Below are 67,055 nucleotides of genomic sequence, written 5' to 3'. Positions count from 1 at the left end.
ATGATGCCTGAAGCCCAAATTCTGTGGAGTCCTAGTGCTTCCATATAATTTGTGGAGTTCACACCTGTTTCTGAAAACAAAAGGGGCCAAAGTCTCACTTGAAGCCTGAGGACTTGGCTCATAAACACAAAACCACATAAGAATAAAGCCTCAGGATTTTTGCTTATTTTATTGCTACAAATGCTAAGTTTAAAATTAATATCAACCAGAGTAAAGTGGGATAAGAAATAAAAGAAACATTTACTGCCTTAGATACAGGTCTATGTCCCTAACATTTCCATATCAAGGCAGTGTTGTCTCTGCTTTAGCAGCAGGCAAGCATAAAACATGCTCTTATTGAAAACACCATGAATTTTTCTGTCCTTTTAAACTTAGCTGTGGAAGGTTGCATAATATAAAAAAAAATAGAGAAAGAGAATTGAAGACTTTCATTCTATATGAAGCAATTACCATGGCTGTCAGCAAGAACAAGATTTACTTACATGGAAAGGGTAAAGAGAAAGGAATGTTCCAAGCAGTTCTGAGAGGAAAAAAAAAAAAAAAAAAAAAGCAAGGTTGCAATACTTTCTGAATCCCAAATTTAATAGAGGCCATAGAGATGTAGGGTAGCCTATATAACCCCAGTTACCTCGTAAGTCTCTTTCTGTACAGGTGATCTCATCAAAATTAGGACAGCTACCCAGGGATGTATGGCTCTTTAGAAGATCCTTGCCTGACAGAAGCTGTGTGACCACAGAAACATTGCTGTGCAATTCTGAGGTTGTCCCAGATGGTCAACAGCAAAACTGGAAGCTGTTACAGGAAGTCTTGCAGAGACGTCTCGGAAAATTGTACTGAATCTAAGCACTGCAGGAGGGGAGCCACAAGTTTCCCCAGTGTTGCCACCATGCCAGTAAGGTTTACCAGACAGCCCAGGTAAAGCAGAGCACAAGCAGTGTGTTCTTATGCAGTGTTATTACCCAAGGAGATCAAAGGGAAACTGTTACTCTAACTCATTCAAAGCACCTTTGATTCTGGGTGACTGAAAAAAAAACAAAGAAAAAAATCGATTGGTACATCACAGCCTGAAAACTTTAAAATGTGCATAGAGAAGTGCATAGACTGCACTTTGAAGTAACACTATTTACAAGATAAGCTCTTTGTATGGTTTTAATCATGGCACCAATATAACAAATAATCCAAGTCTCATTCAAATCTTACTGCACTTGAAATTTAGGTATAACTAATAATATGAAATAAAGGTAATTGCTGGAAAGATTTCTTATGCTTAAAACATAAAGGAGTAAAACATAAGGAGTAAAACACTCCTGGCTGGAGAAAGTGTCTTCCAGGGTATTTCTCAGCCTGTTTAAGCTGCAGCACCCATACTGGACAGCTGCTGAGGCTCTGACAAACTCCTATGTAATCACTAGCTTTTCACCGTGTAAGACTTTCTTAATAGTTTCTTAGACTTTAATAAGTCTATTAAAGACCTTAAGATTATCTTCAAAATGGTAAGAGATAGAAAAAAGTACCAAAAAAACCCACAGTTTTTACATGAAAAGACGGTCAGCATTGCCAATCTGCAGAAAGCAGAGCAAACAAAACAGTGAGCAAAGAGGCCCATGACGAACTCCCAGAGTAGGCAAATGCAATGGAAGTCTCAGCCTAACAAACTGCTTGCTAAGAGTGAAAAAAAAGAACAGTTAGGGATTCATTCCATGTAGCATGCAAGCTGTAAGAGCCCTTAACTCTGAATTGTTAGTTATTGCAGTGTTGTTGGTATCCATGATTTCAAATTCTCAGCTAACCCAGACAACAGATCCCTGAAGACAAACTTGAATCCTTACCACAGAACATACTCAGTGCCTGTACAGCCAGCAGGAAAAGTTAGTTTCTGAAGTAGAAACGCAGGAGTTAAGATAAAACCACTTTTAAATTGCTAAGCTACTGTTATAAAAGATCACACTTAAATATTTACACCTCTACTAAGCATTTGTATTTCATATTCCTGCTTAAAGCAGGTTTTTATTGCTGAGTTGTAATTGCCTGAAATTAGCACCTTTCCCTAAAAATGCTGACAGATCATTCATCGTAGCAGCGCTGCCAGGCACAAAACACAGCTATAACACTAATACCAGTCTGTTTAAACAGGAAATCAAAGGAAAATGGAGCTCTGGATATTACTATCAGCCAGCAAGCCCTACAGCAGTCTGTCCCCTTTGCAGGCTTATGAACCTCACTATGCTGATCAGTTCAAATGCCAAAGGAGGCCAATGAGTCCATCAGCTTACACTGCCTGAAAAGCTATCTGCCATGGCTTGCATTGCTACTGTGTGCCTGTTCCTGATCTGTAGCACCAGTGTTATTGTCAGGGGACAGCAGATCAGCAAAAGGCCAGAATTCAACTGGGTGCCACAGATGAATCAAACATCCTACCAAGAACAATTTCACTGACTGCTTTCAAGATAATAACACAGTGACACGATCACCTTGGTCTGCCACCAGCAGATTGTTTTGTGGGTGTTCATTTCTTTCTCCTCGATTCATTACACAAAAGCAGCCAGCATGAGGCATCTCTTGTCCCAAAATAAACAGAAGGATGAAGGGAACTAAGAAAAGGAAGGAGATGGTATTGGATGCTAAGCTACTTCAGTCTTTTGTCGTGGTTTCAGCTGGGAGAGAGTTAATTTTCTTTGTAGAGGCTTGTATGATGTTGTGTTTTGGATTTTTGATGAAAATAAGGGTGATAGCACACAGATGTTTTTGTTATTGCCAAGTGGCACTTACGCAGAGCCAAGGATTTTTCTACTTCTCGTGCTGCCCTGCCAACGAGCGGGCTGGGGGTGCACAAAGAGCTTGGAGGGGACGCAGCCAGGACCCAGACTGACTCAAGATGCAGTCCATACCATATGGCATCATGCTCAGCAACAAAAGCTGAAGTAAAGAAGGAGGAAGTGAGGAAGATGACATTCAGAGTGATGGCATTTGTCTTCCAAAGAAACCATTACCCATGATGAGCTCCTTTTTCCTAGAAGCAGCTGAACACCTGCATGCCAATGGGAATTCCTGGTGAACAAATTGCACAGTTGTGCTTGTGAATGCGGCTTCTGCTTAACAAGTGAACTCTCCATCTCACCAACCCATGAGCTCTCACACTTTTACCTTTCTTATTCCCTCCTCCATTCCACCTGAGGAGAGCAAAATGCTGTGCAGTGCTGAGCTGCCTACTGAGTTAAACAGCCTTTCTACTTATCTTCTCTGATTTCAAATTTTACTTGTATTTCTTAAAAAAAAAAAAAAAAAAAAAAAAAAAAAAAAAAAAATGACAGCAGAAATATAAAAAAAATGAAGTTTCAAATGCACTGATATATATAAAAAAATATATACTTTTACGTGCAGAAAAGTCCTTGACTCTGTGATTTCCCCTTCAAACCCAAGATATTTCAAGTAGACAACTTTGTAAAATTAGAGACATAGCATTCATTTCTTCTGGCCTTTTCACAGTGGCCCTGAAGTCCAAACAGGCACACAGGAACCTCCAGCAAAATCCCCTTGCCTCCACTGCCAACCCTTGAATGAGGTCTGGGAAGGGGTGCATCCTGGCTCTACCCTTTCCATCACTCAGGCACATTGCACCTGAGCTCCCCTGGGACAACCCTGCCTTCCCACCAGGTGCCCAGTCACCATTCCAAACCACAACTCAGCATTTCCACTACAGTCTGACAACATTTACTGCACTGCTTGGAGAGTCAAAATAATTGCATACATCTCCTTGAGAAGCACCGAAACTAGAACAATGTCTGCTCTGATTGCTACCATGATCAGTAATACTGGCATGCTACTCTGTGGCACGCTGCCCAACCACAAGTTCCCAAGCAGCCGACCTGCTACATAGCACAATGTCTCTTTCCCACAGGTGGACAGAGGCACAAGGAACTCAGCAGTGAGGTTCTCAAAAGGCTCTTAGCATTGATGTAACCTCAGCTCCTTTTGATTTCAAGCAGAGCAGAATCATGTCAGCACTGAGAGTTACTTTGGTAATCCAGGCCTGAACTCAGCAAGTACTGACAAACTCAGTATAGGATCTTGACAACTGTGAATCTTTTTTTGTTTTCAAGTAATAACATGCAGAAGAGCTTTTTTATTCTCAATGGGTCATTCTGCATCATTTTTTCCAAATGCTTGGATTAACCTCCTGATTGGTTCTAATCCAACTGCAGGCCAAAATGCAACGTATAACCCTGTAACACACAGCACTGTTTTATAAGGAAGACTTCCTGACCAGTAACCTTAGAGTTCAACATCTGCTTTTAACAAAGCTTTGCGTAAAATATCTGGTGAAAAAAGCCTCTACTTCAGCTCATCAATTTGCTTTTCAGCCTCACTGAAGTTTAGTATCAGGGTTCATCGATTTTTCAGCTTTCAAAAGAAGCTCTCAAAGAAATCCATCCTTTGCCTAAACCCTTCAAGTTACAACACGCTCACCGCCTGCTTTACTTTTACACAGGCAGCCTGGGCTCAGCAGGGAACAGCCTGTTGTAGACAAGATTTCAGTACAATTGCAAGGGAAAATGCTACAACTCAATCTGAAGTGGGAAGTGGGAAATATAAAAAAGACCTTCTGAGAATCAAGTTTATAGCCTTTATCAACATACTGCATGTACAGGCACCTGTGTGCTTGCACACATGAAGTGCTATGGACTTGCCTCGTGGCGCCGGTTGTAACTGAGGGGAATTTGTCTATTAGCACGACTCCTCAACATATTTCTGCAGAGTTGGGAACAAAACAGACCTATGTATTATATAACAGTACAGTAATTATATATGACATAATGTTATATGTTGTTGAAGGCACGCAACACTGCCTCACTGCCCAGTATTTTGCTAATAACCCAATGAAAAATTGTGTGATCACAGAGTGACAAAAAGCGAACCATGAAGGCCTGAAAAATATTGGCAAATACCGACCTTCCCTCATGCTCCTCCCTGACCAGTGGCAGACAATCCACGCTGTAGTTATTAACAAAGACAGCCTTATGAGCTTGATATGATCAGATGATTTAGCACCTCCAGGTAAAACCTTTATACTGCATCTGAGTTTACTACCCACTAGCAACCCCACTTTTTTTTATCAGTTGGAAGAGGATAAATTAGACCTTCCATGTAAATTTTATGTTTTGTCACCTAGATTTATGATTGTAGATGCACCTACTGCATTCAAAGAGGAGAAGCTGTTTTAAATGACTTAGAAATAACCACAAATCCCAGTGCATGTAAAAATCATATATCCCAATTCAGGCCAGAGAAAACTTCTGGATGGCTCAATAGAGTGCACCTGAGGAAACCCCGATACACTGCTATAGCAATCAAGTTCATGTGGAAGAAATTGCCTTATCACAAATGGCCTTTGTATTTCAGGCTGGCACGAGTCCAAACAATCATTTTTCATTAAGGGGAAAACAGCTTAACATTAAATATCATTTTTAAGAAAGCTAATCATGTAGTACACAGCCCCTCAGTAACAATAGCGCTGAGTCTCATAAGTTTCAGTCTACAGCAGCACTGGAAATAAAATGCTGCAGAAATACAGACTGCAGGATTTGTATATAAAGAGCTCTACTATTAAGAGTGAAAGTGACTAGGTTAAAAATCACAGACTATCTCCCTAAGCAGGTACTTAGATATTGCATTTTAAAGAGCCTAATACAGATGCCGATGCATTTGTAAATATGGTGACTATAACAACTTCAACCACTAAAGATGAAACCAAACTACCTTTCATTTCAGAATATGACCTGCATATATTCCTCCACGGTCCTGCATTTGTGAAGACTCCCAAAGCAGGGTATTTTGATCAGCTGGCTGGTTTACCTACTAACGGGTTAATAAAAGCATTAGCACACGGCTTTTTTCCCTTCCCCTTGCATTGCAGTGCCAACATTTTCCATATAAGGAATAAAAATTGGGACAAGTGACAGTTGTAATGGGATGGACAGGTGTCTGATTACAGATAATATTGCCATTGTTTACCAAGCCACATCTGAGCTTCCTACAAATGAGAAGGTAAAAAACCAGCTAAGCTGTTTGTAATTTAGAAAGACAGATCTTTGTTAAAAGAGAACTCTTACCTCTACATTTAACCAGGATGGTTAAACGAACAGTAGGGCAGTTTATTGTGCAATGTTATCGATCTTACATCAAATAAGCTCTCGGAACTTTTACTAAAAATCACTATTTATACATCAGTTTTTCAGAAATTGAATAAAGAAAAAATATTGCTTAAAAATGAGTCACATGAAACGCGAACTGAAGCATCATCTATTATATATATATAGACACACTTAACATATGAGGGCTAATCTGAACATAATGCCTTCTTTATTATGCTGCCCACAATGTCAAGGCAGATATCGATAGTATGGCAGCTGAGGTTGAACTTTCCCACCAATATTCAGTTAAATTTTGACACCATGCAAGAGATGGCAGCGGGGCAGTCCGACAGAACAGCATCTGACATGGAAGTACACATGAAGCAAAGGTGTGCCACTGAATTCCTATACGTGGCAAAAATGGTGCCTGCTGGCATTCACCGATGCTCGCTGAAGGTTTGTGGCGACCAGAGGATGTTAGCACAGTGAGGCAGTCAGTAACTCATTTCAGCAGTGGCAACAGCAGGTCACATCTGCTGGTACAGATTTTTATTTGTTTAATTCACAAGCACAGTATACAGTTTCTCTCTCATTGCTGGTGAAAGTGCACAGCTAATGGTGGTGATTATGTTGGAAAACTGTTTGCTGTATCCAATAGAGCTATTGCACGCTAAATTTGTTGTCATTTCCATGGGAAGAAACAGAAGACAACTTTCAGAGCAACCTACATAATACACCAAAAGTATATATTAGCAACACAGATGTGATGCATTAACATTTTACATCTGTAGATGACAAGTGAGAGAGATCTCATACGAGGCTTTGAGTAATGAGGTATAATTAAGTAAGGATATCTTAAGAGTCACCCACTTGTCATCCAATTGTTTAAAATCAAAACCATAGCATTTGTTTTATTTGGAAATCCAGTACCACTCTAAGTAGAAACATTATCATAACCTGATTCCAGAGCTGTGCTCTTGTTTCGATGGATATGCTTCTTGAAATTTTCAGCATCCCAAATGCTGCAGAGTAATGAGTTGTATTTGATTTCACTCAGAAGGGAGATTTGTGTATATCACTCTCCTGACCAGACCAAAATAAATTAACTTATCACAGTAGCTGGGAGTTCACAAAACTAGCTTCTGTAAAACTGCTGATTCCTTACGTAAGCACTGGGTATATCTATCCCAAATTGAAGTGCATTATACAGAGTCAGCTAGCTCTGCACCAAAGCAGTGCAATCTCATCAAAAAGCACTGAGGCTGGAGAGCAATGCATGAAGTGCAGGCATGTGCTGTCAGCCTGGAGCCCTTGAGGCCTCTTTTTGTCTTCTCGGGTGGATACTGATGGTCTCTGCAGCCCATGCCTGCACACAGCACCAACTCAGCAATGACCATAACTCATGTGCCACTATCTTGTGCATCAGAGCCACAGCCAGAGGTAGAATAATTCATTGATCTCAACCCAAATATTGCCACAGTATGTTTGTACAACTCCTCAGGTAATGCTAATCAACTCCAACTGAAGGAAATACACATGCATACACAGACAAGTGCTAAAGGTAGTACACAAGCCAGTTTCTTGACTGGTTTCAATTATGGTTCTGAATGAAGTCAGAAAAAATCCCTGCCATATGAATCAGGAAGAACCCTGGGCAAATACCTACTCCATTTTGATTTGTCGTGCAACATTATCCTGCTGCAACACCACAGCTCACCACAGGCAATATGTAACAAGCTACCCCATGGTACCATTATTCTAATCTAGCTTCATACAATTGCATGGCCACTTTCTTATTAAAAATTACCTTTAAAGTGAACTCAGTGATTGAGATAGGCAGCTTTTTACTATAGCAATTCTTACACAATTGTATTGATGCAGAATTGCTAATAACACATGAACGCCATGGGAAACATACAATCCTGTGCCACCAACTTGCTGAACAAGAAGTGCTGCCTGAAGTGTGAGAGCTAAATAGATCATTTGACCCTTTTTTTTTTGCCCCGTCATGGAGACTCCTGGCTCTGATATCACAGGCCATTCTGCTTCTTGCTCTGCAAGCATCTTCTAGGGACCAAACTGAAGTCACTGGCTTATTGTATAAACACCTTGGTAATGGAGCATTTCAGTTATTATTCACCGGGATCACAACTCAAGTGAAAGAAAAATCTTCCAATTTCCTTGCCAACTGCCAGAGATATCAAGGTCCTTTTTCACACATTGATTTTTTTATGTTATTTACTTTACAATAGTAGGAATATCCCTTTCCATGTTCCAAATATAAGGAAGCTAAAGAAGTAATCTATAAGAGTGTAAGATAGGATATTGAACTAGATTCCCTGAAGCAGAAGTCACTGACATAGAGGTAATATTTCAAAAGGATGTTATTGATTTCTGACCCACACTTCAGCATTCCATATTCATGAGAGTTCATACTGGATGAAAACAAGTCGATACAAGAGGCATATGAGATTTAAAAGGCTACAAAGTACAGTAGGATAACAATGGATAATTTACACATGATGCTTAATGAGCAACTACAGAAAAGCCAGCTTTCTCTTTTGCCTATGCCCAGTGCAGCTGTTCCTTTTCCTTAGAGTTAAAAAGTAAACTTTATGTAAGGTCTCAAAGCTAAGTCAGGCCACTATCTAATATTCAAGCAAAAACCTCTGGTTTTAAGGAGATTGTAAGCTTCCTAGCAGGACAATATACTTATTCTTACATTTTATTAGCTAATAACAATATCAGCTAAAGGGCGTCCAAGTAAAAATACGTAAAGCTTGCTTTTATTAATTCAAGCAGTTTAGGATAGTTCAGACTGCTTGTTTGACAGAAAGGGGATGCACTTCTTTCACTGGAAGTGTAGCCATTTGGAAAACAAACGCTCCCATGTCCATATAGGAAAGTACCAGGGAAGTCACGCACCAGGTGATGCTTCCTTGAGCAACGTGGCTTTGTGTGAGAGAATACATGCATAACTGAGAACAGTACTATGAGGTTTTATTACTTTCTGCAGTACTGAATCCACTTCTGGCCCTGTTTCTTCCTGACTAAATCTTGATCAGTGACAGCCTTTTCAGTTTTGTCTCAGTCTCAGGATTTATAAGCAACTGAAAAAGGAGATCTGGCCTTTCTTTGATTTGCCAAAATAATCAAAATGGCTCATAATAATCTAAGTAATAAGACTTTCACATAACCTCCATTGCTATTCAGCACAAATTACCTAAAATCAAATGCCAATCTGACAAAAAACCCTCAAACCCTTCATTTTACCTCTTTAAGTAGGCCTACATACTAACACCACGTATTGTCAGATTAAAATACGAGACAAATTAACTCTCATTAAGAAAATGCACCTGCAACACAGCCTACCAACTGTGAAAAGCAACTGTTCACTAGATTTGCATTTGTATTGTCTTCACCACTCATTAACCAGCCCTACTGAATTTCACTGATCAGTCGCTAGCTGCTGTGTTCAGCAGGAGACATCTTTGGAATTATGACAATTTTGAAAAATCAAATGATTTTTGCTAAAAAAGGAGTTCTAGCCTTTTAAAACTCATTCCCTTTCAGCCTTTAAAAAGCCGTTCCACAAAATGACCATTTAGCTGTAACAAATGCTTTGAGAACTACGATCTGCCTTTTAGATTTTTTTTAGGATTTATTTTTGAGTAGGATACTTACATAGAGCAGGAAAACAAAAGAATACCTAAAATACAAGCTGGAAGTACCACAACAAGTGGACATAAGAGGCTGAAAATGAAAACCAGCTTCAAACTCCAGACCTAATCCAGACAGAAGTGTTTTCAAGCCACTCGCAAAGAATAACACAGAACTTCATTTAGGATTAAATGTTGCCCTGCACAGCAATTGGTTTCATCAGTTTCTGAAGGCATGAAGTACAAATAAAGTAACAAAATCAAAGGTTAAACAGCCCAGTCTTTGTTTCTCATTCAAACTGTGCAACTTGCAGCATAAAAAAGGCTATCAAACCATTTAAGCACTTTCAATCATAATAACCTTAATGACACCACGTTACCAATGATAAATTTTAACCAAAATAACGTCGGTAGATTTCTTCTCCGTATTGTACATACTGAAAGCACCAAGTTTTAATTGAGAAATCCAGCATTTGCAGACAGGTGCAATAGCAGGGACAGGAAATAAGAGGAGGCTTGGCTATGATGTTTACACCTCGCGCGCTCCGATAGTCCAGCCTAACTCAGATAACTGGCTTGTGTCAGAGTTCTGCAGACAGCTTCCTGGACCTGGCCCATAACACTCCTATTCCATTTTTGTCAAATATCCAGCCAAAAAATTCTGTTTTCTTCAACTAAACTCACTCAGAGAGCACTGCTCAGTTGTACTAATTATTCTCAAGAGACTTGCTCCTCATCTGAGCCATCCTGCTCAGTGCACCAACCCATTCAGCTCATATTTCTGAGAGACAAACACAGGCATCCCTTCCTCTAGGAGCAGTCTTCTACCCTGTCCAGTTTGTGTACAGACACTCAAGTGAGATGGACACACAGCACGTGTAGTGATATTTCCCATTACCACAGCTCAGGTGCACCAGACCCAAACTTTGTACTTTGCAGCCCACCACGCATTTTTGTTCTGTGCCTCACACATCATATCTAACAAAGTTAGCTTTTGAATGCTTACTGCTGAACATCGCCATACACTTGCAAGCACACATACCTATCCACTTCAACAAACACTTTGAAGAGAGCTCCTTCACAGATGGCAAATGGAAAACTAATGCCTCATAGACTTCATTTAATTTCTTTGTGTGCACTTTCCCCTTCAACTCATAGCATAATTAAACTGAAAGATTTAATACTCATGGATCATTGGGAGGGGGGGGGAAATCAGAGCAGTGATTTCAACTTACTCAACAAACCCTGCTCATTCTACATTCATGCACCAACCAATTGGTCATGTTGTACGTTATCTAAAACAAAGGAAAATCCTTACATAATGCTCTATCAAGTTCTGTATCTCTGTAATTTTCAGATGAATTATTCATGCACATCTCATGGTGGACTCACAAAGGCAATGCATCAGGCATCAAAAATGCATCACTGTCTATGAGATACATCTACGTGAGAATCAAATGTGAGTTGTCTTTAAATAAAAGATGTTATACGGATATTTTATACCTTTATAGCCATATTGAGATCTATCCATATAGCCAAAAACTATAGGACTGCTGTTGCCATGTATTAGGCCTTTTCAAATAACTTGTGGTAATTTCTGTTCCAGGCTTGTGACTTACAACAGATGCATTATTTAGAAAAGCTGTTCATGGGAGGATTTCAGACCAAGGCATGTCACCCAATAGTCTATGCTCAATTATCTGTGTTATTACATGTGTTTTCTGACATGATTTACCACACTATCTACATACTAGACTAAGAGAAGCCACCACATTTTTCTCCAAAGATGAATGAGATGCAAATTTATTTTCATATTTCTGGATGATAATTTCTGCAAAATCAATTGCCACCAGGAGACATAACAGCTGGCACTTCAAACACAAGGTGAACATCCTTAGTAGAACTTCTTACAACACAGACTAGTCTGTGCCCACAAGAAAGAACAATATGGCACAACTCCAGAAAAGAACAAGAGCTACAACTGCCATAAAGCAATAAGAAACCACTGCAAAGCACATGGTATTAGCACAGGTAGTAAAAATTAACAGCAGAGGCCACACATGCACATGGTTGTCCTGGTCAGAACAAAGGTGCAACGAAGACTGCCGAAGAGCAGAGGGCAAAGTAGTAAGACATTCAAAGACAAGAATTATTCAAAGACAGTGCAAAAGATGTAAACAAACACTCAGACCTCTGGATAAAGGCAAAAAGGGGTCTGTATAATCTATCTTTAGAAATGAACAGTTCAGCTATTGAGAAAATGAAATAAGAGGTTGGACAAGGAGCTTAGTACAGGAGAAATTCACAGCTAATGGAATATACACACTGATGTTACGACTCAAAGGACACTGCTCAAAGTCTGATTTTTTTTTTTTGAGATCCTGATCAGAATTGCAGAAGCAGTAAAAGGCACACTATAGCTGAGTACCTGCTGCTGGGTACAATTAGATATGTTTCACAGCTTTTCAAAATGCTATACTGGCAATCTCAGTAACTCTACCCTTTGTTTCACAGCACCTTTGGCAGACAACTCTGCAATAAGCAGGAAATAACTTGGAAAAAATGTTAAGATAACAGAAAAGGGCAATAAAACCATTCATTTCACTCTCTTAACATCCATGATGACACAGTGCATGTGAACAACTTGAATGTTTCCTGTCCCACTGCTGGAAAAACACGACAGATAAAAGCTGTTCTTCTGCCTTTGCAGGAGCACAAATGGCTGGTGTCACTTTTGTTTATTCCAGTTCTAATGTCCTATTTATTTATTTATTTTTTAACTAATTCTTCTCCTCCAAGACTCCATTTGAAACTGTGCAATTTCACCTTTCTGAAATGTCTTTTGATGCCAGAAATCAAGTAATTGCATTGGTGACCCCTGAACATACATCTACACAGAACCTGATGATTACCAGAACAAAAAATTTGAGATGCAACCTGAACCCTTCACTCTCCTGTTGTGATCACAGATCAGCAGCTCACCTTGCATTTGCACTGGTATCAGAAATGAAGCAAAATACGTAGGTACTGAATGAACTGGAGCTGTTCAGAGAAGTGAGTTTTTCTAGCCTCTCATGAGCTGCAACAAATTTAATTCTCAATAAACAGCATGTTAACATAAGTGTTCTTGTGTTCTTCTATATCTAAAAGGCACAGGTTTCTCCCTTATTTCACATGCAGAAGGTATTACCACAGGCAGTTTTAAAAATGAAATATATTCAGACTTAGGAATGGGTGAAACCTCACAGTGTTTTCTTTAGGTTTAAGTTATTACTCTTTAAAAGGAAATTCAATACAAACACATCCTTAATTACTTGAGAATTAGTCCTATATAAATATTAGACTGTAAATTAGGCTGTTCAAAAGTAATTATTCTGCTTCCTGAGGTCTACTGAGGAATGAATTATACTAAAGCAGCAGTGTGCCTTCATATTTTATCAGCTGAGAGAACGAGAGATTTAAATGCTTTAAGTTCTCCTTGAAATTCAAAATCATGGGAAAGACCACCATACACAGACACATACGTGAACCCTTATGTACTGGTAGCTGTCCTGTTGCTTTCAGAGCACTGTTTTTCTAAGATTTTAAAAACTCACAAGCAGAGGATTCTCTCTTCAACTACCAGTATTTTCAGGTAGGTTCTAAATTTAGGAAGCCAAAAGTTCTGACAAGTTCTAGACAGGTCAGAACAGATTCAGATCCTTGTTATTTCAGATATGCCAGTTAATAACTACTGAAGCATCAGTGACAGATGGAACACGCTGCATCAAGAGAGTAACAACTGAACTGCCAGCTGCCAGGGGATATTTAGCTACAGATGGGCACCATACGTAGAGGAAGACTTCAAGTACCATTTGCACCATGACGTGTATCTTCATCTTGTAAGGGAACTTAACAGAACTGCGCCTTGGCATCACACCACTCCCTGAAGATCTGGGTGTTCTGTCAGGAAGCACTATCAGTCTCCAGGAAGGGAAGAACATATTTAGTAATCAATCTCTATTGGCATAATATTGATCACTAGCAAACTGCAGATGTTGAAGATTGATCAAAACAGCTGCCTTTTTGACAGGTGTTTGCTTACGGATAGCCCAAATAAGTCCTTAACACCACAGATCTGCTTTAGGCTTGGATAGGTGATAACAGTTAAAAATGTACAGCTCTGCCTTTACCTCCCCACCACTACCAATTGATCTGAAATATTTCAATCCTAAGTACATACAAGGAAGAAAAAAATCATATGTAGTCATTACTTCACAGATGCATCTATCACATGTAGTTACACTGAAAGATGACCTGCTCTCATCCCCGATACTGCAGTGCAAAGTGCCATGGCATTCTAACTGGAGCTCCTTTGGTGACGGTTTCTATGGCACATGCAACCTTCGATTGGCAGAAAGGTACAAGTTCAGTAGGAATTGGTCTTATATATTCAGTGAACATACCATGCAGTAATGCTGATAACTTGACTTTCCTTGTAAGGACTGAATAAGATTGGTTATTTAATCAGTGTCGAATCATAGATTATCACAAATTAATGAACATGCATGATTATTCTTCGCTCCCAGCTCCATGCAGAACTGTGCTTGTCATGCAGGCATCTCCTTTATCTATACAGGAAAGCAATCCCACTCAATATTTTTAATAAAAATCCCTACAATATCTTCCAAGATCTCTCCATGAACAAACATGAGCTGCGATCATCTCTATCTCCTTGCAACTGAAGTTGTGTGCTTAAGTCCTGATGACACCAAGTTTTATCTAGCAGTTTTATCTAACATCTCGTTAAAAGAAATGAAGGTTAAGAAGGCAGTTAAAAGCACCCCTTTACAGCTCATCATCAAACCACTGCCACTTATTTTAATCACAGTTAATGTCATCTGCTGTCAGGAGAGATTTTTATAATACATTGTTGCCGAGATTAAAAGTGTAGCATCAATTCTATAGTCATTTTTAGGCTGTGGAAAAAAAATTAATGAAAATAATTTGATAAAAGGACAGTCTCTGTAATGCCCAACAGAGAAAAGCCTATCAAATAAAAAATATCAAAGAAAATTACTAGCTTGTGTGTATGTGCTTACAAATGAGTTAAATAATATATTCCTCATTTTCAACTGGGAATGCAGTTGCACATTTTTGTAGATTTCAATTAAAATATCATCTCTAAGTGATATCTAATACATGCTTTGTACAAAGAGCCTGGGTGTCTCAACCAAATCTTGTTTGGGGATTGGAGGCATAGCAGTTCAAGTGAAGCACAACATCATCTGTGTGCCTGCATTCTTAACAAAAGCCTTTGTGCTGGAGGAGAGAAAAGCTCCAGTGCTTTTCAGTACTTCATCTATGCAGTCCTGCAAAAAGCAGCAAGCAGGTGCATGTGGGAACTCCTGTACACTGAGAAGGGAGGATTTATTTTGTTTTTCCCAAAGATCTCTTCCAGAAAATTTTTTATTTATCTGGATTGGCTGTAAAAATCCCTGGGCAAACATACTTTCACTGTTTTGAAGTAGGATCAGTCACATGCTGTCACATGGTATTGATAATAAAATGCAGAGTGAATCATGGGAACACCAGGCATAGCTTCTCCGATTCTGCTCTGACAAGGTTTATCATACTCTAACAAGTGAACAGATGTTTGGTAATCATTTGCCTTGGTCAAACAGCAACATCAGTATTGGCCTTACCACAAATAGTAGAGAAATACTGAGTTCACTGTAAGCTGGGATTTTATTTTATGCTGATCTCACTAATTTTCAAAGTTACTCTCAGTAGCAGAAGTAGGATCATGCAGGTATTTGCAACATCTGGAGAGCAGACTAAAGTCATGGGGTAGGGGATGATGTTTTTTTTAATTAAGTGCTTGAACAGTGCAATGAAGCCTCAATTAAGATCTCTAGAGGCTACAGCCATCCAAGTAATAAAGCCTCAATGGTGATGTAGCTTGCCACGTGTATTTGGCAGATGAGATCCCAGCACACCAGTTAATTATTTTGATTTACAAGAACACACATGCTCACTGTTAAGGAGTGCTTTGAGCTGCTCTTAGTCAGTGGATGCTGGTCTGAGCACACTACAGACTGTGACAACATTCAAATCAGATTTCAAGCAAATTATCATACACGAGCACTTGGTCTGACGCTCAAGTCATGTTCACTCTGATCTCTGGTTCATAAATCTGAATAAACTATTGCTACCTTTCAAAGAAATCTGAATTAAAGCTGTCCTGAAATTTCGATACTAGAGAAGATTGCTTTGAGTAGATGGCACATAACTAAGACAGAAGACGTGCAGTTTCTGACACAGTTTTTTTTGTTTTACTAAATTTCAGTTCAGATTAAGCTTTAAGCCTGAAAATAGGAGTCTGGAACAGGATAACCAAAACCAGAGGAAAAATACCTTTCCTCAGATCAGAGTTCTGAAGACCCAGTTTCACAAAGCCCCATTAAACATATTAGGGTACAAACTAACAAAACCCTGCTGGGTAAATTGCTGCTGACAGTTGGAGCTTTTCCAATGAAAATGTCTTCTAAGCAATAGGGACATCTCAAATGAGAAGGTTATTGGAAATCCTGCTCTGAAACAGCTGCTATTTCTCAGGTTATCACCCACTTGGGAACTCGTGTCCTTGCACAAAATGAAATTTTGCATCAGTGAGCCATGGAGCTGATTCTAGAATGCTCGTAACTGCAGAAGGATACTCTCAATCTAGTCTCAGATGTGACCAGTTTGGTTTCCTCCAAAAACACCCATGCCAGACAAGGCTCTGGCATGAAGCTGCCCACAGACTGTCAACTACATTGTAATGACTTATGATGAACATGTAACAGGATAAGTTCCTACATGCCATCCATCATCTTTGCTTCTGTGCACAACAGATTTGGGATAACAAGATCAGAGCAGCCTTCGAACTGCATGTAGAATTTTTTCTTCCCTGAGGAAGTAACCACTATAAATACTGGAATGTGCTTACCTCCATCATCTTGTAGACAACTTTCAAAATCAAGCATGAAGATTTCTGTGGCTAGATACATATTTTATATTTTGTCCTCTGTGATTGAAGTATTTTTTTTTCTATGCTTTCATGGGTTAGCAGCATAGGAAACTGCATATTTAGCTGTTCAATCTCTCCCTTACAGCTTAAATACAATTAACTTTCATTTGATGCATTCTTCCTGTCTGCACTCATAATGCTCCCTCAGGAAACGAGAACCAATAAGTCCTACACAAGAGTAGAAAAGTAAGGTACTGACCAAATATTGTATAATACTATATTATAGGCCTATGGGAAAAAAGTTAATTAAAGACCACAGCTATCCTTTGGGAAAATGCTTAATATATTAAGCTCCTGCAGCAGAACACACCACAACATAAACAAACCCTCTCTCTTCAGGAGCTCTGAGTATATCACACATTTAGGAAAAAAACAATCAAAACCTGACACTATTTCATTAGTCTTAAGCTACAAATATGTTAAATGAGATATGCAAAGAACAGCCTTAAAAATACCACCTTCAGGAACGGTGAACAATGCTGTGGACTAATATCTTACAACCTGAGTTAGGAACCACGTCATCTATTTCAGGTGTTGAAACTCCAGAAATTTAACAACAATTAACAAGCATTTCTACATGGTTTCTAGTGCTCAATAAGCACAGCAACCCAGCTAGCTACTGACCTACTGAGCAGCGATAAGTCTGACACAAAGGGACTCAGGCAGGGAAAAAATAAAAACTACATAGCCAAAAGCAGGAGATGCAGCAGAAATGTGAGGTTGCAGTGAACCATGCCTGCTTCTGGCCTTAGGAAGGCACACACCACAGAGCCATTTAGAACATTTACATCTCAAGTTTTTAAAAATCCAAGCCAGAAACATTGATGTTGATCTGGAAGCTGAACTTTGAACTTGCGTGTTTAGCACAAGTGGAGAATAAACACAGTGAAAGAACAGCTCATACACACAGCTGAGCTGTGACTTTCATTCACACCAACATTTTAAAAATCGCATGACATGCAGCTTGCAGTTCTCAGCTTGGACATCTGGCTTGTTTTTAACCTTGCCATAAAGATGAAGTGATGCTTGCAGCTTCCCTCCCAAATACATACTTTAACCAATAGACATCACAATACTTATTTGAATGGATATCTTGAAAGAGGGAAAATTAAGACATGGTCCATTGGGCTACTACCAAATCTGTCACGTCTGCCAAAATCAGAAGTCAGGACTGTATCCTAGAGGCCATGCTGCTAGCTCTAATAAGGTCAGCCCCCTGCACAGGATGCTCAAGGGACTGACAGCAATGACAGTCTGGTCACCTCAAAAGAACATCCTTCTTGGAATTTGTTTGGAAACTTCTTTTTAAACAACTACCCACACACAAACTCTTTATTAACTTGCCTTATTTTTCTGTTTTTAAAAATTAAAGCATACATCTGCAACTGGGCCACCCACAATCTGAAACAAGAGACATTTGTCTAGCATTTTGAGAGGAATACATAGCAAGAAAGGCACAGTTTCTGCACTAAAAGAATGTATATTCAGTGAGTTTAAAGTTTTAACTCAGCTCCTCTCCGAATAGAGCTGTTATACCTATGATTTATCAGGCAACACATTGTGTTTACTCTTATAATTACAAGGAACTTTCCCACAAGCACTCTGAGGATTGTTTCTTAAAAATAACCTCACATGAAAGAAAGGTTAAGCACAAGATGTTGTTTCATTAAGACCATTGAAGAATTTTACTAGATGTTCCATTACATTTCACTAGTATCTTTAGTGCATACATGTGCATATGTATAATCTGTTTCAGGTCTGTTCAATCTGACAGTGTTATCATTGCTCTTATATAGTAATGCTGGCAGAAGGGACCTGTAGTTTATTAGGCCTTGTATTGCATCTGCCACAATGCCCTGGGGCACAGATACACTCATCTAACCCAAACATTATTCCATGCAATTACACTTCATTGTTTACTGAATGTATTCGGTACCACTTACATTTAACTGTTGCTGTTCTGAGGTTTTCTTCAGATGGGTCAATGCTTGTGTTCCCAGGAAGTTGGTGGTATAATTCAGGTAATTCGAACTGAAATGCAAAGTTAAAATGATATAAATTAATATAGCGACAACTGGATTAAATAACAGTACAGAAAACAGCATGGCTTTGAAACATTTGGGTCATATGTTTTCAAAGCAGCAGGTTTAAAACTTAACTAGGAACCACGTGGTAATACCACCCCAGCACTGCCGTGTCAGTTTAGCTGTATTCTGTGCCATGCAACCATTCCATGCACTCGGGCTACATGTATTCCAGCATCCCTCCCAGAGCCAGCATCATTCCCCTTCATCCCAGAAATTCTTTACAACAGAATAAAAATCTAATGAGATCAAGCCTGAGATTTTCAGTAACATGAGATGAACACATCTGTATAAACACACATTTGACAAGTATGAGTTGAAAGAAAAAGGAAGGGATGAGGTCTGTCGTTCACATCTGAGGTGACAAACCTCCAAGGCTTTACCAGTGAAGACAGGATAACTTGATTCTCTTGGTTGCTGGGTCACTGCCAATTTGTACCAGCAACAGCTTCTAAGAGAAAAACTTGCCCTAGTTGTCTCTTGGACCCGAGAACAAGGAGCACAAAATTAGTTTGCCAGATGTTAGCACAAGCCACAGCATGAAAAGTGAGACACACTGAGGTTCTTTGGGAAGTAAACCACAGCAAGACACCATTGCTCCTCAATGCAATTAACTTCGTTTTGCAGAGTAAATGAAATAACCAAAAAGGAAAGTCAGTCCATCCAGAGCATTTGAATGAAAGTTGTGGAGCTGCTCTGCAGAAGCATTTTGCTAACTCACACTAAATCTGGCTGCTCAGCCTGCAAGTGTAAGAACGCAGCTTCATACAAACTACTTCAGACTTGGAATTTCTCATTCTTTTATTTGCAGCTAAGAGACAGCACACAAGCCAACAGGCAGGAATAGAAAAGGAGGGGAACTTAGTGACAACATTTGCTTTCATTATCGAGTCAGAAAGCTCTTTGCCACAAACTACATCAGCCTCTGCCTCGGGTACAGTAAAGAACCAACAAAAGCCAAGACATGAAAACAAGCATTTGCCACTACCAAATTATTTTGTCAAGTTACGCTTAAGGGATGATGGATGCACTTTAACATGAAATAACATTAAGTTTGGAAGCTCTCTGAGATGCATGGTCATCATTCATTGGTAAAGCTTAAATTTTCCTTTCAGTGTGAGAGAAATTAATTTGGAAGCTGTCAAGAATTCTTTGTATAATTACATTCTGTAGCAACTAGGAAGTAAGGTTACATTATTTATTAAAAGATACACCATTGCTAAACTTGTTACATATAATAAAACAAGTTCCCTTTCACAGTTTGTTAATTTAACACAAGCACTTACATAGGCATGTTTACTCATGCAGCATATTTACTGATGCAAATATTCACATTTTTCTGAAAGTCTTGCCTAACTCAATGCAATGTCCTGCACAGTCTGAATTGTTTTATATTCAGAAAAAGTACTCTGTGGTTGTGTCAGAAGAATCACTGCTTCCTCCTACAAACAGACTAATTAAATAATTAGTAGTACCAACAGACAAGCAAAGATTATCTAAAAAAATATCATAAGACTGAAAGCATAAATCACAATAATTCAAATAATCTTTGACCTACACACAAGCTGTAAGGGTCAAAGGTAGCATTAGATTATGTATTTATTGCTTGACTAAGCCATTATTCACCAGTCTTCATTTTAAGAGGTGGGGATGATGGGAGTCTTGTATGAGGAAAAATATACCCTGCAATCTTCCATACGCAGGGTGGTACAGCTAACTCATCTTTTGTTGCTCTCTTCCCAACTTATGGCATGACAACTTCAACAAGAAGAACAAGAAGACTCACAATGAGATGCAAGATTTGAGCAGAGTACAGCAATGATGAAGTTTCCTATAAATTTGTAAGGAATACATGAGTCCAGAGTGATTTGGACCTGCACTGCACTGCTTTTGCCCATTTCTTCCAGAGTTCCTGAGTTCTCAAAAGTCTGTGTGCAGACCCTCTGCAGAGAGGAACTGCGCATCTGTCAGGCATTCAAGAAAGCAGAAATCATGACCAGATCTTCACAGCTTTCATACAGATTGAGAAAGACAAGAACTCCATTAGATACAACACAGTTCTAGAGAACAGCTTCAGGGTCCAGGTGACACAATCCTTTTCAAGGTTGTGATGACAGAACAGAGCAAAAGCCTTTTGTGCATCTCCTGTGAAAAAATCTACGTCTGAATTATTCTAAGAAAAGACAACAGCCAGCATCCCTTAGAAGCATTCAACCCTAAAACAAAGCCAATCACAGTGTGAAAACATTAAACCATGGCATTACTATATTCTATTTAGAAACAAATTTAAAAATCTGGGTGCTTGTCTTTGTTAGCAACCAGCTGAACGGTTCATTCTTTCTGATTTCAAGTGAAGTTGACACTCCTGAAGCATTCAAAAAACACGTTTTCTCACTTCATTCTGTATTTATGGCTCAGTCAAACAGCATTGCATGCTCTCATTCTGTTCTAAAGAAAGGTTTTCAATTCCTGTCGAAGGTATACGTAAATCCCTGCAAGTATTTTGCTTTTATTCCACTGAGGATTACCACAGAAAGCCTGTGGGGAAACAACTGCAACAGGTAATCAGAGTCCAGCAAAGAAGGGGTGAAGTAAAATTGATCAGAAAGGCAAAAATCATTAGACCACTGCCACAAGAAAATGCTCAGGAAAAACAATTCCTCTAAGTATTAATTGCCTCCAGTCAAAATAAGAAAATCTGTCTAAGTAATGTATCTTTTATTGAGAATTCACAAAATCCCTGGGGTGATGTTTGCACATTTTAGTTGACAAGCATCAGGTTGAATATGAAAGCCCAGCTTCATATAAACTAAATTACACTGCAGTCCCCACTTTTCACACTTCCTACTGGTTAAACGCCCTTCAAGGCCTGAGAAGGGCTCAAGGGCCTATGGCTACACACTGTGCTGAGGGAAAACTAAACAGCAGTTGAAGGTGGTAATAATGGGCATCTTGAACAAGCAGGGAGTGAGCAAAAAAGAATTACAGGGAGAAAATTTGGAGAGAACCACTCATGCATTGCAGGCAACTTCCCACATCAACACCAGGCCCTGGTGCCCCCTGAGAAAACAAACATCATCTGTCAGAAAGGGTCGCAGTGCTCCGAGTCTTCTAATTACTAATAATTTGAGTCTAAGTCTTGGAGCCCTTTTCTTCTCCCTTTAAGCATGTTCAGAAATTTTGCATTAACTGCTCAAAGACATTTGAGAGAAAAATCAGTCTGGTGACACAGCTCTTCTACTGCGGGGAAAATCCTATTCGAGATTGATTAAATCTCAAATCCAAGGGTCATGTTTGCTAAGTGCAACCATTTGTTCTAAAGTTTCCCAAAGGGAATTGTGTGTGCTCCTGAAAGTTGACAGAAGCACTACATTCAGCTCCTGCTATATTTGAAGAAGTGGGATCTTGCTCTGGTGGGATCTGTGGAGCCCTTAAAGGACATGGTTGGTTCCTTATGGAGCTTGTGAAACGGAAACCTAAGCTTTCCTTCACTCCTTTGAGTTGGATTCTAACCACTCATGCCAACTTCTGCTCTTTGCAAGAAGAAATCTGTGTGCAGACACCTTAATACAAAATGTTCATGAAGAATGAAAAAGTAATACAACTTATGTATGAATGTGCGTTCAGTTTCCCTTGTATTCAACTCCAACAGAGAGAAGCAGCAGTTTCTGTAAAAATCATTTTTGCTTCATGGTTCCAAGTGCAGTTATCCAGCACACCCTCAGGCAGTTATTTGCAGTATTTACATTTTTTAACCACTTATCAAGAGAAAATCCAATTGTCCCTAATCACAGCGACTCTGCGTGTCTCCTATTCTCATATATGGAAAAGTGCTTATTACCCATTTGTAGTAATTAAGGCACTGATGTTATACAGATCCATAAAACCAACTTCCTTCAGCAAACAAAGGCTTTTTTTTTTTCCAAATTTACAGCAGCAAAAATTCTCATCTAAAAATAAAAGCTGAATTATAACATATAGCATATTTTGAAGAACACATTGACATTGAGATTAAAAATAATCTTAGAATTGCAAAATTAAAATACATTTCATAAAATAATTGGTTTTACAGCATTGGTAAGGAAGTAAAACATTTAATGAGCTGACAATGACACTGTGATATATTTGACAACATCTGTGTTTGAGCTTCTTTGTTATGAAATGGTTAAGTAAACTTCTTTTTACAACTACATACAGTTAGCAGCTGAATGACTCCAAGTCAAGCAGTTTGTTTAGAAAACCCAGTGAAGTAATGGGAAGTGCCAAACCCAAAAACCCGATACAGAATACTTCAAGGTTAGGTTTCATTATTCCCCTCTATTTACCCCACAAGCTCTGCTGGTCACTCAGAGCATCTTACAACCCTGATTCTGTAGTACTCATACAGTACTGTGCATTGCTTTATTTGGGGGCAAGCAATGCTATAGGAACATTGTCAGCAAAATTCTTCCTACAGTAACAGAGCCTCAGTTGTTCATCCTCCCAAATTACAGCACTAGATGAGATACCAGAGAAAGGTGAAATACCATGGTGGGAATCGAGTATCTGCATTAGCCAGCTGTAATTATACACACAGAAGCCAGTGAGACCAGCTGAAAATCAATGCATCACATCTAAGTTAGCTATCGGGTCAAGACCTGAAAGCTCCATAAATAGGAATCCCACCTCTACCATACTACATCTGTCAGGACTTCAGAGGACTAATGGTATGCAAACAAGATCAGAAATGCTAGGGGGAAATCCCAAAGCCAGTTAAGTCCATAGGAACGCCTGCATCAAGCTTTGGGTTCCTTCTACACATTTGTTCTCTGTGGAATCACTGCACAACCACAGAACTTCATGCAAACATCCATATGTAAGTCTTACTCCTCGGAATGACCCCCAGATCACAGGCACTTCTCCAGAAGAAAAACAGCTTAGCATTTCTTGAAATGCTATCCTGCTCTACATCAAATCCTATTATATTTTCCTCTTGGCAGTGTTGTATCTATAAACTAACGCATGAAATCCGAACTGCAATACTTCTGAAGTGTTTTCGTCTTCCAGCCATGGGGTAAAACAAACTTTGTTCCTTTGTAAAAAAGCCCTGCTGTGAGCTCCCATACAAATCCAGCCACCACAATGGCCACAGTGACTTTCTCCTGGAGAACTGTGGAAAGAGGGACTCCAAGTTTTCTCATGACATGGAGTTTAAATGAAATGTTTGAAGGAAGTGTCTCACTGGAGCTGTACAAAGGTTTTGTAAAGATGCCCAAATCCTAACAAGTTTAAATCTCAATAGAATATGTGAGACCTGGACTGTGTTTTTGAGGTTAGCACCCCCCCCCCCTCCCCCCCCCCCCCTCCCCCTCCCCAGGCAATCCTGGGCTTCAGTTCAAGCAGACCTGTACTGACTTACACTTTATTTCAAATGATGCCCTAAACTATAGTTAAGAATTTTCACCAAAACCTCGTCTCAATCCAGTGCTCCTATTTTTTCCAGTGAGATGAGTCCTAATCCATTCACTCAGTAAATAGAGCAAAGGTGAAGAGAGCTTCCTCTCCACATATCATCCAGATAACAAAAAGAAACTCCAAAGACAAAAATAATGCAGCACACAGCCCCAGTACCAAAAAAAGGACAGAAAAACAGCTTTCCTTACACTTCTCCTGATTAATATTCCAATTACAGAGAAATACACATTTCAGCCTTCAGCACAGCGAGAAACAGATATTTGGAAAGGGGAAAAGCAATTTCCTAGCAACATTTCTATTTTGTTTTTCCTCTTTTGATTGCAGGAGTACACAAAATCAGGCGCTCAGCAAGAACAAGTCAATAGAACACCAAGGTGAGCACCAACCTAAACCAATGGAGAGCTGTTGAGGAGTAAACCCACCTCGGCAGCAGGGGTAAACATCTTCTGACAGCCTCCCCAGCCTTCAGTTACTGCCACAGTGGAACAAACTTCGAGGTATTGTGGCTTTCATTTGGGGAATGAGAACAGTCCGTTCCTCCAAGGCTCTGAGGGTCCCTCCAGACTGAGTGAGACCAGGTGGGATCAGGTCAAGATGTGCTGTCAAAACTGTTACACAGCCTCCTGTGCAGATTTTACTTTAGTAGCTGTAGTAATACTCCATCTTTTATCCCCACATTCAACCTGACAGATCCAGATACTAAAAGTGTCCAGTAAACATCCCAAAGGAGGTAGTAAATTTTAAGGATGACAGAGTACGTAACAAGTTTAGGGACAGCTCCAGTCTTTATCGAAAAAGAAAAAAGCCTTCAGCGTGAGGGACTTCATGTCTAACATGCACTGCCTTTGTTACTTCTCAAAAACCAAAATCCATTCAGCAGTTTAATACCATAATGTAAAACATAGCAGAAGTTAAATTACTAATAACTCATACAGAATTTTGCCTCAGTGAAAAAGGCTATTTGCATATATATATATATATATATATATATATATATATATATATATAGGTACAGTCAGCATATAAAAGTACAGTAAGTTTACATACTAATGTTCTGTAATGAAGAACGTAAGCATATAGGGCAAAAGAGACCTGTAATAGTCTAAAACAGGTTCATCCTTGTCAGTCTGTAAACACATTAAATGTAGATAAATAATACAATTACAAGATGTTATTACTGTATTTCAACTTCACACCTAAAAGAACTTTGTTATAATGAAGCAGGAATTCATCTGATTAAGTAAAGTTTGTCTACAGAAGACATTCACTCCAAAGCAAGATGGACCACACAGCATGGACTGCTTCATGCAGACTCCCACTATGAAAAATCAGACTGTGTACCTAAATATTGGACATCTTAGTGCATTGTACCAACAGTGCACACATAAGCACCACAGCCAGGTCAATGACATTGATTACTCTTGCATGAAAGACGAGGGAAGTTCACCTCAGCAACCAAACTGATGCATAGCAATACACTTAATGCACACGTAGTCTCTGTCTGGTCCTGGACAAAGGGATGCAAACGTGGGAGAAAACCACACGGCACAGAAGGCACTGGAATCAAAAATAAATGCGTGTTCCTCCCTCTACGCTGCTAGGGCAAACCTGTGGAATACACGTGCTGGGCAATAAGTACCCAACTAAGTCATTTTTGGGACAGGGTGGCTCAGCAAGCAGAACAAAAAGCATCTGTCATTGCAACTCACAACTTCAGTGCTAAAGGAGTTGCAGTTCCAATCAAGAATTTCTGGGGAGTATAGTAAGAATCATAGATTTGTTCCTTCAAAATCTCATCATCTCTGCAGGTGAGCAAAGCTTGCAGTGCAAAACAAAATACACGTCAGAATCAATTTTATCAAAGATGTTCAGATATATCCAATATAAAATGAGCATTTCATCCTCATTGCCGTGTGCCTCCTAGAGAGCAGTGAGAGGTTGGTGCAGAGAAAAATCAGTACTGATGCTCTATGACTAAGATGTCTAGAAGTTTGAGTGCAGTGACTTCAGCAAAACACTGGGGGACAGCACCCAGTTTGGAGACCCTCAGTCAAGACTTGACCTTAAATTCACACCAAGTAAGGATAAGTTGTTTATTCTGTTTTCAGACCTCCTTTCAATTTTATTTCTTGCAAAGGAGATAACAGAGAAGCCATTTTAAAATATGTACCCTGATTATTTTTTTTTTAAACCAACCTTCACTTACATGTATTCACATAGTGGGTCCTTATTGAGTCATAGCCTTGTCAGATGAAAAAAACAACCTAATTCTTAAACCAGAGATAAAAAACACACCTGCTTTGCCTGAAATGCTCAGCATGGTATTTCCAGTAACAGTTCTTAGGAGCATAACTGCTCAAATTATTTGCTATAATGGTGCCACGCTATGGTTCCCAGCAGAATTGGAATTGCTGGATGCTCATCTCCACAAGGAAGGAAAGGGTAGTGTGGTGCTTATGTGAAAATTCACTAGTTTTCTGCTATCAAGGGAACAATTTTCTCCTGTGATAATGCTAAGCATAAACACATTGAGTTTTAAGACTGCTGAAAATAAAATTGGTTTGAATAAATGATTATTTACATAAAAATGCACAGCCAGGACTGCTATCATTTCTCTACTTTGCTATAGCAGGCTAACACAAACTACTGTCCACCTGATGTTGGCTTGTTGTATTTGTCCTGATATGGACCTTTATCACATAGAAGGACCACTGCATGAGCAGTGTTTGTTTCATTATTCAGGAGAAAGTGAGTTACAGCTCACTCCTAAAGCAGATGTCAGTAAGACCAGCTCCACTCCCTGGAACATCGTTCATTTTACTTTTGCCTTTGAATAGTACATTCCTCAGTCATCACTTGCATCATTACCAAGAACTGAGAACAAAGAACATACTGCAGCACAAAATGGATTCATTTTAGTTTTCCTTCTGTAAGCGACCTCTCATGCAAGTCCTGCAACTTCCCATCCTCATTTTAAAATAGCCTCTTCTTTAACTGAAAACTCTTCAGAGGTGATACCAATGCTGGAGATGCTACAGATGTTATGAGGCGATCTATCCTGGGAATACAAGGTTAATTTTTATACAAGTGCTAATGACACAGACTGTTCCTTTAACATTACACAAGAGTTTTATATTAGTTTTAATAAAGGCTTGGTTTCCTGTTATTTTCTAAAAAAGCACTATCAATTCTAAAAGCATAAACAGGAAAATGAGTTTTGCTTGACTTGGGGTCCACAGCTGAAACACATTATTGGAACTTTTCTGCAAGTCAGGAGTTGCTATCAGAAAATATACAGAAGTTGCTGGAAGGCTTAAGGTTAGTGTGACAGTTACAGGAATAGACATAAAACACTTTTGACAAGCTACTCTCCTAGACTTTGATTCAGCAAAGCACTTCAGCATATGTTCTTGAGCTCTGCTGAAACAGAGCCCAGAAGTGACGCCCCTTCTGACAGCTTCCTTATAACCGCTGCAAGTTAACCTTCTCACGGGAAGCTCTTCCCTCCCTCCCTCAGGATGGAGCAGACATATGGTACAACAGCCCCGCGGTGCTGCGGCACCTTACTGGAGGACAGCATCAACTTGCAAATGGCGTAAGAGCTGGTGCACATGGCTCTTCTGCTTTGTTTTAAGCAGCACAGTTTGATCTGGCACAAACAGATGAAAACTAACGCAACTCTTGCTAGTAAACAAGAACTAGCAATGTAAAACAGCCCCATGAACAACTGCCTTAAAATCAAAGTGAATTATTTCTTGACAGCATTTCAGTAACACCACTGTTGACTTGCCTACCCCACTGCCTGTTAACAAAATGATTATTTTGACTAGCAAAAAGAGAAACTTAAACTGCCTAGTGGCTTCTATTATTTGTATTCTCCACTGTGTTATCTACTCTGAGATACTGGGCTCCCAGCAGCACAGTGCTGGGCCTTGCTTTGCACTACAGGCTGGCAGCATCCTCCTCAGGCCTGACATCCACTGCATGATCCTGAACACCCTGAGGTCAGGAAACCTGGCATATTGCAGAGCAAACATTTTGCTTCTAACAGAATTCAGGAAGTAATGACTGAGAACCCACCTTCCCTTTTCTTTTGATACCAAGCATCTCCTTCCATGCAGCTCGACACTGACTGGGGTAAATATGTTAGAAAGAGGAAAGGCTTATTTCTTCTGGTGCCAGATCTACTAAGCAGTCAGGATTTCTTGAGGAACACAGAGGTCTCCTGCAGTCTTTCTCCTCCTTTCCTGAGAACTACTGCATCACTTGCATGTGCCAGTGAAAAAGAATTAAAGCCTGCATTGGGCAGCATCTCTGCACATTTCCTTAGGCAGGTGTTCTTCTCTACAGTTCATTAGGGAGATGCATACAAGACAAGCTAATTCAGGAGGAGTCAGGAAGCCCAACACCAAACCAATGAGAAGCCTATCAGGAGCCTGATGCCAGCATCACTAGGAGCATCTTCTTTCCCAAATGCAATGCTCTGAAGCAGCTGATACCATCTGCTCTTTTCTAGAAGTACTCTATAAAAAGTTAGCAACCTTATTTCTTCCTTGCTGTTGTCCCAATCCCCAAGTAGCCTTAGAAACCCACTATAATTCAATGACTATAAGCATCATTTCCATCTACAGAAACGTGAGAAAAGCTAGGAAGAGGTTGCCCATTCCTTTTGTTTTCAGGATTAGAAATGTTTAGTCTAGACTGACACAGTTTGTAAGTGGCAGAAATTAGGGTCTGCTTCCCAGAGAGAAAAAAAACAAGGCTGTTGGACATGTGCTTTACGTTCCTTGAAGCAAGATTTAAAAATCTCTCTATCGATCCAATAGTTAACCAGCAAATATTACACTCTACACTGTAAGGAGGTGATTTACAGGAGACCTAAAGAAACTATAAAAGGAAATAATACCATGACCTATTGCTTAACACTGGCAAGTCAACACACATAATACTTCTTTAAATCCCTGGTTCGTTCAATTCCTGACAGTCACCTTTATTGAGTGGCTGAAGACTTCATGCACAAACTCGATTTTCATTCCCCACCACTATCCCTTAATACCTGTCCAGATATAATACTCTTTGTGCTAGCATTTTAATTGAATACTAAAAAATAATAGTTCACTGAATGCAAGATTTACTGTAACACATAAAAATAAAATGACAATAAAGTCATACATATAAATTAAGCAAGAAGCCCTGTAATCTAGTCTGTATCAATGCTGTATTTTCTCTCCTGTCAATGTCTCACTCTTCATCTCCTTTGTAGTGTAATAAATTACCATTATTGGTAAATATTTATATTCAGTTCTGTAGCATCAAGATACTGACAGTTCATACAGGTCTCCCAGAAGAATGCTCCCATCATCCTGAGACAACACAAATATTTATCACATTTGCCTTTCTAATGGGTTTATGCCTTTTTAGGGATGACTTCTAGGATCATCTTTATTCTTGTCTCAGCAACTTTTAGCTAAGAAAACTAAAACAAATTAGGACTTTGATAGCCACATGCATACTAGTTAAAATCAATAGCTTTAATTTCCACATTTAAACCTACAATTTTCATCTGACAGGCTCAGCAGGTTTTAATGCACACAGCAATTTACTTTTACTGTTTTAATTGTTTTTAGTCAATCACTTTTATTGCTTCTCTGCATCTGACTAAACAAATTAATAGAGCTATGTTCATAAATGATTACTCTGTGAAATGTCTTGATAGATATATTTGCCAGTTTCACCTCCAATTACTGCCAACATTAGTAATATTTATACCAAAAGGTACATTTATTCAGGTTCTATAATTAAGTGAGCAACAGGAATAAAAATAGCCAGAAAATCTATTTTGTGAGCTCTACAGTAGCAAGTCTTGTCCTTCTAGCAGCATTCTCTCCAAGCCAGATAAAAAACCAGCAAGACCTGCCTGCATAGTGGGCTGAAAAAAAATCTGTATCACAGCAAGAGTCCCGCTTGAATTCTTGCATGACTTCTGCCTGAGAAAAAAGCAGTGCATGTCTGCTGAAATAGAAGATCCTGATTCACTGAATGAAGCCCGGTGTTATTCCATAAATCTTCAGCTCCTCTGTCCCTTGAAGAAAGAGAGCACAGCCTTCCCACACACAAGCAGCGAATTGCCCCACTATCTGGAAGCACCCGAGATGTTCAAACCCAGACCTCTAGAGCTTTCGTTTTTTAACTATAATGGGAAAAAAAGTAAGCTAAAGCAAAGAACCTTTCATCAGTAGTTCCAGAGCCACCCCCCTCTAACAGGAGACTCTTCAGTGTGTTTCTTCACTGTGTTTCAATAGGCAGACTGCAGGCTGCCTGCTACCAAGTGCAGCCTCCAGCCAGCACTTGGGTCTTTCACTAGCAGTATCAGGGACTGAACGCTTTTAAAGTTGAAGATTATAATTTTCTGCTGCTTTTTGGATGTCTAATCAAATCTAACCACTAAAAAAGCTTGAAACTTCTATGAAAAACACTTTTAAAAAGAGGCTTGATCCAATCAGGTAGAGAAAGCCTGAAATTATTTTTCTGCACCTTCTTTCCTTCTCTGAAGAGCAAGCCATCTTGAAGATCTCCCCTCTTCCTCCATTCAAAGAGAAATGAAGTGCATGGAAGAGCAAGGCCACAAACTCCAAGTAGGAGAGGGCATTTCTTGCTTTCTGCACCTAAGCAGCAAGGAAGAGGAGATCCAATGGCCTGCCTGGCCTCAGCACAGCACTGTGGGTTAGCTTACAGCAGGTGCTGGAGCACACCAGGCTCAGCCCAACTCAACGTGCTTGGCTCTCCAGAAATACTTAGCCATGCTCCTCCAGAGGATAACTAAATGCTCCAGCTATAATTAACACATCAGGTTTTCCTTCGACCCACACCTGCTTTGTCTCCACACTCGTGGTGTACTATAGATTAGGCAAATAAACCTTTGGGGAGAATATGTCCTTCCCTGTCACTGTGTTTCTCAAACATCTTCCCTTGTGAGTGCGGAAATACTTGGTCACAAAGCTCCCATCCCCACATTTACTGAATGTGTCCTTTCTTCTGAGTGGCCCCTAGAGTACTAAACCAGCTGCTGCTTTTGTAGAAAAGAAGCGATTGTAGAAGCAATTCTACATTGGTCAGAACTGCTGACATCAAATCAGTTTTTCATTCAGTATTCCTGCTTACGACCACGCGCATTTGATTTAAACCTTCATTGAACAGAAGCCCTTGGAAAGATGCTGGGCTGTAAGCTGTAGGAAACTGATGAACTACATAGTCTGGTTGAAAGGCTCTTTACCTTTCTTTTAGAAACCTGCATAATATGTTATATGAAAGAACCTGGATTGCTAGCTGAGGCTGCTAGATACCTCATGAATATATCAATTTTTAGTCCCTAAGCTATCAAGCTTACTCTCTACTGCAATAACAAGAAAAACATTAAAGCATGTGTCACATCAGAAATGTGACTTACCACACATGTAAACTGCAAAAAATGAATCTGTTTCTTGTTGAGGTTCATGCAAAATGTAATTTGGTTTTTTTTCAGGGTTTTCCATTGACTAAGAAACCAATTCAAGGTATAAGTAGATACCATTTTTATTTTACATTCCTTGGGATTAAACAGATATTTAACCGACATGCAGTCTGTACAAACCCATCCTTCACTGCCCTTGTATTGCACACAAGGAGGCAATACAGCTGCTCTATAATCCCATCCTTTTGTCATCAGGCAGGACAGCACTCACTGAAATGTCAAACAGAGCAACCAGCTTGTTCTGATGGCATATCCCAGAATATGCCTGTGATCAGGACTCTTCAATAAAGAGCGAAGTCTGATAGAGGGCTAACTAAAGAAATCATCCATCACAGATGACCTGAGTTGCTGCTGCTCTTAGCAGAGATCGCAGGAAGAACAAATAAAGCCAGAGGTGGTAACAGCATATCCAACCACAGCCAAACATGGCCCTTTGATCATACAAAGCCTGCTCCTTCCCACCAGTGCTTTACAGCAGAGGCGAGTGATGAACAGACACCGGTCACAGCCACGCCTGGGCACATCTGTACTCCTGTGGAAAAGAACTGGTGTGATCTTCTTAACTCTGTGCCCCGTGAGGCAGCTCAGCAAGGCAGCAGCCTCAGCTCAATGGTAAGCCTGCCTTGAAATGGTAACAAGCTGCAAAAATACCCAGACATTTTTCTGCAGGCCAACACCGTGGGACATCAGCCCACAGAAGCCTCTGCAGAATGATTAAAACATTATCCCAGAGTGAATTATTTTGTACAAAATGCACACATGCACTGCTGGGCTGCCTCATTAGCACAGAAAATCTGTTGAGATGCTGTTCTTGATCACTTGTTCTCAAATGTCAGAAGATCTCAAGCAAGATCAGCCTTATAGCAGGAGCCATACCATGCAGAAGAGCCTTTACATCCCTGTCAATCCACTCTAAATTAACTGGACAAAGTAGCAGTTAAAAAATAACTTGTCTGAGGTCACCTACAGAGTCTACAGCAGAATGAAGAAGCAGGTACAGATCTTGATTTCTGGTCTGGTTTAATACAATCCCTTCTAACCCCGAAGAAGGAAAAACAATATGAGGTAAGGCATCAGCCTACAACAGTACTGTAACTGTTACTCTCTTGGGAAGTATTCATACACCACAGACCAGCACAGCCCATATTTTGGAGCCGGGGACAGAAACCAACACTAAAACTTGCTCAAGTTTTCGGCAAGTTTGCTGCTTGGCAGGGTCCTTCCATCTCATCTACCTGGGAAAGACTTGATACAAGCCCCCAAACATTCAATAAACGTTTACAGAGACATTACACAGTGTATTTCCAACACATGTAATTGTATTGAGAATGCATTGTTTTCTTACCCCCTCCAAACTCTCTCTAGCATATGAGCTTATACAGAGCTCACCTTAATGAGCCAAAAACCATCAAAAAATAAAAATATCAAGATTGGTAGATCAATACATTGCAATTAAACACATTCCAAATTCTGAATCCAAGAAAACAGCCTTTGTAGTGATACAAGTGCTGGTTGTATCTACCAAGAACTCTACTGCTGCCCTTCAGACCTGCTCTCCATTTCCAAGCACACAGAAGTTCCATTACTGCCAGTTGCTCTACTGATGTGCCATCAGTACACATCAAGCACATTTTATTGACAAAATACAGCCAAGCCACCTACAGCAATTTCAGCTACAGAACCTTCCACACAAGAAGGTAACCAGTTCCCCCATCCACTTGCAGTAGATTTAGATGAGCAAACATGCAGACGCGTTCAGATATTTGAAGTCTCATGCCAGCTGACAGTTAAGGACAGGTAATGCTGTAACAGTGTGTTATCCTGTGCATGCTGGAAGCAGAGCTTTCTTTCCTCAGCCAGAAGGGCTGTGGATTCCCCCTCTGCCACACGCTGGTCCATCTAAGCCTTTTCACTCTCTTCTCCAATTTCCCCTTCCCTTTGTCTCACTGCTTTCTTGGATTGAGTTTCTCATTACAGTTCTTCAAAAATTCTCCTAAAATAACTAATGCCACTTAAAGGCTGCAGTCTTTCCACTCTTAAGAAGTGCCAGATGCATACAAGTCCATTAAGAGTTCAAGTACAGGCTTGGAGCTGCTGCACCTAACAACTAACCAGCAAAAAGTAAGCTGCACAGCCACAAGCAGACAAGTTCCCCATGGCACAAATACTATCACTGCTAAAAATGGCAGGCTCCAACATAACATTATATTTCTCTTAATTGCAATTGTATAGAGGAAGAAAATATTTGCTCCAGTATTCATGGAAGAAATCACAAATCTTAATGCACGCCAAAACTCAGAGCTACACATTAGACACACTTGCTAGGAACAGTTTTAGAAACTACTTTTATTAGGTGTAATCCTGCACTCCTGTCTAGTCTGACCGACCAAACATCTTACAGTTGGCCTCTCTGATTATACATCACTCTAAGTGCTTGTTTACTACCAGCTGCTTCTGACTTCTTTCCAGTGCTAATTGTCATGCCCTCTCCAGCTTATTGTGCTGAATAATTCCAGGGCTTGATGGGAGAGGGGGAGAAGCCATACAGCAGCACATTACCCCCCCTCCACACACTTCTATCAGGCAGGCTGATGAAAGATTAATTCCCTAACATACCTGTACTAGTTTAAATCCCAAGCAGAGACTGCTAGAGGAGAAGTGCAGCAGAACAGTGCCTGGCATCACTCTGCAAGAAACAGGAGAGATCCATGGATGCAAATACCTACCACATAAAAACATCCCTGGCCTTGCATGACCACGTCACACAGTTCAGCTCTGTTGTCAGACTGGGGGCACACACAAGTGCTGCACGCAGCAGCTAGCAGTCTTGCTAACTATAACTAAAATTCTTGCTAACACCTCATGAAGAAAATATACTTCTATGTGGAAGTGAGTGCATTTGTTGCGTTGCTTCTCTTGTTCAGAAAAGAGCATCAAATCCATACTGCTCCCTAAAGATGCTCCACTCCAAACATTGCCGTTTCCTAGAACACAATGTTGGCATAAATGCAGATAGCCAATACATGGAATACATTCCTCTTTTCATCCATTTTCAGACCCTTCTGAGAAGGGGGCTATTGCCATGACTAGGAGGTCTGGAAAGACCAGAATTACTCAGCTTAAGCTCAGTCAGAGTGATTTCAGATCTGTGCTCTTCCCTCCCTTCCCCTTTAGAATGGGCAGTACTTCACAAACCCACTGAACAGTAGGTGCTTCTCATCACACTCTGCCCACAGTCATTCTATCCGATTTCCTAGAGCGTGCCACCTAACAAGAGAGCTAAGTTAAAAATCCCCACTTTGTCACATCTGATCCTCTGGACCAGAATTATAAAAATTAGAACTCTCATCCCTCCTTCTAAATCCACATCCTTCCTTTGCTGTGTCAGTGCCCCAGCCATTTTATTAATGCATCTTAACACAGTTGTAATGCAATGGAAAGCACAGCAACGACAGCAGAGCAGCAAGGTCCAAGGCTGCAGCAAGTGAGGATTTGCTCAAACAAAACAGCCATGAGCACAGAAATAAAGGAAAGCATTTGCTTACCTTCAGAAGGCCTCAGGCACACAGGGACCTCCAGCAAAATCCCCTTGCCTCCACTGCCAACCCTTAGATGAGGTCTGGGAGGGGGTGCATCCTGGCTCCACCCCCTCCATCACTCAGGTACATTGCGTGCAGCTGAGCTCCCCTGGGTTGGCCCTGCCTTCCCACCAGGTGCTCAATCACCATTCCAAACCACGACTCAGCATTTCTGCTACATCACATCTCTTCAGCAGAAACAGAAAAGTTTTATTGAATTAAAAATAGGAGGCTTTGGTTTTTTTTAATAAGATTCAAGCCTGAGAGAAGACATAATAAGACTCGCCTATACAGAAACAGCAAAAATTCCACTCAAACACTGTAGAAATGCAGCCTCTTTCTGTTCTATTCCAGTACTGCTAGACTCATGAATTTCTCCTGCTACCAGCTGACAGACATGCTCAAAATAAATGAGATGCTAACAGGAAAGATCCTCACTACACACTCATGTGAACAGAAGGGTTGCTTTCAAAGTCCAAAGTTTCCAAGGTCCAAAGAAGTTTGAATCATTTTTGAATTTCTGTTTTTACTTGGGTTACTGTAGAAAGCTGTGATAATCTATGGCTGCAGCCTTATTGCTGGGCACTGCATAAGGCGGGTCTGCATGCTGCAAATGTTGAGAGAAATGCAAAGATTTGGTTAATGTTTTTCATTCAGTTTCTAAATTGAAAGTTAATTCTAGTAATTAAAAATTAAGCAAGAGCTGAATAATCTATAAAGGTGAGCCTCCACTGTAAACAGTTTAAATTGGCAGAACAAAAATATTTATGTTTAAAAGATGGTAACTCAGCAGCTACAGAATGATTTAGCTCTCAAACTTCATAATTCTCCGAGTTCACACACAGAGAGATGGGAGCTGCAAGTGCTTATGGAGGGCATTTCCTCCGAGTGAGAAAGCAGCCGAAGGCTCTGTGACACTCCTGCACAGTGCCTCGGAAATGCACGCCTCCAGGACAAACCCTTTAAGGTCACATAGCCAAGTTTTCTATTTTAGCAGAGCAAATGCCACAGCTCTAAACAGAGACGCTGCTCCGTGTTCTCGCCACACGCAGACCCCTCTGAGTGCCTGTGTGTAAACAAGACAGCCGAGACGTGCAGTTAGAAAGAGAGATCTGAAGAGGAAGGCCTTTGGTACACGAAGCACAGCTCTTGGACTGAGTTGAAAGTCAAAGAGAATGTAGAAAGGAATAAATAATCAAAAGAACAGGAGTAAAAAGAAACTGATAAGACTCTGAGAGGTACAGATGTATTCTGAGATTCCTGGAGCACACACACACAAAAACAACAAACAACGCTTTTCTTGTTGTTGTTTAAAGTAGATTTTGTTCTAAGTTACAGCATTCTACAGAAAGAAATGCATCATAATAAGAGAAGTTTTGTACTGTCTGCAAGATTTGACTTTATGCCCTGCAGAAACAGAGTCCAAGTTGTATGGATTCAGGAAAAGAAGAAGAGCAAGTTTGGGCATTGCCCAAAGACCCAGCAATCAGAGCACTCGTGTTGGTAGGGAAAAGATACGTCAGCAACCTGCTGCAAGGAGTTCATTAGAATCACTGAACATGCTGTGCAGTCATTTACCTGGGCCTGCTGGATGAGGACACCTCAGCATCATAACATCTGAAGGCAAGATCCTGGGTGTGGTAAGCGCATGGAGTGAGGCCCATGAAAACATGGACAGTCATTCCTTGTTAAGATTCCCAAGGAGATAACTGACGCCAGTGAAAAGTGGGAGTCTGTCTCACAAATAGTTGTTTACCTTGATGGAGAACCTAGTGTGTCTCTTTAGCATCTTTATAAGTTATTAATAAAATGCCACACAGGTCTGGAAGTTCAGAAAAGAGCACTGGGGCTGATTTGTAAGCAAAGATATAAGCAAATAATGTGAAAAAGTGTGAAACAAGTGAAGGGAGTGGCTCCAAAGGAAGATCTTAATACCGAAGCCGCTCATCTTTCACTTGGAATAAAGGTAGAGGTTATAAGAAAAGTTTATAATGCATGAACCTAAAAGGGACAAGATTTAAAACGTGAAGAGAATCCCAAGTTTGTTAGTTTAAAAACTAAGGCAAAACAAAACAAATTTGGAAGCTGATATCCTGAGTTTAATTTCTCAGTAGTAAGGAGCGCGGGTTTTGGCAGCGTTGCGGCAGCAGCTCAGTTCAACGTCTCAGCGCAGCGCCGTGAGCTGAAGAGCGAGGCGAGGCTCAGCAGCGCTCGGTCGGCGCGGAAGGCGGCTCCGGCTGCGGTGCGTTCCCGGGCCTATGGCGCCCCCTGCCGGCCTCCCCGCGCAGCGCCGCGCTGCCCATCCCGTTGGGTAACGGGCACCGAGCCGCCCAGGCCGGAGCCCCAGGCCGGAGCCCCAGGCCGGAGCCCCAGGCCGGAGCCGGTCCTGCGCAGCCCTGTGACCGGAGGGCGTCCCCGCAGCTGTTCCGTGACGGCAGCGCCCGCTGCTCGGTGCCAGCCCGGCACCGGAAGGCACCGCTCGCAAACAGGATGAAAGGAAGCCAGAGGGATTTCCAGGTCTTTCCTGGAAGGGTCAACTGAGTTTTAGTGCCGCTGTCAGCTGTTGCAGACCTCTTCCCCATTTGGCAGACTGAAACGTAGCTGCTGAGGTGTGACAGAGCCCCTGGCCTCCAGGACGGCCCTGCTGCAGCTCTGCCAAGTGCCACAGCCATGTGCGTCACCAGGGGAATTCGGGTTTCCATCACGGCCACAGCCCGAGGCCCGGCATCTTTGGATTCTCAATTCCTGCCTCACGCATTGCCCTCATGTTCCACAGAGCAACTCTGCATTTTCCCCTCTCAGGTTTCTCATTATAGGAACTAGGCTGCACATGAGTGTTCTCTCCTTGCTCACTTATTTCAGGAATCCCTGTCTTCTGGTGACCTCAAGGGCGGTACCAGCCCCTTTGCTGCCCTAACCAACTCCACACCCATTGCTGTAACACATCTCTGTGTTGCTGCCACAAAAGACCCGTATTTTTGTCAACCTTTTGTATTTTACGCTCACATTTTTGTTTCCCATGAGATTATAGAAAACTTGAATTAGTGCTGCTTGCCAGTCTGCAGCCTGTCTTGAATCCTACAGGTGTTCCAAAGACAGAATTGCTTATCTGCACAGAAATACATGGCTGAGAAACAGGTGCACAAGAAAACCCCTCTTCTCCATCCTACTTTTGAACTCCAGTTCCCCCTCCCTCTTCTGTAATCAACAGAGGAGATTGAGATGAGGCAGGGAATATCAGCTTAATTTGCTGCTGAGATTACTTACCTTAAATACTCGGTGAAATTCTCACAGCTGGGTTGCCCATCCCTGAGGTTCTGTCTTGCTGTGTCCCTACTGTGCAGGGAGTCAGGCCTCGCGGATGCTGTGCAGTGCTGGGTGCAGTGCAGTGCAGTGCTGGGTGCTGTGCAGTGCTGGGTGCAGTACTGGGTGCAGTGCAGTGCAGTGCTGGGTGCTGTGCAGTGCTGGGTGCAGTGCTGGGTGCAGTGCAGTGCAGTGCAGTGCAGTGCAGTGCTGGGTGCAGTGCTGGGTGCAGTGCAGTGCAGTGCTGTGCAGTGCTGGGTGCTGTGCAGTGCTGGGTGCAGTGCTGGGTGCTGTGCAGTGCAGTGCTGTGCAGTGCTGGGTGCAGTGCTGGGTGCTGTGCAGTGCAGTGCAGTGCTGTGCAGTGCTGGGTGCAGTGCTGGGTGCTGTGCAGTGCAGTACTGTGCAGTGCTGGGCGCTGTGCAATGCAGGATGCAGTGCTGGGTGCTGTGCAGTGCTGGGTGCTGTGTAATGCAGGGTGCTGTGCTGGGTGCAGTGCTGAGTGCTGCGTAGTGCAGTGCAGTGCAGTGCTGGGTGCAATGCTGGGTGCTGTGCAGTGCTGTGCAGTGCTGGGTGCTGTGCAATGCAGGGCGCTGTGCTGGGTGCAGTGCTGGGTGCAGTGCTGGGTGCTGCCCTTGGCGGGTCCCTCGGTGATGTGAGCATGCCTTGCTCACCCCATCCCGCTCCATCACACCTCAGCTGGATCCCCGGGATCCCTTCTCAAGCTTCACAAGGCACAAGCCGGGTTTGGTGGCAGTAGGGGCAGTAGAACCCCAGCGCACATCCCCGCCAGGGGCGTACGGCGTCGAACCGCCCGAGGCTCAGAGCCGACCGCGCCTCAGAGGCAGCTCCGGGGGCAGCGGGGCTGCGGAGTTTCTTCACTACAGCGACGTTCCAGCAGCTCCCACCTGGGAGCAGTTCCTACAACACGCGTCCAGCACAGACAGCCCCTTTTTTTCAGCGGGCCGGCTTCACTGTGACAGAACCACCGCACGGTGCTGCGGTGCGGAACACGAGCGAGCAGAGCGGCGCCGCAGCCTCCGCGCCCCCTCACAGAGCGGCGACCGTTAGGAGCGTTGGGCGCGTGCCGCCAGGCGGCGCCGCGGGTGGCAGCACAGCACGCAGCTCGCGCACCTCAGGCGTTCGCAGAGCCTGGGGGCGCTGCGCGCTGTTCGAAAGCCGGGAGCACCGCAGGCATCGACGCAGCTGAGGTTTAAACATCAATGCGGCAGAAATCGGAGCTGCCATAAAGAAGCGACGCGAAGCTCTGACTTCGGTTGTAAGCCACTGCAACGGAGCGCTGCTGGCGGACGCGCGAGCAGAGCCGTAGCACGGCGCGTGCACGGAAACAAAGTTAGCAAGGGGTCAGAGGTGCTTAAAGAACAAGTTTATTGACAATTCCATCACACATAAACGTCCTAAAAGAAAATGTCAGAGATCTCTAAACTTAGAAATTTTAAAATTTTGTTCTCATTGGCAAAATACACCCCCCGAGAAAGAACAAAAAAAGAGATGTCACCGCGTTTTTTAAACTAATTGCAACATTTTGGATCAGTCTTTTGATTTTGTCATACACGTCCAACCCTTCAGCACAGTGAATATGAGTCCAGTTTGCCTTCTGATGGAATCTGAAGAGGGTTTTCCTCTCTGCAAGCACCTCCAGAATCCTCTGCCTGCTTACAAACCAGCAACGCCAGCGGGGAACAACTGCAACGTTCAGTCTGGGCCAAATTATCCTGGTAGCAACCGCAGCTGAGATTCCTCCTGCGTGACACAGAGCACACCGTGCCGTACAACAAACCATCAGCATGCATCTCAGGTCGTTTCTGTACTTCAGGTATGCGAACTTAAAGCCAAAAAGGGTCAATGCTGATAAAAATGTACTCGGATGTTTCGTAACATTTATATTTATTGCTTTATATGAATACTGTATTGAAAGCCCAAGCATTCAGTTTACACACAGAAATTATACAATTATATACCGTTTCACAATGGCAGTGAGCACTCATTACAATCTACAAAAATCTACTTTACAGAAATTTAAAAATCCTAAATATCAAAAAGGTACAGTTGAAGAAAACAGGTATAAATTTGGCAGCCAGTAATTGTGACCGGGAGGTTGCAGCTTGCATGTCTTTAAATATGGGAACTGGAAAAATATCGAGAGGAAAGCAGTAGTTGTGCTTTGAGCTGGTTTGAAAAAAAAAAACAACGTAACACTGGCTGTCAAGGTAGCATGTTCAAAAATATTGAGTTCACTTCCAAAATGTTATACAAATCATGGTGAATTCTATGCACATCTAAACCTGTTATTTAGCTCAGGTACGTAACTACTGCCACACCGTAATTCATCCAACCCGGCGGCGTGATCAGACCAATGCCATCTGCATACCTCACAATGACTTGGAGACTCCTCTGTAATATTCACAATGCTCCAAGGAGCACCAAAAAGGCAAGTAAGTACCTGTTCATTCCTCCCGAGATACTTTCTGCTTGCGTCTTCAAACATTTCTCCTACAAAAGTTCAAGCTAATGTTTCGATTACAAGGTTCTCAACATAAAGCACATTTTCTCATAAATAAACGAAATCCTTTCACTCAGGCACCTCAGAAGTATACAAAAGTGTTGTCATTTGAACAGTTCTCTTGGAATGTGTTTACTCTGGTGTTTTCAACAATATTTCCAGGGTTTCATATGGGCCAGATCTTATTTGCCTTTTTTTTTTTTCCCCCCAGAGGCAAAAGACAGTGCCTTGAAAGGTGAACTTAGTCTTCTCCTATAGAAAAAGTATTTGCTGTATTTATCTTTTGTAGAAACAGAAAAATATAACATTTCCCCCTTAGAACAGTGAGGGTACACATACGTGTGCATGCGTGCATATATGAGTGAAATGCAACACATTTTAAACACACAACATAAGGTTTCATAGTGTGTATTCAAATAAAAATCTGGAAACCAGCATGAAACCCCATAAATCACATGTTAAACGTTGAAACTGTAACCAAAATATGAAGTAACTGCTATAGCTGTCAGAAAAAGACGAGACAAAAAGCTTGCTTACATACAACTAGGTGTGGTAATCTCCAAAAAAGTTGTCAAAATTATAATTACCTTCCAGTTTAAAAACTTTTATTCTAAATAAAAAAAAACTATACACAAACCACTGATTTGACCAAACGAAAGTTCAGCGGTAAGCAGGACCTGAAGGAGCTGGTATTCACAGTTCTTACCATGTACAACTCTTTCAAGGTTCAATCCAAGAAGTTTATTTTACAACCTGCTTCTTTTGTAAAACTAAAGGTCCACTTTATTACATAAAATTATTTATACAGTGTAAAACCGGAGCCTTATGGAAAATACTGCATCTAAGTGTATTTAAATTAGTCTTGCTCCATAGGTTCATCTGCAACTTCTGTGGCTTCCTCACTGTTTTCCATAGGGGTTTCTGATGAAGATTCTGGAGTTTCACTACCATAGGACCCTAACTCTTCAGTTTCACTGCAGTCAGCTCCGCTACTGACTGATCCACTACTTTCACTGTTGTCTGAATGTAAATCCTTCTCTGCTTGAGACTGATCAGACTCCTCCATTTGATTGTTCTCCTCAGAGGACTCTTCATTCACAGCTGAGGACTCCGTGTCCTTTTCTTGATCTTTTCTGTCTGGACCAGCATTTCTGGGAGACATGAAGGACTCTAGAAATGGTGAAAGGACAATAATTACTACAGCATTTTTAAACAACATTTAATCCTGCTATTTTCCATTCCCAGCTATGCCAAGCAAAGTTGCCACAATGCAGAAAAAGTGACAACCCCAGACTCTGAGATGTAAAATATTAGCCAACGTCATCGCAAGAGCCAGGATCAGGTCAAACTGTCCTCATAAAGTACAATTTTGGATTGAACAAGTAGCTTCACTTTATTGGTGCCCCACTGGATGAAGACGCTTTAAAAAAAAGCCACTTTTTCTTGCTTCCCCACATTTCCTTACTTGTCTCCTGATAATGCAGTCTTCTGGAAATGAAGAAAGGAAATCCCAACTTCTTGGAAAATGCACAAAGATAATGAAAAATCTCAGTTACCTTCCTCGTCCTCCTCCGTGCGGTGCTGTCTTGCGCAAGTAGAATCCTTCTCTTTACCCTGAGACGTAGAGGATGGTTCTGTTTCTTCCCCCATGCCTAAAGAAACTTCGCTGGAGGCAGATTGGTTTGGTGCATCCCTGGCTTCCCCTTCTTTGTCGAATTTAAGTCTTTTTACCTCATGCCCTTCCGCTTCTGCAGGATCATCTTCAGAGTGCTTATTTTTTACTGGGCTGCTCTGAGCACCTTCTGAGTCAGATGCTGGTGAGTCACTATAAACAACAAGAGCAGCTGTAGGGTGGTTTTTTGTTTAAGAAAGACATTCTATAGCCTGTCACACTTTTTTTTTTTAGTAGCTATTTCAAATCACACATTCTGCAGGAAAACACTAAAACTTGCTTCAGGTACTACAAGACAAAACCTCAACATCATCACTCCTGCTTCACCTGATTGTTGATGAAAACAGTGATCACGCTGCTCTGGTTGCTCTACATTCCAGACAGTTCCTACTGTCAGCTTTAATAGCAAGTATTTATGAAATATCACATCCAGTTACACTTTATCATCTTGGTGCAAGTATGATAACTGGATTTCTGAACTCTATTAATATTCACTCTGCATTTTTACTACACATTCCATACACTATTTGTAAAGATACAGTATTTGAAAACTGGAGCCAGTAGTTACTCAGCCCAAAAAACAGTCAGCAAATATTTGAACCCTCCTGCAGATATTCCTCGAATTACAGGTAAGCTGGAAGGCCATTCCCTTTTAAAGTATTTTCAAATGCAAGTGAAAAACAGATGAGAATAACAAAAACTCAAAATGCATTACTCCTCACAAACCTGTGTTTCTTATGTTCTGTTTGCTGCAAATTTGACTCTTTATGTTCCGTGCTGTCCGGCAAACCGTTTGTTGTCATAGGAGCTGACAAAGAAACCTTCGGTCGATTTACTGGTCTGGGAGTTCCAGGACCATTTACGTTTGATCTTTAAAAATAATGACAATAAATGAGTTATCAACTACAGAAAGAGAACAGTAACAACCAACCAATCCTTTTATAAAAGGAATTTGTTCCTCACAGGTAGAAAGCAGCTATAAATCAGCTCCTAAAAGATCTTGGGAGATACAAGGGTGAGGTGGGTGCACTTTCCTATTTTACTCAATACAATTTCTAAGCCTCCAATGGAAACAGTATCACAAAAACTTTACAGTAAAAAAAAAAAAAAATTCTAAGCAACAAGGTTACAGAAGTATCAAACAAGAGCATGGCATGTATACCCCCCATCCTTCTTCCATCCCTCTGCCAGTATTCCTGCCATGAGGCTCTCTTTGGGCTCAGAATAGGTAAAAACACGAGGGATTTGTGCCAGCTATTTCTGTAACAACCTTGCTGAAAGAATTAACTCGTGATGTTCATTAAACTTACCTCTCAGAGTAACCTGGTGAATTTCCTGGGAACATTACGCCATTCATCCGATTTAAACTACTGGAATTATTTTTCCTTAAACAAATAAAATTAAGAAATTAGAATTAGAATGTTATGAATAAAATAATATTTCCAAACTACTATGTGGTACAGGTAAGCACCTGCAGATCGCTACTGCCACTGCCGAACTATTTAGTCTGAAAACCAAACTCTGTGTACTTACTTTTGTATACAACTACTATCAGGAAGAGAAACACATTGCACAGGCACTCATTCTTCTACCTGCTTACATACACTTATGCTATACTTCTACAATGCTGAAGTTCCAAGGAACTGAAAAACATCATACTTACTCTGAAGATGGGTACACACAGCTGACAACCATGACATTCTGTAATACACAAAAAATGCGTTAAGTGTTCAGAAGTGGAAACTTCTGCTCTTGACAACAGCCCAGAACTTCAAGGTTACAGGATTTGGTCAATTGCTGAAGTGCTTTCAAACAAGTTTTCTTCAGAGATAGCAACAGATGGAAAAATCAGAGAAAAACTGTCTTGGCTCCCCCTCTACAAATCAGACCATAATTACATTAAAGGCCAACATTTTTGTGAGTGGATTACTCTCAAAGACAACCACGCTAAACCTCGGGCCTCAGCCTTTGTACTTTCTAATGGAAGTGTCCTCGTAAAGCAAAACAAAAAGTTCACAGTGCTGGAAAACTCCTGAATCGCTGAAGAAACTCCGTTTGGCCATACGGGGCCCCACGCTGCCATCCAAGCACCAGCAGTGGGTTTTGGCACTTGCACTGCTGCACTGCTCTGACCCACACAAAAAGGGCAGAAATGATGAGCTGTGTTTTGCTTAGCTACCTCTCTCATGAATGGCACTGAAAACTAAATCCATTCTAACACCTGGAAGCCTAGCTTAAAAGTGTGTCTAGCTTGTAAGTTTGTCTTCTCTTAATCAACACTCAGAAAAACTACATGTACCTTTTTTTTTATTTTATTTTTTGTAGTGCCACCTAAATGAACCCAAACTAACCTTAATGAAAGACTGCCACAGAACTTGCGGTATTGCATCACAGAACTCATTTTGGCTGATCACTGCTTTGCAAAATCCATGTTACCATTTATTACTGACCACATTCTTCCCAACGTGCAAGGATCTATCTGACTGTATCCTCTATAACAGTGAAAAAAGGCCCCTTTGAAAGTTAACTCTCGAGAAGCTAAGCTTTCTTTGCCTGAATTTTCTAAGTAGAAACTTAAAGCTGATTTTGCTATCAAGGAAATCCAATGTGGAACCACATTCTGAAAGTCTGATATCTACTTTGAAAGACCCCAAATTTCAACAAAGACGATGAAATACCATTAAATGACATCTGTGTGCTTTGATGAAGCCACACCGTGTGACATAAAAGGATTTAAAAACCTGGTACAAAAGACACTGTGGAGAAGAGAGGCTTCTTTCTCCTCCATCTAATCTGAATCCAAAAGAGAAAGGAAGTAAGAGATAAATATTTCAGCTGATTATTTGATTGTTTTCCGTTCGGACTCAATAGGAAGAGCGGCATTAAGCCCTCAGAAACTACAGCTGGAGTACTCTACACTGATTAGGAAACACAACAGCTACAGTCCTGATACTCAAGCTCTAGCAAGTCGTTCCGCATGTTCTTCTGATGTTAAAACAAGCAGAAGTAACTCGCACAATTCAGAGCAGCTCCGAGCTGTTCTATGAGCCAGACTGAAACCAACAGACCTTTGGCAGTGATTTACAGTTACTCAAACAGTAATGGTGATGGTTTAGCTGCGTGCTCTCTCAGAAAAATACATACCTTTTCCACACCTCTTAGAAATTTGTCAGTTCCTGTGTAATTCCTCCTAGGATCTGTTAGCAACTCACAGAGTCGCTGAATAGTGAAGGGGATGCTGCAATGAAATAGATTTATAACAATTTAATTTTATTTTAATGAGTATGACTGCAAGGAAGCAACAATATTATTGCTTCCCCCCCTTATGGAGAGGAAAAGAAAAAAAAAAAAGCCCTGAAATTTGTTATTATTAGCAATATAGGATAAGTCAAAGCCTTATTTCCCTTAATTTCATATACTGAGATATTCTTCTGTGCTCACCATGACAACTCTTAAGTGGTATCCCAAAGAAATCATCCCACAACTCAATCCATTAGAATGATGAAGAGGAAAACAAATATTTAACTTCAGAAATCAGATCATCAACAGTAAAATAGTTGAAGACTGTATTTATTAGACAGAACAGGAAGGGAAGTGATTCAAAACAAATTTGAGTCATACACACTAGATCTAAAAAAAAAAAATTCTCAACTTGTAGTTTATTTCATGTTTTACAAAATACATTTACAGAAAAAGCACGAAGTGTTGGAATTACTGGAATCATTAAGCTTTAGTCATTACAAACACTACAGTATTTTGCCACAACTGGACAGTACACTTATCTATCAAGAAACATCTCAATAAGAATAATTAGAGTAAGATATACGAGTCTGTAATATCAAGTTTGTACTTTGCTTTCTGACAAGGCTGCACAGTTTCATCTGCTTAGATGAGAAACTGACCTTCAAGTACGCAATGTTTCACACATGTTGACCTGAGATGTCATACACTTTCACTGCACATTCATATACAACGTCACAATTTAAGCAAGTCTGACTTTTCACAAAGTGATGCAATAAAGATCATTTATGCATTGTTACAGTTGACTATTTCAAGTCTGACATCAACATTTCAAAAATACATCTAAAAGAGTATTTGATACAGTGATACTTAAGAACCAGTTCTTCACTGAGAACGACTGATACACCAAATGCAGAGCATCAATACAAATGTGCATACATATACATGTCTATGTATACAGTGCTGTGCTGTTATTTTTTTGTAATTCACCTTTTATTTTCTAAAGAACTGAGTACACACAGCATCTTAACCCTGATTTATTAATTAACGCAGCGACTCAAGCTTATTTCATTAGCTAAAAAGCCACATTGTTCAAGATGCACAGATCTGCCACCGGTTGGGTGAAAGCATGTCAGCACAGCTACCATTAATGATAGCACAGCACAACTCTCCACCTCAGGCGAGCAGAGTGACCAAGTATGAAGGCTCTAATTACACTGTCCAAACTGCCTGCACATTGTGCTGCTGAGGAAGTTACAAATTGGAGAACAGAGAGGAGACGTGCTGCAGTGTAACACCTTCAGCCCGAGCTCCAACAGAGCTACCTGAAAGATCAGACTGACCACCACGCTGACCCTGCTAATTAGTTAATAACTTCTATTTACCCTGATTTACACCATACTAACTTATCTTTACTTGACTTCTAGGAATGGGAGATGGTCCAGCTAAAGTCCATCAATCAGCTGCAGATAGTCAGAATGCTGCCAACAAAGCACTGCATCAAACACTGCTGCTGTTCAGCAGCCTCTGGTGGCACAGTAAGCGTTCTGACCCCAAGCTCACCTTGTGTCGTGCTCGCCTTCAACCAACTTCCCAACCCCCCCCACTCAGTCACACAGAGCCATTCACTCCATTTGTTAACTGCTCCACACAGGTACAGCACTAATTGAAACCTACTGTTTCTCATTTTGCTTTTGCGATGACAAGTCTTTAATTAGAGTCTTCCTGAAGTTTTCAAACTGTCCATTCAAATTCAGGTTACTTTAGAGAAACAGCAGAATTTTAAACTATCTTTCATCAACCAAACACACAAAACAACCTGGAGAATCCTGGCCTGGCTCAATGCTATTCAGCTGTATCTAACGTGGCACATTGGCAACTTTGGGAGTTCAAAGCCATGACACAACTTCTGCACGCTGGTACAGTCCTGGTTACTCAAGAAGTAAGCACACTCAAGAGTGTGAAGCCCAAAGCTGCACTCCTATTCCACTGTATTAGGAGTTCAAATAAAAGCTAAAACCAATTCTGTTTCCTCCTAAACTTTCCATAATAAGCTGAACTTTGTTTACTGAGCAGTAGATGGCACCAGGTGTCACAGTATCACATCCGTTGCGTATAATTTGTTCAACATCTATACATCTTTTTAGCTTGCAAAATCCAAACTAGCTTAACTGCTGGTTAATTATGAATTCTTCCATTCTAAAAAACACTGTAATTTAAAAATACTTCAGCAGGAACTGAAATTGCTGTAGGTCTATACACAAAACTAACGTGACAGTTGTGGGCAGTACGAGCAGTGATCTTTTTCAACGCTTAGAGAGATCACTGGTTCAGTGCACAAACTGCATCGGTGGTCCTGACCTGTCCTCTTCAGGTAACCACACCTATCTTAAAACCCTAAATGCTGTCATTACAGCTAAAATATTCAGTCTTGTTCAAAGTGAAGACCAAATTACACATGCCATACATTTTAATTACTACTGAGGAAGCATAGAAAGCAGATGAACTGTCTAGAATGCAAGGCACATTAACTCAATTTGTATTACAATTATAAATGTTAATTTTTTGGATGCTATGAAGACTCCCCTGCCATCTAAGGTCTCCAGTGACCTTAGGGTGACTGTGACTATCCAGTGACTTGGGAACTTTCTGCTTCACCAACAAAAGTAAAGAGAGCAGTAACTCTTTCAAGAACTCTTTCCTACTTCAAAGAAATTCTGAAGCATAGCATGAGAATCTGGCTCTAGAAGAGCATTGTACACACAGTGTCAGTGAGATACAGCCAGGTTAAAGCAGCCAGTCTCAGATCACTTTTATGAAATCCTTCTGTCCCGCTTTTAGACTACTAATAAACACATCCTAATGATAAATTCATATCAAATGGCTTCATTCTCCACCACGGTACCCTGCAATGACATGCAGGTCTCAAGATGCTAAGAAGCCTAAATACAGACAACTGCATAAACTGAAATTGGATTCTGTTAAATTTTTGAACACATATTCATAGCACATGAGACAGATTTCTAAACCATATCCTCACTGCAGGAGCTGCAGTTTTTACTAAATTAACTACTCCACAATCCTAGTTCCTGAAACATCCTAATTTGTTGTTTTCTTCAAGACAGTTAATGTACACAGTTTGCTTCCTCAAAGACCAGATTCACCCAGAAGAACGAGCAAGTCAGACACTCTTCTCAAGTGGTCCAGCAATACAAGAGAACAGCACAGCCAGAGTCAGCTCCACGCCTGGGTCACCCAGAGCTTTGTTTAGTACACTTGGGAACAACAGGAGATAACAGCAGCCCATTCATTAGCATCCTCAGTGTGGGAACATTACAGATTTCGTGGGCAGCGAAGCATTAAGAAAAAGCTGGGGGAGGCAGGAGATAGGCAGACTGACACAGAATGGGTTTACTTCTAAATTGCTTCAGAGCAGTGCAATATGGGGTAGCAGAGAACACGCCGAACTGCGCGTTCTTAAACCCGTCTCATATAAGAGCAATTTAAAGCCTTTGGTCTTTGTGAGGGAATCAGATCTGACTTATAAAAGACACTGCAAGTGTATTCATTTGTATGGAAGAACAACAATAAAAATCATTAACCTAACATCAAACCACAGCACTAAGGATGTGTTAGCAGCACCGCTCAGCTGGAATCTGAGGGTGAAAGAGTGGCAGGTCTTACAGTGTGCCCACTGGCTGACAACTGAGAAAAATGCTGAGCAAGTCTCTCATAAGCAAATACTGAGTCTGAGTCTCACAAGCACAACGGATCAACTTACGGCCAAGTACAAAATCCAGTTAAGGAATAAGAGAAATACTACGCAAGCTATTAAAATTACACAGCAAATAAAGACACCCTTGACAAAAAATAAATCAGGAGCTTTATTTAAAATGAAACAATTTCCAGAATTACAAAAGCAACAAAGGGTACACACTTGAAGACACAGTCAGCAATAGATTGAACAGCACAAATCTCTCAGCCAGTGCTGCCTCCACTATGAATTTGAATCTGGCAGGATGTAACAATTCAAAACCAGGCACACCTTGCCTCCTCGCTGCACCACGTTTATCACAGCGTTAGTTCTTCAAAGCCTACTGAACTGCCACAGGTTTAAGAACTGAACACCTGAAGAATCCGTTCAACTAAGTATTTCAAAGTACACTGAAAGAAATCTGGCTTTAATTTAAGCTATTTTACCTGCAACATGAAAGTAGCACTATGTCCCTCATCGAAGTATTTGCTAAAAATCTACTGATACACTGGAAAACCTGAGACAGTGAACGTGCCATAGAACGTCAACGTTTTCATTCAAACACCATACTATAAACTACTGCTGCCTGTATTATTTTAGAAGCATAGTAAAAGAAAGATGTTATAGTGCTATGACATTTCCAAGGTGTACATTTATTTCTGCTCATTGATTCAAGGAAGTAGAATGAACTGTCAGAGACAGAGCAGGATACTTAGGTTAAAAAAGGATCAATTATTTTTCTAATCCTGAATTTAGGCAACAAATATTACATACCCATTAAATCCAGTGACAATTTTCAGGATTCTCTCTTTCATCTCTTCGAAGGGAATATACTCCACATTTGGATTGGGAGGCCCTCTTGGCTCAGGAGCTGAGGTTCTGAAATCATCCATTACTTTCTCCAGTTTGAAAATGAAATAGCCTTTAAATTGAGACCACTGAACCCTGCACAGAACACAAGAATTAAGATATATGCAAGTCAGCCACAAAGCCATGGAAAAAACAGCATAACTTTATGACTGTAAAACTAAACTCAGGCCAGTATGACAACTTCAGGATGGATGAAGCAACTAAAGTAATCTTATTTTGCTTACTAAATTTAAAGCATGATAATTATTTGACAAATTACAGCAAAACACTGTTACAAAAGTTAACAGTCATTAACAACACGGTAAGCCAGTTCCCCAGCAAAACTACACAAGAACCGTATAGAAATTACACATATTTCACAGCACCACTGGGCCTGCAGTGCAGCCTCAAATTTTCACTGAACTTGCTGGGAAAGTTTCAAGTCTGGAAACCACGCAGCAATTGTACCCAGAGCTCTGTCTTCTGTTACAAAACCCCACGAAAGGCCTTTTGTAGTTGCCTGTTCTGCACCTAGGCACCCTCAAAAGCACTCAGTGGAACAGAGTTTTCTCAGAAAGGCAAACACATCATGTATCACTGTTACCACCTCCTCATAAATGACTGAGCAAAACATATCCACAACAGATTACCTGGGAGTATTGATTACCTGCTGCATTACCACTGGGTTTCATCATTTAAGAATTCTATACGTTCAAGTTTTCAAGAATGAGTTTCTGAACTGCACAACAAACAAGGACTGAAAGTACTGAGAGCCCCTCTGCAGCACAGCCCACACAGCAGCACAGCACTCATTCTGGGCTTCTGACAGCAAACATTTCATAACAGCACAGGAAGCAAAATGAAAACAACCCATTCAATTCAGTCACCACTGCTGCACGACAGAAGGATCTCCATGACTGTATTCACCGTGCCTTAATTACATGTATTGAACAGAGAAACTTAGCTACTCTTGTGACAATTTGCTGCAACATTTGAAACCCCTCCCTCTTTTTTCTTAACTTTAAAAGACTACACTCAAACCATAACACTCAGCAATATCTGGCTATGTATCTTTAAAATAAACTTGCTTTTGACAAAAAGATCACCTCTTGGAAGGCAGGAAAATTGGGGTTTTATTTGTTTCTTACTATTTCCTTCAGTGAAAGTAGTCAAAAATTTGTGTCAAGGCAGAAAAATTTGTATTCCCGTTTCACCAGACGATGAAAAGGACACGCAGAAGTTGGTATCAGCTACTTCTCAACTCGTGGAACTCACATCTCATACGGAGCAAAACAACCAGCTCACAAAAGATGGGCAGAAATCTGTTACCAAACACAACCCAAAAATCAAGATGAAAAATGCCTTATCCCAGGGCTTCCCAAAGCAATCTATAGCTGCCCTCCAAGTGCTCTCAGTCACCAGCACACATTAGAAGACGAGGCACTCTGCCAGAAACTGTAATGAGAAGAGATCAAGACAGAATTCTCTGTTTTCAAGGAAAAATGACAGACTCCACGCTGCACACGCTCTGAGAACAACTTCAGCAGTAGCATACAACACCTCCTGAAGAGCTGCACAGTCAGAATGGGAGACACTGAAATGAGCAGTTTGCTAAGTACTTTCCCTACTTAAATCAACACCCAAATGGAAGTAAAAAAAAAAACAACCTTTGAAATAGCTTTATGTACAACCTCATTAAGCTTTATATACTAGAAAATAGCTGGCAAACAATTTAAGCTCTGTAAAGAAGCCAAATTGAAGAAATTCCACAGAGAAAACACTATTCATGCATTCTCCTGAGCAGACTTGTTTATAAAAACTCGTTCTTCCCACTCAGCATTGCTCAGAATCAGCCTTTTCTAAATACACACTTACATCTTCCGTGTTCTCACTGCCTGCTGACCTGTGGCTGAACACAAAAGTTCCTCTGAACACTGATCTCTAGAAACTGCCTCAGAAGCAATGCTTTCAAAAATGAGTTTGTCCTGAGATGCTTTGGTTCAATGTATTTGCATTCTACAATAGGAACAGCTTTGCTAAATACTAATATATGTACATATATAATTATATATGTTTCATCTACATTTAAAGCATGTTCACTACAATGTCTGGGTCATCTTGTTTAATCACATCTGAACAAACACAGCTCCCCTAGGCTAATGAGCCTGTGATTCACATACTCTAAATCTTAAGAAGGCATTTCTGCTTAAAGAAAGAGTCCTCCTGCTTCCCTCCCACCAACTCCTGCCCCATCCCTCCCTTATGTTAGCCTAAAGGTTTTGCTCACATACACAGAAAATTAGAGAGAAAGACAACAAAACCTGATTATAATAAAAAAGCACCCAGCCAGGAAAGAAGTCCCCAGAAGCAGGAAGGAACGAAGCAATCACAGCATGCTTCCCCAACTGCAGCTTGAACAGCTGCACGTATCCAAGCAGAATCACACATCACAAACTCTCCCAAGAGAAATGTGAATGTTGATATTATACACCTAACATTTTAAAGTGAAGAAAGAAAGTTTAATAGTCAAGTCACAAATGAAAGCGTAGAAATTAACAGAGTGCACCAGCCTAGTCTGCCTTTGTGAGTTACTTACACAGATGACACCACGTCCCAGCTTTGGGACTAATTATGCTAGGAGGTATTCACAGATTTTTTTAGTACTGTACCATCGTACCTGATTGAACAGACAACAAAATGAAAATCAGAAGAAAGATCTGAGTGTATTTACATGTAATTAAAGAGCAAGCATGAGAACGGGCTGGGGAAATGAACTGGATCCAGAAGATACAAAGTGAGCACAGAGTTGAAATAAAGTGCAACAAAACACCCAATGAAAGAAACAAAAAATATGTTTAAAATGCCCTTCTACTTCCAGAACAAAATCCCAGGGTGGAAGCGGTTCTGTGAAGGACGTAAATTTAAGCCCTGTGAAGAAAGGCACAAAGGAGTACAGTGCAACTCCACAGTTACACCAATACCACAAAAATGTACTTTGCCATTGAGAGTGGGGAGGCACAAAAGATGTCCACTGCACAGAGGAGTTTAAAAAAAAAAAAAGACAGCTTCACAGCAGCTGAGCTGAAACAAGAGCTAGCACAACCTTCATTAACGCTGTTCTCCAATAAAAGCAAACCATTTCATACCTGTACTTCACCTGAGTGCTTGTCTGATGGAAGTAATTCACTGCTACCCATCAACCAGCCTGAGAAACTCACCAATTCCTCTTTCATAAATAGCACTCCTCAAGAAGGGACAAAGGTGACCCCTGGCAGAAAGTTCACATAATCTCATGCTGTTTTTACTTAAAAGAGTTACAAACTAAAAGCCAGCTCTTTCCAAGATTGCTTCTCTGCTGACGTGATTTGCACAGAGGTCATCTTTCCAAAAACGCACAGCAAAAACAGATTGCATTTTAGATGGATATAATTTAATCCTATCACTCCCACATCTCTGGGAAGGAGGAAAAGAAAGCAGCTGATAGGCAGAAGCACTTTCCCTAACTCCCTTATCTCTTGCTTACTTTACATATTTGTACTGATGAAACTGAGAAGGCAGCTTTGTCCCTTACTGCACTGCTTACCATGAGAGAGAGCCCCCATCGACAGCTCGCACTATTACGACTCACTTGTATGGCACAGAGTTAACTCCTGTTTCCCTCCTACCTCCCATAATCGATCCTACTGCCCTCCGGCATGCTCTGCAGGAGGCAGGAAATTTCAAGAGGAGCAAAAAGCCAACGCTGTTTAGCAAAGCAGCTCAGGAAAGATTTGGCAAAAATTAAAAAGCAAACATTCAGTAATTGTGAAAGGCTACTGGGGAAACTGAAACCCAGAAGATCACAGCAAAACACACCAGCTTTCAGAGAACTAGATCAAGTAAAGGAAACCAGGCAGAAGCTGCAACCCTCCTGCCCCTCTCACACCAAAACAGGTCCTTTCCAACTGTTCTCTAGAAAAGCCATCCACGTCGAACAAACACACTGCAGCAGTATTTCTTCATGTATTTAGTACTTCTTTCCAAAACACACTGATCCCTAAACTCACTAAATGAGTTGTATATTAAATGTAGTCTGGAGTACAAGCACACCTGAAAGAGCAGAACTACAGTAAGTTATGTAGCTCCTTACCTGTTTGCAAGTATCAGATACAACAGTGAGCTTCCACACGTGGTTTACATGTTCACTCCAAATAAACTAAGCAATTTTAATTTACAAACCTCAATAAGACACGTGGAAGGTAAGTCAGGACGACACCTAACATTAACTGAAGAACAGGAGGAGTAATTCAGTATGCCTGAGACAGGACTACCTCCTGAAATGGAAGTACTGCAATTGGAATTGCTTCACAGATTACAGGTGTAATTAATAACAACATTATATGGGAAGGACATTAAGCTTCTAGAGACTTAACTATGTACTTAAAGCATTAGGAGTCCCAGTGGGATGTCTGCCTTCAGATTTCACACTGTTGAAGTTCATTACAAAATCACTTGGTTTAAATTTTAAGAGGATGCCATCTGTTTTGGATAGATACTATATGCCAGAAATAACATAATACAAGGAAGGAACCAAGAAAAGATACTGAACAAGACCATGAAAGAAACATCAGAATGTAGCATGAGGCAGAAGCATGGGGTACCTTCCTTCCCACCCTTCTAATGCCACTGCTGCCTGGCAAGCAGAAATTGAAAATAAAATAAAGACTGCAGCAAATGGTGAACTTTGGATGCACACAAACACTTAATGTGCAGCTTAACTGATTTTAACGTGAAGTCCCCAAGACACAGAATGAAAGAACCAGTGGACAGTCACAGACATGAGACTGTCACATTAGCTTCCCCCAGTTACTGCTTATCTACATTACATTCCCAGAGAGTTCCTTGTAGGAAACAGGTGCTTTTGTTTGTTTTCTTTTAAGTGAAATGATTTGTCAACTTTGTTTCCTTCTTCTACACCTTCCTCTAGAGCTCACGCAAGATAAGATATGCTGTAAAATGTAATCTCTCCAAGCTGTAAGAAGTAAAATTAAGTTTTCACCCAAGATGATTCCTTTTCTGTTCGGATCTCCCAGTGAGATCTCCAAAACCATCTGAGAAGTCGAAAGACACAGAAAATGAAGTGCACCCAGCAACCACGCATCCCATTCAAACCCCAGTGCAAGTGCTACACTTCCCAGAGCGCTCTTCACAGCCTCGAGGCAACATGCAGCCAAACTGGAACACAGAACCAGAGGGAGTATGGCAGCTCTCCAACCAAAGGCACAGGACATACAGAACTTCCCCTAGGCCTGAGATACCTCAGGGCAATCCCCTTCCCCCAGTCTGTGGAACTGATGGACTGCAGTCCTCCGGGTGAGCAGAGACTGAGGCCACTCTTCCTCACTCATCTCCACCATTGGTGATTATTGCCCTCTCAGATGGGAGGCGCTGCCCCACCACGTCCTGACCCTACAGCTGGCATCTGCACCTACAGGGAAAGTCTGCTCTGCTGCCCCTACACCCTGCTGAGATCCCACAGGCACACATAGCAGATAGCTATTCTAACCACAGTCATAATGCTAAGATAAGGAATCAGATGTGTGATAATAGAGAGCAAAGCCATTCATTGAAGCAGCTGTCCTTACATATCAGAAAAATGAACATCTTACTTAACTTCACTCTAGCTTCAAATTCACTCAAGTTCAGACTTTTCTACTTCCCACGTTACAGCTTACAACTCACCACTGTTATGCAATTAACCGTAGTCCCATCATTCTGCATGCTGCTATTTTCACCAACACACTGCAGATGAAATTCCAAACAGTGACACTAGATTTACACACCAGATTTACACACCACATTTTCACACCAGAATTCCCTGTGCATCAGTGAAGTTTCTTAAATACCTCTGGCAAGCAGACAAACTCTCAAACCTAACAGTACAACTAAAGCCACAAGCAAATGCTACATTACTTTTCAGCATTTGTGAAGGTGCAGTTAAGCTGTAGGTGAGAGCACTGCGAATTTGCTGTGACACTGCAGAGCAGCACTGCTCCTCCTGGGGGAGGAGTTAGTTAGTCCTCTTAGTATCTCCGTATCTCCACCTGCTAACTCATGTAACATTGAAGCGCTCTCAAATTATCTTCAGTAGGAATTGCCCTCATTTTACCTTTCATTTTAATTAAACACATCCAAAAGTTCAAAAGAGGAAAAACTGCCATCTCCTACAAGCACAGAAGGCATATTTCCATTTTCATTCACTGATTACTGTCAGCCCAAATGAAACCTTTGAACCCCCCCCCTCCTTTTTTTTTTCCTTTTTACAAGCACAACAAGCTCACCCCAGAACCGCTGGAACTGGAATACATCAGAGATCCACCTCCTACAGCAGTATGACTGGTCACCTCTCTACTACTTGCAAATTACTGCTGCTATCACCAGGAACAACAAAGACCAAAACTTAGCTATGGAAACAGACAGCTGATGAAGAAGAAATACCTGTAATCATACAGGGACTAATTCTGATCTCTCCTTATAAACATTCAGCTGACTCCAACAGAACACAGCTGTTACACAGAACAGAAAGGGCATGCACTGGGTCTCAGAATTTCTCAAGGAGGATTACTTCTTAATATATTCATCTAGAAACAAAATCAAGCACATTACATTTCATTTTCTTTTATTTTAAAGGCAAAAACTGACCACAGAATGAAAAAGGACAAAACGAATTGACTCTTCATTCAGAAATTGAATTTCTTATAGCAGAGATGAAAGCGATGCACCAAAGTAATGGAAAGTCTTCAAAACATCCACAAACCACAGGCAGCTGCTGTCTATAAAGATAAAAGGAGGTGATATTTTCATTACATCTCCCCTTTCATTTGAAAACTTCAGTTTTCTTTGGCTCATAAAAATGAAATGGTGTGTTTACTAAACCATGCCACTGACTGTGCTTCTGCGCTGTGTCAATTCTTATCTTACTTTCATTTCTTCCTCACACGATGTCCGTTACACACACATCCAGACATTTACTCTGAATCTCAGGTTCTAGTACAAGGAGAACAATCACCTCAGATGGCGAGGTTAAAAGAAAGAAGTTTGTGGGTGGGGGTGGTGCCTGACTTCTCACTCTCACGAGTTACAGTCATACGAGCCGCAGAATGCTTCCACTCAACTGCACAGATGAACATGGCTGCATTTGAGTAGCACTGGCCAAAAAGACCAGCAGTAGCAGGCAGCCATCACCTCTGTCCCAAAATACCTCCTGAGAATCACCCATGCAACAGTCCAGATCTGCCTTAATTGGGCGTTTTGTATAAATTTAGCCAACCGTACTCATTTCAACTCTAACAATTCTCTAGATTCTTCCTCACTTCTTTTATTTCAAACCTAATTTCACTGAAGATTAATGATGTCTAAGGCAGGCTTCAAGAGTGATGCTATGCATTGTGCATTTGAGATTCTGCAGGAAATCCATAGCACAATTCAGAGGCATCTCATACAACAGATATTCTGCAGAAAAATAATCCTTCATGCAAAGGCACAATCACAGTACTCTACAGTTGATGCATGAAGAATACAGAAACATAGAACGGATTATTCTTTCTCAGTAAACTTGTGCAGCATAAGTCTGGGAGCCAACTTAAAGCAAAGTATTAAAGAACAACTACCTGGTGTAGGGAACCTGCTTTGGCAGGGGGGCTGGACTCGATGATCTCTGGAGGTCCCTTCCAACCCCTACAATTCTGTGATTCTGTGAACCACTGTGCACTTCAAAGTCTGTCTGAATTTGCACATAAAATGACCATCTCTATAGGAACGGCCTCACTAGTGAAATCATTCTGAGTAATCAAAGCAGTAAATATTCGACTCTTTCACGCAGAACCTGAACTCCACATATTGAATAACAGAGGGCACTGAATTTCTTCCAGGTTTCACAAGTTTGCATAAAATAAGCAAACAAGCAATGACAACTGCTCTAAAACTGCTCTAACTCTGCAGCTACCATGTGAAACGAGCAGAGTGCAGCCAGCAGTAACCCGTGGGTCTCAAGAGCTGTAGGTCACACTGAGATCACACTGCCAAATCTTTACTGTGTTGAGCTGTGAAAACAGATAAAGGAAGAGGCATCCCATGTGACTACTCTGTTGAATTTACTCTGCACTATGTACAGCACTTGTCAGCTCACACACCGTCCCACAAATACTCCGATCTGAAAGCAGTAAGTGAACAGCACTTCTGTTACTAATTCCTTCCAAAATCGGGAACAAAATCCACTCAAATGATGGCAGTTCAGTCCTCATACACTAAACCTGGGTTGAGACAGGGCACCCCATCCCAGTATGACCTGATAAACAAGCTTTAGGTGTTTCTGTATCATCATACTCCCCCACCATTTATGAGCCAAGCCTCATCAGCTTTAGTTATCTTACCAAATCACTGCTCTACTACTTTTGCATCCCAGCTACCACTGAAATCTTGTAGCTGTTCTCAAGAAGCATTATCTCTGAACTAGGAGACCTGCCAGACACATCAGCCTGTGAAAAAGCAGTGTGAGCCTTGTTTGTCCACAAACCAGACAAACCACTCCCTACCAAAACAACCAGACTTCACTTCCCTATCTCTTAAACGTTCCATTGCTTTGTCTCCCTCTCACTGCGTGTGCCACAAGGAACAAACCTTCCCAAAATCTGCAGGCAGGAACACAAGGCTCAACTGATGAGCAAGTCTACCAACTACACAACCAAAGCAAAACCAGACATCCTAGTTTCTGTAAAGGGCAATATGAGGCAGAACATACCCAACCTTCTGAAAAGTACTTAAATAATAAGGATCAAAGTTATCAAAGAACAGCAGAGTTGAGGCCCACTAGAAAACTGGGCAGACGAATAAGGAATGTAGAAGAAAAGCTTCATGAAGGACATCAACAAAGGAAAATTAAAGATAATGCTCAAAAGTACATGCAAGAACACTAACTGGTATAAATTAACAGTGGGGTGGTTTTCAGCACTAAGTAATGGTGAACTACCTGCAAAGACTAACACAAAGCCTGCTCCTAAGGATGCGTATATGTAACATAGATGCACACAGCAGCAGGGAAGAAAGATGCATGTGCAAATGAAAACCTGCATGCACATTGGTACATTTGTACATACAGCAGTCTGGTCACTGGGAAAAATTAGCACAACTATTGGGATCTTGCCTTTTGTTTTCCTTTCATGTGTATTCCACAGCAAGATGCAAGTTTGCTAGGATCAGTTCACTAAGCAAACCTGACACTGGCAGTTTGACCTTTATGCTACAAATCCCCCCACTCCCAACAGCTATGCAATGACAACACATCCAAATAAAGCAGTACAGTAGCATGCATTTCCCATGGAGCAAGTGATTTCATCAACACCTCCATGACCTCTCTGGGGTACCACAACTGCACCCTTGCTACGTACGCCATTTTTACAACACAGACACATTTAGCTCCTTGTTCCTCATCTTTCAGTAAGATAAATCAGCTCGCTGTTTAAACAGTTTCCTGTCCTTTGGAGGCAAGAGTGGATTCTGAGACAGAAAACACAGTATGGGCGGAATTAGAGTTCATGGGGAATAACAATAGGAAACAATGCAAGGAAGTTTACTCGCATTTCTCTAGGTTTGCTTACCAGCATGGAAGGAGAAGATATACCAACAAAATACCAGAATACCAACAAGAACATGCAGCCTTCTTTCAGAAAATACTAACTCATGGCAGGAATTGAGAACTGTTTTATTTCATTTTAAAACCTTCCTGAAGAACTGCATTCCCCCAGCAGTTTTAAACATTTCAAGAAAATGATTCTCTTCTAAATAAGATCAAAAAAGCTGACATACACACGGCAAGCAATAAAACGACAGTCAAATGAAACCCAAAAACCCTTATAGAAAAATCAGACAAATTTAAGCACAATCAGTGGACTAAAAGTCATACAACTATAAACATTTATATATTTGAAACAAATCACTGCACAAAAGGTCAGAACACATCACTAAAACACTGAAGGTAAGAACAGGAATTTATTCCTGGATGCCTTCATTGCTACCATCTCCAATCTTTTCTGCAGGTAGCAAACTACTTCAGTGCTGTAACATAAAAGCTGAGCTGATACAAGTTGAAGAACTGCTTCAAAAGCCTGGTAGGAAAACACACTTACTGCCACACTGGATACACGAAACAGTATGAAATGGCAGAAAAGGCTTTTTGCTGTTATCTCTGAAAGAACTATGGTTATATAACTCACATTTACAGTTATGTAATTTAGCAACAGCAAACCATGCCTGATCTACCTGACTGACTTCTGTGATGCAATGACCAACTCTGCAGCCGCGCAAACAGTTTAATTGGACTTCAGCAACACACACAGCACAGCCTCCCACCATATCTTTCTATGTTATATCTACAGACTCAGAGGACACCAGCCCTCCCCACTAGTGGTCAATGGTGTTATACTGATGGAAGCAGCTCAAAGGAAGAAGAGCATGAATGTCATTTGAAGGGAGCTCAGAGACTGGAGCAGTGGGTCAGCAGGAACATCACGAAATTCAACAGAACCTCATACAAAATCCTGCAGCTAGAATGGAGCGAGCCCATGCAGGAGCCAAGGTTGGGAACCAGCAAGGTAACTTCTCTACAGAAAAGGATCCTGGTGCCCTGGACAGCAAGATGAACATCAGCCACGTGGCCCTGCAGTAAACGACAGCTGCCACACATCAGGTGTGTGTCTGCACTACCAGCAATGTTACCCCCTGCCTGGCATCAACACGTCTCCCACTGCTACACTACGTCCAGAAGTTGTGCAAAAAAAGAGCAGAAAACATGCGAGAAACAGAAGGCCACTAAGATGGTAACAGCTGCAGCACGTGGCCTATGGGGAAGACCGTGGAAGCCTGTCTTCTTCTGGGAGACAGAAAGCTCAAAAGAATTTAACTGCTGTCTTCCACCACTGAAGATGTAATTGTGTAAGGACAAGATGGAAACTGGCTCCATCCAGGATGGCTCAAATGAAGGGTAAAAGGCAGTGGACCCAAATTACTCCAAGGAAATTCTAACTGGTTGCAAAGAAAGCAGTTTCTCAGTGCGCACAGTTATGCAGTGACAGTGATGCAACAGTTTAGGGAAGCACCATGAGACACTTCTGTAAAACAAAACCTGAGAAGCCTTGGCCTAACTTCAGAGTTAGCTGTAGTTAGCACTGGGTCAGACTGGATGGCCTCCAGAACTCCCTTCCAGCTTGTATTATCCTGTGGTGACACTAAAGATGTCCTATCTGCTCTACAATCACGTGTATTAAGCTTGACCCAAGAAACTTTGCAGAACTGCATTTAAGTCAGTCCTCAAGGAAACTTCAACATTCAAGCTCAGAAGAGGTGCAAATTTATATTTCAGGTCTTCCAGGGAAACTAAGTGGAAATAATCTGACTACACAAAGAAATGGAATATGTTTTAATGGCTCTTTATACTGTATTCAGAGCAAGAACTGGTACAATAACATGACACCCTGACCAGGCCAGCACTCTCTGCATAAGCCTAGGGCTATTTTAGTTTACCATTTCTGCACATGTTTTGTATTTTTCCAGATTTTGGTGCCACTTATTTCTGCATTTCTTCATTGTCAGGAAGGAGCTGTATTGTAGCTTGCATTATAGCAAGACATTAAAACTGTGCTTTTTAAGTTGCCTGCCCTGAGGGCAGGGGAAGCACAGAAAGAACTAACAAATGAATTTTTTATCTCATTTGTTTTCTACGTTTTATCTTCAACTTTAGAACCAAAGGAAAATTCCAGCAAGAAGCAAATTCTTTCTGAAATACCCAAATAAATGATTTAGAAACATTTTTTGCTACTGAAGGGCAGTGAGTTCACATCCAGGAAAATTTCCAAAGAGGTAAGAAAAGCATTTTAAAGACAAGACAATAGCAAGTTATTTTCATTTCATGCATCTGACTTCTAGAATCACACTGCCATGCGTTGTTTTCTACCATTCTTAAAGCTGTTTCTGCTTTAAAAAAGAAAGATTTCTTTAAAAAAATAATAATAACAAAAACAGAGAAGGATTTTAAAAGAAGTCTTTTAGACCATGAAGTATTAAGAATAACAAATGCCACCTATTCACTCTCCCCAGCTTTTCAAGCCGTGCTGATCTGCATCCTATAGAAGAACACGTTGTAACGATCCTCCTGGCTAACCTTGGCCTCACCAAGGAAACTCCACATTAACATCTTTGTGAAGCCAAGTCAATGTAGGAACACAACTCCTTTGGAAACAAAAAATATTCCTACGACTTCACACAAGATTAAAAAGGGTTGAACCATAAACTTTATATTTCACCTAAGGCTATGTCTTACCACAGCAACCATAAAGAAACAAAGCCATTCCAAAGCAATCAAGCAATCAATTCTCTGATTCTGTTCACATATAATAAAAGAAGTTCAGACTGACTCTCGTAAGCGCAGCTCATAATCTTAGGAACAATCAAGTGAATGGCTAACCTTGCACAAGAAAACAATCTCAAGCTTCAAATGGATGAAGTTAACACCATGGTTTCACGATGAGGCTTTTCCATGAGGCACTGATAACATAACTTAGGTTACACTACCAACACAACCAAATTCAGCAACATTTTCATTTCAGAACAAGGCATTTTATTACTGAAGACACTCTGGACAGCCTTACACAGCTGCAGTGCTGCTTTGCACAACCCATCCTCTGTCCCTGCCTCTGATCCCCCCAGTTGTGCTGCCCTGTGCCATTCCCACTGACCTGGACAAAACAGGGCGTACCAATGAGCCCTTTCTTGTTAGAAACATGACTGCCAAGAGGAAAGTTACAACTGCCAGCAGTTCCCTGCTCCAGGTTTCCATGCAGCCATATAAACAGTTGAACAAGCACAAGTGAAACAGTGACACAAGGGCTGCGTTAGCCAAGTAAGCTGCCAAAAGAAACAAGGGTGAAATTACAGCTTAGCCTATACCTGCGTGTGCCTGCTCCCAGTTCTCTGGGATGAATAAGGGCACTGAAACCAACAGAGGCAGGGAGGTACTCCATGGCTTACAGGAGACCATGCTTCCAACCTGGAAGGCAAGTGATACATGCCATGATCATGCTGCTATGTGAACCCTGAAAAAATAATTTACTTTACTAACACCACTACCAAATAATTTGTTGCTTGTGTTCTCCCAAGAACTGCTACAATAATGTCTGGAAGAGGTATGCAGAGTGAAAGGAAGAACACTGCATTTTAACCCAGGACAGAAGAGAAGCAGCAGCCGTCAGAGCAAGTTACGAAGCAGAGAGAACCTTCCCAACCACAATATTACACTATTAGAAACAGCAACTCAAAGAAAACCACATCAGGTTTCACTTGTCCCTGTTTGCCTCACACACTCACACAGGTACTTTGTGGTACTCCAGGAACAGGCTGTGAACAGCAAAACCCACGTACTTCCATAAGTCTGCAAATTGTGCCATTATCCTACTTAACCATGTTTGTTTTATTTTTAAAACTGATCTCTGAACTTTGAAACAATCTTAATAAATGTTACTACAGGGCTATGTTTGTGGAATTCATAACCTTCATCCCAAACAACGCATTTCTTACTGTTTGAGATATCTATTAAATTATTTTTGCATGGAATGAATTAAAGAATATTCAACTCACTTCAAATTGATATTTAGTAGGTTATATATGATTCTTAGAAACACACTAAGGCTCTTTACGTGGATGACCATGATGAAATTTTAACTTTCACCCATTTCCTTCTGATATTTAGATGCATATCAGTGAAAACAGAAGCATATTAGATGAAACAGAATTCAATAGACAAGGGGAAGCAAGTCAAATGGCATAGAACAGCATTTCCATGTCATGCTCCAGATTATACTGAACACTTCTGATGCTCGTATCTGAGGCTTTTAAAAAAAAAAAAAAAAAAAAATTGATGATTTGAAAATACTGAAAAAATGCTACAGGTCAGGGAAAAAACAAACAAGTAAAAAAACTGAATACACAAAAGGCCAAAGCATGAGGTGCCTGATGGCTCTCATTCAGGTTAAGGCAATGGCTTTTAATAATTTTTAGAAAAATCTATTACACAGAGCCAGGAAGCACAGCCGTAAGCCTGTGCTGAAAGAAGTACCAGAAAGAAGTCCCAGAGCATCGGGCATCACAGCCACGTATGTCTGCCTTCTATTCAAAACCAAAGTACATTTCATAACTTGCTTTTCCTTCAAAACCACTGGTTCCACTAGGAAGAGAGCGGGAAAAAAAAGAAAAAAAGAAATAAAAAGAAAACAAAAGAACAATCTCCCGCGGGTCGGGGAAGCTGGGAGCCAGAACAAAGCGCGGCGCCGGCAGGGCACGCCGCAGCCCGGCACTAGGCCTCGCAAACAAGGAGCCCGGCTGCCACAAAGTGAGCCACACGCAGGCGCGCGCGCGCAGACAAGCCTTCCCGCTTCCTGCCAAATACAGAGCAAACCGGAAGTCACCCCGCGCAGCCCGGCCCGGCCCTGCAGCGGGGTCACCCGGAGCCGCGGGCGGCGAAGCTGGGCCTGGGCTGTCCCTGCGAGGCGCCCTCCGGGGCGCAAGGCCTGCCTGAGGCACAACCCGGCGCCGTCGTGTGCAGCGTCGGTACGAGCTGCGGGTATTACAGAGGTTTGCCACAGGCAACACTGAGCAAAACTTTCCATTAAAAGAAATAAAATAAACGTCACCTAAACTATAGAAAGAGCAACAGGTTTCCTGTGCTGGGCAGGGTCGGTATCGTCTGGGAGGCGTCCCCGACACTGTGTGAGAAGAGGCTCCTTATCAGATAAAACTCTCTACCAGCAAAGAGAACAAATCCACCCGGAGTCAGCGCACAGCGGGGAGAACTCGCTCAGCCCAGGACAGCAGCAGACGACCGACAGAGCTCCAAAGCGCCCCGCTCCCATGGCACAACGCCCCGGGCCGCAGCCGGCCCCACTTACATGGTCTCCCCTGTCTTGGCAACATGGCAGAGGAACTGGTCTAGGATCGGGCACACCTCCTTCTTCCCCCTCTTCTCAAAATCTGTCGGCGTGAGGACGGCACAAGAAGAACGGAAACAGAAAAGAGACAAAAAAAAAATGTATTAAAAATCGTAACCAGCGTTTTTGAACTATCAGCACGACTCCCTCAGAAACATCTGCCCGCTCCAACAACGCCTCAGCTGATCCCAACAGCTCCTCCAACTTTCCAGCCCTAGGAATCGCCAAGATATTTCCCCGTGGAGAAACGCGCGCACCTAGGCGGCAAAAGTTGGTGCGCGACTTCTGGGGAGCGGCGGCCAGGGCCGCTTCCCAGCTCGGGGCCGGGCCGGGCCAACCTGCAGCGGCCGGGACGGGGCGAGCCGAGGCGGAGAAGGGCGAGGGAGCGCCGGGAGGAGCGCCGGGCGAGGGCAGCCCGGGGGCTGCGGGCCCAGGCTCGGCCCTCCCCGTCCCTACAGCGAACCCCCGGCCGCCGCCACCCGCGGGACCCCGCGCCCCCACCCGAAGGAGGAGCGCTCACCCCCGGCCCCGCGCCGGGAGGCCCCACACCTCCCCTCAACGCGGGGACACCCCTCCCCGCCCCCCGCCGCTCGCCCCGCACCACCTTTCAGCGCCTCCTGCAGCCTCTCGACGTCCATGATCCGCGCCCGCGTCCCCCCGCCGCCCTCCGCGCCGCTCCCCTCCGCCGGCCCCCCCCACCCCGCGCAGCAAACGGGCTCCCGGCGCCGCTCGCACAGACACAGCCCGGGCTCAGCAACCTTCCAACATGGCGCCCGGGCCGTCCCCGTGCGCGGCCCCGACGGCCCGCCCTCCTTCCCGCCGGGGGGGGGGGTGGCGCGCGGGGGGCGGGGCCGCGCGGGCCCTAAGGGAGGCGGGAAGGGGCGGTGCGCACTTCGCCTCAGGCCGGGCGGCGCTGGGTTCTCGATGCCGGGACCCGCGCGAACAGGAGGGAAAGCTGCAGCAAATTTCGTACGTGTGGAACTCTGACAAACGTGCCGAAACGGGGTGCTTTCTAAAGCGCTGCGTTGGAGAGCTGAGCGAGAGAACTGCCTGTTGGTGCCACGGACCAACTGTCGCCTTTCACACAACGGTGAATGGTGTTTCCTGCTGGACACAATTCCGTGAGAAGTCCCAGCACGAGGTTCTGGCACTTCTACTTACCAGGCAGCATCAGTAAGCAAATAACTAAAGGGACAGAGACAGGTCTGAACTCCTAGAAAAAAAAAAACCAACAGCAG

General features: G+C 41.6%; 1 protein-coding gene across 1 annotated transcript; it reads right to left on the bottom strand.

Moving 5' to 3' along the window:
* Positions 1-42,147: 42,147 nt before the first annotated feature.
* Positions 42,148-66,455, bottom strand: PPP4R2 (protein phosphatase 4 regulatory subunit 2; the record flags this gene model as incomplete). The annotated part of the gene is made up of 9 exons (XM_079540536.1): positions 42,148-42,461; positions 42,848-43,116; positions 43,690-43,833; positions 44,274-44,348; positions 44,627-44,664; positions 46,108-46,201; positions 50,732-50,902; positions 65,779-65,860; positions 66,422-66,455. The coding sequence occupies 9 exons, from the start codon at positions 66,453-66,455 to the stop codon at positions 42,148-42,150; spliced, it is 1,221 nt and encodes a 406-aa protein (XP_079396662.1).
* Between the last annotated feature and the right edge of the window lie 600 nt (positions 66,456-67,055).

The sequence above is a fragment of the Tetrao urogallus genome, assembly GCF_951394365.1.
Source record: "Tetrao urogallus genome assembly, chromosome: 10".
Taxonomy (NCBI): Eukaryota; Metazoa; Chordata; class Aves; order Galliformes; family Phasianidae; genus Tetrao; species Tetrao urogallus.
The sequence above is the reverse complement of the archived record's forward strand: the minus strand, read 5'-3'. Positions and strand labels throughout refer to the sequence as shown.